This window comes from Nicotiana sylvestris, chromosome 1, assembly GCF_000393655.2.
Source record: "Nicotiana sylvestris chromosome 1, ASM39365v2, whole genome shotgun sequence".
NCBI classification, from domain to species: domain Eukaryota; kingdom Viridiplantae; phylum Streptophyta; class Magnoliopsida; order Solanales; family Solanaceae; genus Nicotiana; species Nicotiana sylvestris.
Window position 1 is genome coordinate 156,192,921 of NC_091057.1, and position 71,289 is coordinate 156,264,209.

The 71,289-nt window shown below is 37.3% G+C and overlaps 5 protein-coding genes across 9 annotated transcripts; 2 read left to right on the plus strand and 3 right to left on the minus strand.

Annotated features, from left to right (window-relative positions):
• Window positions 1-15,138: 15,138 nt before the first annotated feature.
• On the minus strand, window positions 15,139-16,919 carry LOC104219897 (desiccation protectant protein Lea14 homolog). The gene is made up of 2 exons (XM_009770666.2): window positions 16,658-16,919; window positions 15,139-15,549 (listed from the first exon to the last, which is right to left on the minus strand). Exons 1-2 carry the CDS (start codon window positions 16,861-16,863, stop codon window positions 15,249-15,251), a joined length of 507 nt encoding a protein of 168 aa, XP_009768968.1. The 5' UTR covers window positions 16,864-16,919; the 3' UTR covers window positions 15,139-15,248.
• A 10,832-nt stretch (window positions 16,920-27,751) lies between these two features.
• On the plus strand, window positions 27,752-34,582 carry LOC104219894 (E4 SUMO-protein ligase PIAL2-like). Of its 4 annotated transcripts, none has more exons than XM_009770659.2 (13): window positions 27,752-27,976; window positions 28,893-28,965; window positions 29,270-29,335; window positions 30,888-30,953; window positions 31,046-31,128; window positions 31,546-31,597; window positions 31,673-31,744; window positions 32,316-32,383; window positions 32,485-32,533; window positions 32,656-32,740; window positions 32,828-32,926; window positions 33,062-33,113; window positions 34,049-34,582. In XM_009770659.2, exons 1-13 carry the CDS (start codon window positions 27,822-27,824, stop codon window positions 34,434-34,436), a joined length of 1,308 nt encoding a protein of 435 aa, XP_009768961.1. In that variant the 5' UTR covers window positions 27,752-27,821; the 3' UTR covers window positions 34,437-34,582. The 4 variants fall into 4 exon arrangements, with proteins under 4 accessions (XP_009768961.1, XP_009768962.1, XP_009768965.1 ...); XM_009770660.2 differs by having other exon boundaries at window positions 32,485-32,524; XM_009770663.2 differs by having other exon boundaries at window positions 34,062-34,149.
• LOC104219895 (uncharacterized) lies at window positions 34,112-40,688 on the minus strand. Of its 2 annotated transcripts, XR_709398.2 has the most exons (11): window positions 40,308-40,640; window positions 39,648-39,784; window positions 39,370-39,543; window positions 38,877-39,113; window positions 38,642-38,742; window positions 38,481-38,553; window positions 37,561-37,629; window positions 37,310-37,417; window positions 36,057-36,182; window positions 35,624-35,887; window positions 34,112-34,389 (listed from the first exon to the last, which is right to left on the minus strand). XR_709398.2 is itself a non-coding variant. In XM_009770665.2 (10 exons), exons 1-10 carry the CDS (start codon window positions 40,471-40,473, stop codon window positions 35,693-35,695), a joined length of 1,386 nt encoding a protein of 461 aa, XP_009768967.1. In that variant the 5' UTR covers window positions 40,474-40,688; the 3' UTR covers window positions 35,556-35,692. The 2 variants fall into 2 exon arrangements, 1 of the variants encoding a protein (XP_009768967.1); XM_009770665.2 differs by lacking the exon at window positions 34,112-34,389 and having other exon boundaries at window positions 35,556-35,887; window positions 40,308-40,688.
• A 682-nt stretch (window positions 40,689-41,370) lies between these two features.
• LOC104219893 (pentatricopeptide repeat-containing protein At3g61520, mitochondrial) lies at window positions 41,371-44,187 on the plus strand. The gene has a single exon (XM_009770658.2). It carries the CDS (start codon window positions 41,477-41,479, stop codon window positions 43,742-43,744), a length of 2,268 nt encoding a protein of 755 aa, XP_009768960.1. The 5' UTR covers window positions 41,371-41,476; the 3' UTR covers window positions 43,745-44,187.
• Window positions 44,188-45,426: 1,239 nt separating this feature from the next.
• On the minus strand, window positions 45,427-47,396 carry LOC104219892 (WRKY transcription factor 22-like). The gene is made up of 3 exons (XM_009770656.2): window positions 46,747-47,396; window positions 46,449-46,559; window positions 45,427-46,314 (listed from the first exon to the last, which is right to left on the minus strand). Exons 1-3 carry the CDS (start codon window positions 47,232-47,234, stop codon window positions 45,822-45,824), a joined length of 1,092 nt encoding a protein of 363 aa, XP_009768958.1. The 5' UTR covers window positions 47,235-47,396; the 3' UTR covers window positions 45,427-45,821.
• Between the last annotated feature and the right edge of the window lie 23,893 nt (window positions 47,397-71,289).

Genomic DNA, 71,289 nt, shown 5'->3' on the forward strand with positions numbered 1-71,289 from the left:
CCAGGTCTAGAACAATAATCTAGGTTTTAAACCTAGTATAACAAAGCCTCATGTCGGATCCCTAGTAGGAACGCTTGTTAGCATCATGGGCATTTTGACTTTGGGAACTCAACACAAGGGTTGGTCCGTCTAGGACAGATGTACCCAAAATAACTGACCATCTTGATGCATCCTATGTGCTACATGTTGCATTTCTTCAAGGGTAAAAGGGTCATTTGGCGGACCAATGATAATTAAGGGCAACTGAAAAAGAAAAAGAAAAAGAAAAAAGGTTGAAGTGTGAAGATAAAGCGAGTGGGGCCCGATTATGTTTTTTGTCACATTCTTGTTAAAAAAAGAGAGCTTGAAAATTCAAAAAAAAAAGATATTTTGCATTTTTTCATCATTTTCCGTAAATCAAAAAATCAAAAAAAGAAAAAGAAAAAAAATCCAAAAAGAAGTTACATGTCTCATCATTTTTTTAAAAAAAAATATGTTTTCTCTAAATTAGTTGTTTTTTTTAATTCTCGCTCGTATCCAATCTGCCTGAACTACGCATACCTGATTCACGTCTTTCGGGGCAGGATACGTAGGCAACCCACATAGGGTCTGGTCTTCCTAGTAAATCTTAGGTTCTTGGCTTTACAGGGTCTTAGCCAATTTTTGCACTTCTAGCCATCTTTTGGCAAATAAGTCATTTTGCAAAAATAGCCTAAATCATGTCTTGCATATTTCCAACAGGAATGGTTATTATCTCACATAGCACTCTAGGTCTTTAACCTATGTGGTTTTAATCTTCTCATACAGGCGTGGATTTACTTATCGGAGTTTGAGCAGGACAGAGCCCCAGGACAGCTGGTCAGGATCGCTCATTCAGGAGTGGATTAAAAGAAGATTTTATTTTCTTTTTATGTTTTGAGTTTGTTAATTTATTTTATGTCGTCTTTTATCTTTTAGTTTTGTATAGTAATGTCGAATTTTATTATTATTGTACTTTCTATTTTGCATTAGAATACTAATTGTAGGAATGAAAAAAAAAGTATTTTGGAGGTGGTTTTTCCTTTAGGCAATTAATATCTAAGACTTAAATAAAAATTATTTTTATATTTCCTTTACTATATTAGGACCAAAATTCAAAAAAAATCTTTTTAGTACCTTTTAAAAGTTTTCAAGAAAGAAAACAAAGCATAAAATATATGCTCGTTAAGCTTGAGTTTGCAATAGGCTATAGAACATTAAGTCTAGAAAATTCAAAAAAAAAATAGATTTGTTTCTTTTATTCCTCTTTTCTTATAAGAATAGTCCTTAATGTAAAAAAAAAAGAGAAAAGAATGTTAGTTTGTTTACTTTATTCCCGTTCTTCCAGAACTATGCAAAGATCTGATTCATGCAGCGTCATGATACGTAGGCAACCCACATAAGGTTCGATCGAATGATTTTTTTTACTGTTAAAAGAAAAAAAAGGAAAAAGGAAAAAAAAAGAGAAAAAGAGATGAAATTGTGGGATGAGAGGAAATAAAAGAGTGAAATTAGAAAAAGAGGAAGGAAAATGATCTAGCAAGTGCTAGAAAAGCAAAGAAAAGAGAGGATTGAAATGAACAAATTGGGATGATGCCAACTGACCTTCGTACCCTCGAAGTCATTTTAGAACCGATAATTGTGGCTAGGTGCATTGCATATAAAGTGAGATTATCTTATGTTAAATGTCCTAACGCTAATATGATGACTTCATCTTGTTATATTCATAGCAGAAGGGTGGTTGGTTTGTGGTTTTAAAGTGGTAACTTTTCTCTACAACATAAAGTCAAAAGGCAATGACAGACAACAACAGAACTGAGTTGGTTGATACCGGTGCTCGAAAGCAGTTGGTTGAACAGGACAATGGGTTGGTTGAAGAGGTAAAGATATTAAAACAATACATGGCTGACATGCATTAGGCTTGGATGACTGGAAGGCGCCACCACCTAGCTTCCTAGATGCTGTCCTTACCCAAACTCCGAACACAATGCCAGATGATCCTCCATACTATCCAGATCCACCCTCTTATCTCCAAGCTTATGATGCCCAATATTACCCCGCAGAGGTTGCCCACAAGGTTCCCTACTCATACAAACAGGGCCCCAAGGATGAGCCTCATGTTGAAAATTAAAGGTTCACAGGAAGAAAAGGGAAAGATGGGGCACCCAGGAGGCTGAAAGGCATAGAACAGTTCTTAAAGAACAAGCAAGGAATGGGAGACCAGGGAAGCATGGCTTATAAAGAACTATCTGTGTCCCCTGACGCTTGCCTGCCCGCGGGGTGTAAAGTGCCAAAATTTAACTTGTATGATGGGTGTGGAGATCCGATAGCCCACCTGAGAGTTTATTGTCGTGAAATGAGAAGTGTTGGAGAGAAATATGACTTGTTGATGACACATTTCAGTAAGAGCTTGACTGGGGCAGCTTTGGAATGGCATAATCATCAAGATGTCGGTAGGTGGCCTACATTGGGTGACATGGCTTAAGATTTTGTTCGATATTTTCAATACAAATTAGGCATTACCCTAGATCGCTCCTCCCTATCTAAAATGGAAAAGAAGCCAGAGGAAAGCTTTAGGGAGTTTGGGTTCAAATGGAGGGAGCAAGTTGCTCGAGTCAGTCCCCCGATTGGTGGAGAAGAAATGGTTGAGCTTTTCCTACAAGCCCAGGGGCCCACCTACTTTAGTCATTTGATCCGTCCTTGGGTAAGCCTTTCAATGATGTGTTAAAAATGGGGGATATGGTATAAGAGGAAATCAAGTCAGGCAAAATCATGAGTTGTTCGAAAAATATTCAGAACATCCCAGTAAGCTTGGGTGGAAGAAAGAGAAACAGAGAAGATGATCCAATGGGCTTTCTCGATCAATACTTCCAGCCTCGACATCATCCCCGTGGATATCCTTATGCACCAGATGATCCTCCCCAATACCACTTCTCTCCACAGAACTCCCAAAGTCGTACATCACTCTCCCAGTATCCAACTCCACAAAATACCTATCTACCTCCATGAGCCTATCGAAAACCCCCTAGATCAGGTTTTCGGCCTAATCAAGCCTTTAAGAACGAGAGGTTACGGAAGAATAAGACCTTCACTCCATTGGGAGAGTCATATGCCAGTCTGTTCCAGAGGCTACAGAAATTGGACATGTTGAAGCCGACCCGGATAAAAATGTCAGATCCTCTTCCAAATAAGTTTGATTTTTCTCAAAGGTGCGCATATTGCTCGGATGCCCCGGGGCATGACATAGAGAGGTGTTGGAACCTGAAGAATACGATTCAGAAGCTTATTGATGCAGGCGACATTGTCGTGCAAAATCCAGATGCAGCAGACACTAGCCAAAGTCCATCGCCTGTGCATAATGAGACGCATATGGTGGGTATGGTTTATTTTGAAAAGGAATGTGAGAATTCATTTGGGTGCCTCGGAGGTCCACGTGCTACTAATCTTTTAGCGCTATCAGGGGTTGATCTTAAGAACGAGCCGGCAAAAGGAACCCAAAATCAATTTGTTAAGAACAATGTGATGAAGACTTGTGGAGGTCTTAGTATTGCTGATGCACAATTCAGTGGCTAAGATACCGCGCTTGGTAATTGGAAAGACGCTCCATTTCTTGGTCAGTTGGAGAGGAGCTTTTGGTGGTTTAGTTTGTTGTCATTTCTGTTGTTCGGGTTATTGCAGGGTTGTAATCCGGATATCGTCTTGTGACTCAAATCCTTCTATCCTTTATTTTGTCTAGTTCCTTTAGTAAAATTATCTCACTTAGTGTTTTCTAGGTTTGTTCTAGGTTTGTAACCCCAGTTTAGTTTGTCTGTTTTGTTGTCCAAACCCTTTCACCATCTGTCTAATGCAACTTTCTGTTTTCTGTTATTTCTAGTCATTTTGTTTAGTTCTCTTTTCCTTTTATAGTCCTTTTCCTATTGACTCTAGTGACATGACATGCACGCGTAATTCTCAGCCTGGTTTTAAAAGTCAGTTTAGTCACGAAGAAATGAAACAATGTTGAAGATGTAGGGACATTGGAGGGAAATAAGTGAAGGCATTTTGAGAACACTTCAAGCCCGAATTGTGTGAAACTGGGGCAGGTAGAACATAAAAATACACTATTGGAATGCATCATGCTGCATCAGGTGAAGATAATGGCAAGTTTGCCCCAAATTTGTAGGGGGCCGTTCGTGGTAATGAGAGTGAGGGTGTTGTCCAATGGGGCTTGGTAATTAACAGATGTAGAAGGCCAATGCGTGGATATGGTTATCAAGTGTAGTGCAATCAAAAGATGTTAAAAATGTTTTCCTTGATTTGTTTAAATTGTGTAGTTTGCACTTGGAATGTTTTGGAGATTGGAATGACGAAGGCATTTTGTTCTGCTATCTAAACATTTTATCCTTTGTTACCCCCTTTGAGCCTTATTTATTTTCTTTCATACCCCTCTTTCGGGATCAGTAGCAAATATCAGAAACACCAGCGTGAAAGATAAGTAAAAGAAGAAGAGAAAAAGAGAAAAAGAAAGAGAGAAAAAAAAGAATAAAAGAGAAAGAAAAGAAGAAAAACAACAAAAAGAGAAAAAGAAAGCAAAAGAAGAATGAAAAGAAAGAGAAAAGAGAAAATCACAACAACAAAGTAATTCTTATGTCATGAACTACGTTCGACCTGATTCCTTTTAAGGATACGTAGGCAGCCTCACGGTTCGGTCTCATCGAAATAAAAATCCAAAAGTCCCCAAGCAAGAAACTGGGGCAGAAGTTGTGGTTGTTGTAGGAAATCTGATTCTGAAAGTTGTAAGTTTGAACCCATTTGAATTGTTCTGAGCCTTTTATACCTTCTGATTCTGAGCCTTTTATACCTTTTCTTTCTAATCCCGTCCAAAAGCCCATGTTGCGGTCCAAAGAAAGACCTTCTAATCAGTCTTTGAGAGATGTCAGGTCGAGCAAATAGAGTTGATTCATATCAGGGGCAGCACTCTGGTCCAAGCAGGAAAAATAATGAAAATGAGAGAGTCTTATCGGTGAAAACCCTCACAGGCACCGTAAGGCGATGGGAGCTGAGAGAAATCAAAATGAGAGAGTCTTATTCGTGGAAACCTTCACGGGCACCGTAAGGCGATGAAAGCAGAGAGAAATAAAAAATGAGAGAGTCTTATTAGTGAAAACCTTCACGGACACCTTGAGGCGACTGTAAGTTGAGAAAAAGAACAAAACGAGCGAGGCTTGATGGTGAAAACCCCTCGGGCACTACATGTCGAATAAGGATTGTGAATCAGATTGGATAATCAGAGCATGGAAGCTCAGTTTCACGGTTTGGGGTATAATAGGAGTTGAACATCAGACCTGCTTGACAGTATAGGCCACAAGTGCATGTCACGGTCACTAGAGTTGGTGTCCACATCTGATAGGTTTCTACTTTGTAGATTTCTTGTTAGGAATCATCTCTTTTCATTGTCCTTTACTCTGTTCCTTTTTGTCTTGTTTACTTCCTCTTCCTGAGTCTATGCGGTTAGAACAAGTGAGAAATGACTTCAAAATTTGTCACCAGCTGTCCAATTGCACAAAACGGGGTCTGGCTAACACATCAAATGTCATAAGTCAGAAAAGAACAACAAGCGCATTGAGCTGGTAATAATCAACATGATTTGGGATACTTGTGAAATACAAAGGTTTGGTACATATCAATTCAGGAATAATGCAACAAGATGGAGGGTGTTAGGTGAACGAATCAAAGGTATTTTCGGTGAAACACAGAGGTTTGGTATATATCAATTCATGAACAATGCAGCAGATGGAGGGTGTAGGGTGAACGGATCAAAGGTATTTTCTGTGATAAGATTAACAAAGAAAGTGGTTAACCAGTGACATGCAAGGTATTCCAAGCAGAAATCAAAGTTATCATGGCAAGTGAAGGAGCAATAGACCTCAAGGCCAATGCGGTGGGTTAAGTCAGGAAAGAACAGCATGCACATTGAGTGGACGGTAATTGACGTTCTTTGGGATTCATGTGAGACACAAAGGTTGGTAAATGTCAGTTCATGAGTAATGCAACAGATAGAGGGTATTGGGTCTGAACGGAGAAGAGGTATTTTCTGTGATAAGGATGGCAGAGAAAGTGATTAGTCAAGGAACAAGCAAGGTCTTCGGGTGAAAATCAGTTATCATGAGAAGTGAAGGAGCAGTCGCCCTCAAAGTCAAGGCCACAAACCAACCACCATATTTTAAACTGAAAAGATTTTTATTTGATCTGAAACAGGGGCAGAAATTTTTGGTTGTTCCGGAGAAATCCTCCGCTGGGGAAAGGCAAGCACCAGACAGGTTTGACTTGTGATTTTTAGGACCCGCCCGGATAATAGGATTTAATTTGAAATTCTCAGTACCCTCCTAGAAAATGGGACTTAGTTTAAAATTCAAACAATCGTGAGTAGCATAATCTAGCATAAATGTACCCCAAAGGAATATAAGTTGGCTTAAAAGTTTGCATGTTTGAGATAGAATCCAATTAGGAGTTTTCAGGACCCTCCTAGAAAATGGGACCTAGTTTAAAATTCAAAAATAGCATAATCTAGCACAAGTATACCCCAAGGATAGAAGATGGTTTCAAAGTTTGCATGTTCAAGATAGGATTCAATCAGGAATTTTCAGGATCCTCCTGAATAATAGGACTTAGTTTTAAGATCCCAATTAGATAACAACATTTAGCGTAAGTTTTGTTGTAGGGTAGTATAATTCAGCCGTAAAAGTTGTCACTCTTAAGATATGACTTGATGTTTGATTTTCAGGACCCTCCTAGATAATAGGATTTAGTTTTTAAATCTTCAGGACCCTCCTGGATAATGGTATTTAGTTTTTAATTTTTCAGGACCCTCCTGGATAATAGGATTTAATTTTAAAAAGTTTTTAGGACCCTCCTGGATAATGGGATTTAGTTTTTAAATTCTCAGGACCCTCATGGATAATAGGATTTAATTTAAAATTCTCAGGACCCTCCTGGATAATGGGATTTAGTTTTTAAATCTTTAGGACCCTCCTGGATAATGGGATTTAGTTTTTAAGTTTTCAGGACCCTCCTGGATAATAGGATTTAGTTTTTAAATTCTCAGGACCCTCATGGATAATGGGTTTTAATTTAAAATTTTCAGGACCCTCCTGGATAATGGGATTTAATTTTAAAATTCTCAGGACCCTCCTAGATAATGGGATTTAGTTTTTAAATCTTCAGGACCCTCCTGGATCATGGGATTTAGTTTTTAAATTTTTAGGACCTTCATGGATAATGGGATTTAATTTTAAAAAAGTTTTCAGGACCCTCCTCGATAATGGGATTTAGTTTTAAATTCTCAGTACCCTCCTGGATAATGGAATTTAATTTTAAAATTCTCAGGACCTTCCTGGATAATGGGATTTAATTTTAAAATTCTCAGGACCCTCCTGGATAATGGGATTTAATTTTAAAGGTTCTCAGGACCCTCCTGGATAATAGGATTTAATTTTAAAGGTTCTCAGGACCCTTCTAGATAATGGGATTTAATTTTAAATTTTCAGAACTCTCCTGGATAATGGGATTTAATTTAAAATTCTGAGGACCAACCTGGATAATGGGATTTAGTTTTTAAGTTTTCAGGACCCTCCTGGATAATGGGATTTAGTTTTTAAATTTTCAAGACCTCCTGGATAATGGGATTTAATTTAAAATTCTCAGGACCCTCCTGGATAATGGGATTTAATTTTAAAAAGTTTTCAGGACCCTCCTGGATAATGGAATTTAATTTTAAAGGTTCTCAGGACCCTCCTGGATAATGGGATTAAGTTTTTAAATTCTCAGGACCCTCCTGGATAATGAGATTTAGTTTTAAGTTTTCAAGACCCTCCTGGATAATGGGATTTAATTTTTTGTTGTCAAGACCCTCCTGGATAATAGGATGTAGTTTAAGACTTTCTTAGATAACAAGATGTGGCAGGAGTAATACCTTTAGAAGATATGATTTAGATTTTTAAAACCGTCATTTAACTAGGAGTTTTTAGGACCCTCTTGGATAATGGGATTTAGCTTTCAAATTTATAGAGATATTTGGTAACATAATTCAATTAACACTCATGGATGCGCCCAACACCAAACTGGGGCAAAAGTTTTCTTTGTTTGTCTTTGTCTATTTTGTGGAAATCAGGCGTCCACCTGGAAAATAAGGGAATATGTTTCAAATTCAGCAATTAGGCGCCCACCTGGAAAACAAGGGAATACATTTTAAGTTCAGTAATCAGGCGCCCACCTAGAGAACAAGGGAATACATTTTTAAGTTCAGCAATCAGGCGCCCACCTGGAGAACAAGGGAATACATTTCAAGTTTCGGTAATTAGTCGCCCACCTAGAGAACATGAGAATACATTTTCAAGATCAGCAATCAGGCGCTCACCTGGAGAACTAGGGAATACATTGTTCAAAGTTTAGTAATCAGGCGCCCACCTGGAAAATAAGGGAATACATTTCAAGTTTAGCAATCAGGCGCCCACCTGGAGAACAAGGGAATACATTCAAGTTTCAGCAATCAAGCGTCCACCTGGAGAAAGGAAAACATCTCAGATTACAATTCAAGGCGGCAACAAGGGGATTCCATCAGGAGAATACCAGTCAACAAGGCAACAAAAACCACAAGAGCAAGTCTGAAGATATAGATGGAATTTTGTAATGCATAGATCATAGTCTAGTCTAGCTTCTATTCATTTTATCATGGTGTAATAAGGGGGTTCAATAAGCAGTAGCAGCAGCAACAACAACAGTGAAATCACAGCTTCATGGTAGTCCCAGCTATCAAAACTTCCCGAACTACAATGACCTGATTCCTTTATAGCCAAAGAAATGTAGGCAACCTCGAAAAAAAGGTGCAGTCAAATCTTTCAAAAATGCTTCCCACGGAGTATTCAAACTGGCAAAATTCGCTCGTATCCGCTCACTTTATCTTTGCACGAAAACACTTTGGGTTTTCGAGCAAAGAGGGGCAGCTGTGAGCACGTGATTTTTGCCCTACATGAAAATAACTCCTAAAAAATAGACCAAAAATAATTTCTATTAATTTTAGGAATTTTTCTTTATTTATTTGCATTTCATGCATTTTTAACATTTTTTTTAATCATAAAAAAGATTGTCATTTTAACATATTTATTTTTAGTCTTTAAAATTAGCATTTTTCTTTAGTTTTAAGTTAATTAGTTGTTTTAATGTTAAAAAACTAATAAATAAAGAATTTTAATTTTTATAAAAATAGATAATTTAGGATTTTTAATTAGAAAAAAGGAAAAGGAAAAGAAAATGAAAAGCCTGATCTTTGGGCCATTTTAATTTGATTTTACCCGAGCCCAAATCAATTTCACCCACTACTTAGCTGAACCCAACCAAATCAATCCCAATACCCTCTTGGCTCACACTATATTTTTATAAAAAAGCAAGACCTAGAGAAACAGGGAGATTTTTTTTATACCGCTACCATTAAAAAAACGACTCATTTACAGGGTTCCCTTCTTCTTCTTATCGATTTTTCTAAAAAAAACAAAGAAAAATGTAGCTAAGTACCTAAACTCCATAGCCATTTCCCTTTCCCCCACAAAATATCCCCATGTCGCACACCATCAGAAAGGAGAACGACTGCTTCTCCTCCAAAATAGCAGCGGCCGTCCAAATTTCTACTGCTTTGGTCATGGCAGAAATTGTTCCAGTTTGATTTCGGATTCAGAAGAGAAGCTACGATTTGTTGTGTCTACTTTCGTTTAGCTCTCGTTTTCCCTTCACTTTTATTTGATTATTCAAGTTTATCTCTATTGCTGTTTAGAGGTATGTATCTCGATCTGGAAATATAATGGTTGTTTGGATATTCATTTGCTATAAATCTGCTTAAATTGCAATGATATGGTATGATGTTTGGTTAAAATCCGATTCTCAATTTTTTTCGGAATTAGTCTGACTGTAGGTTTGTTTTTTTGTGCTTTTCTTTTTCTTTCTGTGCTCCACAACTATGTTCAGTTTTACTAGTTTTGTGATGTCCTTATAAATTTTTGTATTCATCAAATACTGATCAGAATTTTAATGGCTTGAACTTTTCGTGTTTTTAATGCGAGAACGAAAAGTCGTGAAAAGAGATACGTGTTCCTCTTTCTGTTTTTTTTAAGAGGAGTTATAACCCTTGGTTTTACTTATGGTAGGTTTTGAGATATTTTATAGTAAATATTTTGTGTTTGGAAAATAATTGGTCATTAATATTTGTTGGTTACAAAGTAACTATATTTGAAATTGTAGTTATCTCTTTTAAGTTTAAATAATTGTTGTTGCTGGTTTGAGCTCACATGAGTTATGCCATATTTGAAAGTCGTGAACCAAAAGACCAGATACACAATGGGTTTGTGAATTGCATTGAATGCATTTTCACCCTTAATCATATAAATAAGTTGAATGATGACTTCGACATTTCTTTTGTCACATAGCGTGACCTTCAACGAATCTCGTAAGAAGTTAGAAAAACAAATTGACTTATGAATATTAGTATAATACTGTAGGCGTAATTAAATTACTACAACTACGGGCACAGTTCCCGTGACGTGGTTGTGATAACTAGTTTTTAAATTAGATTAAAAATAGGAGCACCTTTAGTTTGCCTTTAAAATATATAACCCTTTTCTTAAAATAATTGAGGTGCGTCATGCCAAACAAAAATGACAATTGCATGGCCCTCGTTTAATTAATTTTGATTTAATCCTTAGAACTCGAAACGTGCCATTTAGTTGAATTTTCATGGCCCTTGCAAACTTGAAAACGCGTAGTTGCTTTAGGCGCGTATTTTAATAATCTACTTTCCTAAACTCGGGTGCGCATTTATGTGACCCAAATCCAAAACTCAACAATGTTAGATAAAATATGTTTAGGACCGCGGGTGCATTTATGTGACGTGGTTCAAGGCGTGTTATAATAACGTTGCAATCTTCTCAAAAATGAATAAAAGCGGTTAATAAGTTAAAATTGAACTATAGGCTAAAACATGTGTTAAAATTAGATAATAGGCAAATTATAACAGTTGAGCAATCGTGCTAGAACCACTGAACTCGGGAATGCCTAACACCTTCTCCCGGGTTAACAGAATTCCTTACCCGGATTTTTGTATTCGCAGACTGTAATACAGAGTCAACCTTTTCCTCGACTCGGGATTTGAATCGGTGACTTAGGACACCCTAAATTATCCCAAGTGGCGACTCTGAATCTTTAAATAAAATAATCTCGTTTCGGTTGTCACTTTAAGTTGGAAAAAACTCCTTTATACCCTTCCGCGTGTAGGTAAAAAGGAGGTGTGACAAGTTGTATGATAGACATATGTTATGATTTGAAGTCAAGCGAGTTGTGGAACAAAAGTTGGAAAAGGTCATCACAAGTTACATTCATAAATGTGTTGAAACTTAGGTCAAATGTAATTGCGATTTTCTCCCAATATACTTAGAGTTATGGGATGTTCCACCCATCAAATTGAATCTATATGAGTCTATTTTCTAACACATTAAACCTTTTATTAATACGACATCGGAGTAAAGAGATATATGCATTTTTGCAAAACTATGTAGGCTGCTAGGTGACAAGTAGGTGTGCCACCTACTTGGTTAAATGAGAGCCCAAAAAGAGGCAATTTCGGGTCAGCCAAGGAGCCCATTTAAGGTCTTACCTCCTGAAATATAAATCTCATCATACAACACAAATAACCAGCCCTAAACCTCTGCAAACTTACTCCGAAAAATTACCCACAAACCCTAATTGATTTTCTCTCCCTTTCAAGTTCTAATTGGGGGTAAAACCTAGAGTTTAAAGAACCAAGATAGGAGCTAAGTTATCCAACAAATAATGTATATTTACTGCTCTTTTTCATCAAGTTTTTCTGATAAAAATTCATGGTAAGTCATTCAATAGATGTAAGAACTCACGGGATGGTGATCGGAAGTCGTGAGTTCGAGTTATTCACTTGTAGTGGACTATTTTATGGACTGTTTTGTGTTGCTGTTGGGCTGCGTATTTTACTACTGTTTTCTGGAGTTTTGGAGGAGGAAGGGTGTGGAGAAACACCACATATATGCAGGGTGGAGGGCTGGTCGTTCGTTGTAACATTTTCAGGTTGTTTGACACTACTACGATGGTCGTTTTGTATATGAAGAGATTGGGGTGTGTTGGGCTGTTTTATAGTATTTTATAGTGTATATAAGGTTGAAAATAATGTATATATGTTGATAATGTTGTGTTCTTGTGACGTTGGTGTTATCTTGAATTTGGAGGAAGTAAGGATTATAGGGGAGATGCTGCCAGTTTTTACACAAAATAAACTTGTCATTCGTTGTGTGATAGTTGTACCTTTCATAACTTAAGGATAGTATTAATGCATTGCTGTATAATAAGGTGCGAAGAGGCGCGTTCAACTTGGTGATTTGAAAGATTGTGATAAGGTATGTTAAGGCTAAACCTTTCCTTCATTTTGGCATGATCCAGTAACTACATGTGTTTGATAACGAGACATAAAGAGAAGTTCATATTACTGAATTTATGTATATTTTCCTAGTCTCATAAGTTACAGCATTATCCCTTATCGGGACTTCATATTTAGTTTAGTTTTATCTTCTGTCGGCCAAGATAGCAGAGAGTGTATATATGTACAGTATTGCAGTATTTTTACCACCATCGAGCTATAATCGATGGGCAGGCCCCTATTGGGCAACCTCTGATCAGATGGTGAGTTATATACCAAGCCTACTATGGCCGAGCGCTTATGAGCGAGCCCAGAATAGCTGAGATATAGAGCCTAGTATGGTTGAGCGCCTATGAGCGAGCCTACTACAGCAGATCAGTTACACATACCAAACCTTATAAGGCCGGACATTTATTTTACTAACTATATTAAGAGAATTGAGCAAGTATCAGCAGGTAAGCATATCTTCACATCTTCATATTATCTTTGACTCCCAGTTACTTTAAGTTATTATATTATCAGTTCAGTTTCAGCTTTCCGTTGTCTTGTTACCTTACATACTCTGTACATTATTTCTTACTAACGTCCCTTTTGCAGGAGACGCTGCATTTCATGCCTGCAGGTCCTCATTGACAGTTGGACAGACCCTCCCAGCAGATAGAGTCAAACATCAGCTTGGTTGGTAAGCTCCACTTCTTTGGAGTTGCCAAGTCTAGACCTTGGAGTCTATTTTATATATACAAAGTTGATGGGTAGGTCGAGGCCTTGTCTCGATCATGGTAAAGTTCAGTTATATCTAGAGGCTTGTAGACGAGTCCTGTATAGTTTGTATATCAGTAGATGTTCAAGGCGGCATATATATATATATATGAGCTTTGGGTATGTTTACCCTACAGATGAGAAAGACGTTATTTTCAGACAATTCAGAATATGGCCTCATCGGCCTAAGTTGAGGGTTACCCCTCCAGAGTCCACAGTTATAGAGTGGTACGCTCGAGCCGAGTATGGCACCGGGTACCGGCCACGCCTACCCAGGTTTGGGGCATGACATGTTTCGACAAGGGTTTTCTTGATTTTAAAGTTGTCTGCAGTTGAGCAGTCCTCGGGGATGAACATTTTTAAGGGAGGCTCAGGGGCCGGTTCGTTGACTGCCACATCAGAAGCAGATGTCTCGAGGACGACTATATCGGGTGTGATCGATTCGATATCAACGATCAGTTGGGAAGAAGAGGAAGCAACTTGTTGAGTATTTAGATGTTTTAGCCATTGTTGTTTGAAGAAGTTTGAAAATTTAAGAAAAAATTTTGAAAGATAAAGTGTTGAGTATATTGATTTGGAGAAAATCTAGGTAAACACCTGAAAATTACTATGAAATCTTGAAGAACAAGGGTGAAGATATCAAAGTTTGAAGAAGGCTGATTATAGCTTGAGAGTTCGAGGGTAGAAGCTTGGTCGAAAAGTGAAAAAAGAACATATGGAAGCTTTTATAGAAAAAAGTTTGTGTTGCTTCACATTCAGAGTTAACCAAGCGATGGTTGACGCATGTTTGAAGTCAGAACGATGTGACTGATGGGACATTTCGATTCTTTGACGTTTCTGTTATAACGTATGGAGGAAGGAATCGGAGAACATCGATAGTTTCTCATCGTTTTTGGCAAACCTGCTCTCTGAAAAATAAGGGGACTATCTATATACGGGTAAAACCAGGAGTAATGAGCATCCTGATTCTCCAGTGGGGCCAACAAGGCAAATACATAACTAAAAGGAATCGAAGTCAAAGATAGGAGCCTTCACTATCAAGGCCCGAACACAACATTTTCCCTCAGAATCATCGAGACCATGCCTCCGGACTCGGTCCGAACTCCGAGACCTCGGGAAGCAATGCCAAACGACCATACACTGTTATCAAATTAAAGGACTGTGATATACGCGCCCAACCAGATATTACGGCGTAGATCTCGGCTCGTATCAACAGCATATCAGTAATTAACAAGAAGGAAGATTTTTACCTTTCTTAGGATTGTACTTAGGATAGAACACCTCTGCTATAAAGGCAGGTTTATTTATTCAGTGGACTTTCTGTAACACGCATCCCAAGGCAATATACATTTGTTTTCTATGCTTTTACAAGCTATTCAAAGTTCTTGATTCAGTTCATAAGTGTTAGCTCGGAACTGAAAGTAGGCTTCTAGTTAAGCTTTTAATCGAGCTCGACTCACTGTCATTACTGGTTTGACAATTTGATTTGTTCTGTATTTTGTCTGTTTATCTAACGTCATTAATTACTTGTATCGAATTAGTCCACATATCCTTAAAATCACGTATAAATTCAATTGTTATCCATTTTTAAGGTAATATTGTATTCTCTCTTTACAACGCCTCCTTGGTGAGGTTATTTTTGCTTTTGTAGATAAGTTCCTTAACAATTAGTGTCATATACTATCTTATTTTTCTTTTGAACTCGTAAATCAGATCTCATGTGATAACACGTTATCTACGGTGTAATAAATATTTAAGGTGAGACTATCACCTCCTTAATTAGAAGTTAGAACTACTTCTTTATCGCATTTATCTTTACCGTATAATGTGGTTTTGTTTATAAAAAATCTAGCTTCATGAATGAAGAAAAATACTTTTCAATATTTAACTAAACCAAAAACTGGGCACACTTCGAATCACACTGAATTCTAATTTTTTGGATTCTGAAACAAGATACAAACTTTATGTAGAACTTTTGAAGTAAAAAAACACATGAAATTACATATTAGATACCTATGCTACTACTTCATATCTCTTTAACCTTTTCTGTATCTTCTTTCTCCTCTTCTTCTCCACCCTTCCATAAATCGGACAATGTTGGAAGCTCGATCTCGCCACTATGAGAAAGGGGAATGGTGAAGTTGCCAATGACTGGAAGGTCAATGGTGAGACCCAATTCCAATGTATAGTCGATGTCCCAATCTGCACCAATATCCTTAGCCAAGCTAACTAGCACACTGTGAGGAACTTTCACTGGCACATCTAACATGGTTGTATCATCTGCCTTTATATTCCCTGGGTCTGGAATTGTTCCTGATACTATAACCCTGTATTCCATAATCAATTGATTCAAATATGATAAAAAATCAGTATATAGAAATATTTTCTGTTTGTCATATCAGTCAATGAATTATGTCTCAATCCTAGTATCCTACATTGGATGGTATTTGTAATTGGAAAATTCACCATCGATTAGCAAAATTTAAAATAAGACTAAAAGCTATAACATGCTAATTTTTAATAATAATTCCAATTATTGTCACCTATGTGGTTTGTAGGACGGATAGGTATGTCGTTGTATATTTGTAGTTGGACAAGTTAGATCTTTTGAGATTTATCAAATTTCATATAAAATTACACGTTATATTTCATTTATTAAAAGCCTGTTTGATTAAGTTTTGCACAAACTATGTCTTTTCCTAATTAATTTTTAGAGAGGCCCACTAAAAGGAAAATGACACTGTATAAGATAACCACTCTTAAAATAATAATCAAAAAAATATATTTTTTTGCGTGTATATATACGTTATATACAAATTTTATATACCTTTTTTGGTTACCATAAATAGTTTACGGCATATATTAAAAGTGGAAAAAAAGCCCAAAATTAAAAAGTAACATCATCCTTATCACTTAGATTCTTAGAGGCAAAGATGTAATCCCAGACTTTTCCCTTTTATACACTTTGTTTGTCAGCGTATATTCACGCACACAGTCATTTCCCTAAGAGAGAAAGTAAAACCCTTTCTCCTCTAAGAGATGGCCTCGTAGTTGAGGTATTCATGAAAGCAACAACCTGAAAATCTCAGGTGGGATTTCAATTAGTACAAAACTAGCAAGACGTGAGTTTTCTCTCTACTCTTGTGTGTGGTAGAATCACTTAGCCAGCATATGCCTATAAACTAGGTCAGTTAGCCAGTGAATTAGTCGAGATGAGTCCAAGGTGTACCTCAATATAACAAAAAAGTGGTAACAAAGAAAAGTAAAGTAAAACTTGCTTCTTATAGGAGTTTCTATAAATCTGAAAGGTGAAAACTGCATCAGGAAGTTAAGCTTGACCAACATGTAAAATTAACAAAGAGAAAAAGTAAATATTATACTTCAAAGCCAAATCTAGAATGATAAGAGGAGATTAATTTATATTATAGGAGTGACCTGCCGGAGCATTTAAGGGTGTAAGAGATCTGCATGATAGGTACGGGAACGGAGTAAGGGTTCTTCACTGCCACCTTAGCATGATATGAAATGCTGTCCATGCTCACTTTCTCCATATCCACGTCTGTTATGCTAGCCTCTGGTTTCTCCATGTTCACCACCTTCTCTGCCACGAAATTCTTCGCTTTGTCTATTAAACCGGCCATTGTTTTTGAATCAAAGAACTAAGAACTTTTTCAATATTACTTGATGAATCACTCTACGACTTTTTGAATATTAGTAAAGCGTCTATTTATAGGATGTGGTTCCGTGTGATAAAGACTTCGAGAGTTGACACGTAACAAGGTTACTCCTATCAAAGATATGATGTGGATACCTCTTTTTTTTTTAACAAGAAAAATTTGTAATGCCGACACCACTACACGTGATGGTCGGTATCTTGAGCCCGTGTCCAAGGTTTGATCGCATCATTCATGGATATCTATCACTTCAAAAATAATTACGTACGTACTACTCTTTGGTTGGGCGGAAAGAGGGAAATTAAAGTACCTGCTTGTTAACTCTTCATTGACTTGAAAGTTGTCAATGTGGAGCTTGCCATGTTGCCGAGTAAAATTGCATTGCTCTTGCGTGTGTATGATTTTTTTTTTTTTAAAAAAAAAAACTTACTTGTGCCAAGTATTTATTACATCACAATAACTTACGATCAAACTTTTCTATAACAGTCTTGTTTATTCCGAATATTTTTGAATACTGCACCAAAGTATTATTATAGAGAATATATATTAGTATAACATAACATAAAAAATTAGTTCTAAAAAAGTGTGACTTTTATAGTAATCAAATATTGTTATATATATAGGGATGTTGCTATAGAAAGGTTTGACTGTATTATAATTAAGTGACTTAGTGAGTTGAAATATATATTAAATAATTAAATTTAAGCGATGAAAGTAAATATAAAAATATATAATATGTTTATTAATTTTGTGTAAACATTTAGTTTTAGTACAGCTCGCTATCGCCAAGTGCTTCTTTAGTGCCTTTCCTAGGGGATGGATTCATGGAATATGGATACATTAACACTATATGACTTAAGGTTTCACCACGTATTCCTTCTGTCGACAACTCTTACGGATAGCCCATGACCCGAATTCTTCATTTGTCAATCTCAAAAAGATTCTCCCCGTTATAAATATATTATATTATGGATGTTCATTTAGTATTCCGTTGTAAATAAACTTTCTTAAAAAGCTTATACATATGAGACTCCGCCGTAAATATGTTTATTTATTTAGTACTCTATTGGAAATAAGCCTCTTGAAGAAGCTTATCACTTCGGTACCCGGTTATGGATAAACATTACCTTTGGTAGAAGATTATCCATACCGGGTATAATAAGCTTATCCTTTCGATACTCCGTCATGGATAAACATTGCCCCAGGTAGAAGATTATCCATACCGGGTATAATAAGCTTATCCTTTTAGTACTCCGTTATGGATAAACATTACTCCCAGTAGAAGATTATCTATACCTGGTACAATGAGCTTATCCTTTCAGTACTTCATTATGAATAAACATTACTCTCAGTAAAAGATTATCCATATCTGGTATAGTAGCAGCTTGCCGTAGCAGCTTACACAGCAACTTGCAGTAGCAGCTTACACAGCAGCTTCCTTTCTTCTATAAATAGAAGAGATTTCAGTTCATTATGTACATCAGTTTGAATTCGAATAATATATCAGTTTCTCTCTATACTTATCTTTACTTTACAGTCTTTATTTTATAATAGTCCCGTTACTTTTCTTTATTCTCCAAATAGTCGGTTCTCCACCTCCATATTTTTTTTGCTTTGTTATTTTGATACGTCTCTATTACGATTTCTTTTTATTCAACCGATATATCTTGGAGGTTCCCCACCTTTTTACTTTTTTATAGTATTTTATTCATTCGTAAAATGTCTCAGTTACATTTTATCGTTTCAGTTAAGGGTTGTGGGCCGGTTAGGATCGGGCCCGGCTCAAGACTGCAAGCCCATATGGGTGGTAGGCCTAAACGGTCCTAATCGGATAGGACCGGGACCATGGGAAGGTGGGTTGGGTAGTGGGCCGATCTTGTGCATTAGGCCCGCGAGACCGGGACCGACTGGGAAGTGGGCCGGTTCAACCGGTCTAAACAGGCCCAACGGCTCTAAATTTGAAAAAAAAAAACATAACTAGTTAACCCCCCCCCACCCCCCACCCCCACACACACACTTTATTTTAACTCTAAACTTTTTATTACACTTTTTTCCTATTTTCAACTATAAATCCCCCTCACTCTTTTATTTTTCTCACCAAATCATCAATCTCTCTCTAATTTTCTTCTATAATTGGTTACTTATTGTTGCAATTTAGTAAAAATAAGAAAAAATCCAAGAGTGATTGCAATTTTCTTCACTCATCTCTCATTTCTCAAACTCAAATTCTCAATTCAAGTTAAATCATGTCCCGTACTTCTAGAGTGCGCTCATATGTCTAGGAACACTTTGAGGTGGTAGAAAAAAATGAAGAAGTTCACAAAGTAAAGTGCAAGAACTGTGATCGAGTCTTAAATCTTTCTCTAAAGTTGGTGGGCACTGGCTGTTTATGGAGGCATATGAAGAGTTGTCTTGAGCGTCCTCCAGAAATTCGTATTTAAGTTGATTTGAGACAATTGTGTTATTTTAAAATTATTATACATATTTATGCTTAATGTTTTGGTTTGTTAGATTAATTTGAAGTATTATTATGCAATGAAAATTTAGTTTTACTCTTTTTTCGTTTTTTTAGTTGTTGTTAAATGTAAACTTTAATTTCTAAGTTTGAAATAAAAAAGAACTTGCAAATTATAAATGCAATTTTTTTTATCTTTATTGTATTCTATTATCTTAAATTCTTAATGAAATATTAAAAATTTCAAATATAAAGATTTTAAAGCCTTTGCATCCTTTTATTCAAACACTCTTTTTATAAGATTGTTTTTTTGTTTTATATTTTTACTTTATATTAATATAAATTACGATAGTTATACAATTCTATAATATAATTTTACAAGGAAATTGTCTTAGATAAAAATTTAAAAAAAAAATAGAAAGTAATCGTTGGGCCCACATAGGCCCGGGACTGGCCCACTTAGCTCGGGACCATTAGTTCGTAGTCCCGGTCCCGGGCTGGTTCTTACAAAAAGCCCACGAAGTCCGGGCCCACTTAGGACCTGCCCACGAAGCCCATTTAGGACCGGGTCCGGCCCACATTATAGCCCTAGTTTTCGGTCAACACATCTGAAGCCCCGCCCGGGCCCATATGCACATATAGCCACTTTTGGAATTGATGTATTGGAACAGTCAAAAGTTCGAAAAAGTTTCAATTTTAGCCACTTCATACCATCGCCTCCGATGTTGGCCGCTAAGACATGTCTGAAAATTGGCAGTTCAACTTCAGAACTTTTTCCTGATACTGGGATAAAGATATTAATGAAGTAGAATATAATATTGATTTATTTTATGTTTGGTTGTGAATATTAGCTAGTAATTCTATAAATTTTATATCAAAATAATGAAATTAGCTATCCAAAGTGGGATAGTTAATTCCATACGATATCCCAACGCATGAAATATCATTGTCTATCCCACCTAGTAACCAAATAACCCTTAAGGGTATGAATTGCCACAGAAATATTAGTATAGTAATTAAATGGTAAATGTAGAGATCACCCCTCGCTTGCACTCACTAATTTTGTTGGGTAAAATAAACATTTGATTGTTCGATCGAAATTAATTATATTGACTAGTATAAAAATATATTTAAAATATATTATATGTATATAATGCACTTATACATAAAAAAAATAGGAAGAATTACGGTCCTTGTCATTCGGCCTAACAATCTAACCGAAAATAGCCTAAGTTTGAAGTTCTTACCCGGTCTAGCCCATGTTGTACATAACTTGAAAAAAACTTTTTCAGCCTTTAGCCCATTATTAAAGGCATACATCTAGGGTTTATTCTTTCTTCATTCCCACCACACTAAATTCTCTCCCCACTCTCGCTTCTTTTTCTCTAACCCACAAGATCCCCTCATCCTCTCTTAACCTAGCCTCGACTATTCTCCCTCCCTCGACCCCCTACCCCCTACGTAGTTCTGCCATTAATGTATCAAAGAAGGCTCAGGCTCCTCCTCCGTCGTCCAAATTTGTCAAGTCTGATGGTGGCCAGCAAAAGAAAATTGAAGATTTTGAAAGAAAAATGAAAATACACACAGATTTGAAAATAAATAGCTCTCAAACTTGATTTGCACCAAAAAATAATCACTAATTTTGGAAGATGTTGAAGTTTAAAATTCGGGTCATCATTGTTATTACCTTAAAGTTGTTAACCTATTGACGAGTTGAATCATCTGATACCTTCTGCTTCAAGTTTGGATAAAAAATTATACTATATAGCAGTTTGTATCAACACTGTATAATAGTGTATATGGATGTACAAACACCTCGTATACACTATTATACACGTTTATACAAGTTGATACATTATTTACAGTAAGCGAAGTGTCGGACATAATGTGTTTTCTAGTGGAAATATTGTATAAGTGGTATTTATATCCACTGTACAATATAGTATAATTATGTATAAATGTGTTTATTTGTGTATAATGTTGTATAATTATATATATTTTTTCAGTTTATAAGGATGTATATACATTGTCACTATATAAGAGGCCTCTATGAAAGTTTGACACTTTTTTCTCTTCTTTTTTTTTGCGTATGTGTTGTATGAAAAAGATCTTGTACGCGTTTGAGGGATTCTACAATTCATTTACTAAGTTTTAATTTATCTGAAATATGTAACGAGGGAAGTAAAGAAAAAAATAAGGAATAAAAGGGAGAAAAGGAAAAGTTAAAAATGTGGAATCTGATTTAGGTGTGAAACAAATGGTAAAAGGAAAAAGGAATCACAATGAGTAAACGGTGGGCAAAGTGTAACGATCCGCCTAGTCGTTTTGCCTTCTAGAATCTCGTTCCCTTAAATAAAACTTTTCGTGCTTGCTTTAGCTAATTTTCGACCTGCGGGGACGGTTGGTTCGGGATTTGGAAGAGTTTGGAGTGAAATATGCTCATTCGATTCCTTAGAATTTTCTTAAAAGACTAAGTTTGACTTTGGTCAAAATTTTGAGCAAACGGACTCAGATTCGTGATTTGATGGTCTCAGAGGGTCCGTGGAAAAATATGGGAACTGGGCGTATGCCCGAAATTGAATTTCGAGGTCCCTAACTCGAGTAATGAATTTTTTTTTAGAAATTGTTAATCGGAAGTTTTAAAGATTTGAAGAAACTAATTAATGATTGATTTCATAGGTATCGGGCTCGTATGTTGGTTTCAAAGTCCGGTACAGGCCCCAAATATCATTTATGACTTGTCTGTAAAATTTGGAGTCAATCCGAGTAGTTTAAGGGCGTTTTGGCCCGTTAGAGAAAAATTAAGAACTTGAAGCTCATAAGTTTGATTCATTTGGTTTTAGGGGGTGATTCCTAGATTTAGCGTTATTTCGGGTGTTCTGAAGGTTTGAGTAGGTCCGTCTCGTGATTTCAGACTTGTCGGTATGTTCGGGCGGGGCCCCTGGAGCCCCGAGCGTCAATCGGACGAGGCTCGAGTGAAGTGAAATTTTTTTAGAAGAGTTGAAGTTGCTGCTTCTGTCATAACCGTACTTGCGGTTGGTGGAATGCAGGTGCAAGACCGCAGAAGCGGTCCTTTCATCGCAGATGCGGCCTAGGCCAGGCCAGGCCAGGCCAGGAACCGTAGAAACGGCTCCCAAGCCGCAGATGCGGCCTCAAGACCGCAGAAGCGGTCCCAGCCATTTTAGTCCCTTTCGCAGATGCGGTCCTCTTTATTGCAGATGCGGAAATCGCTGAGGCAGTGAGGTTCATTTAATACGGGTTCTAAGTTATTTTTATCACTTTTTCACTCTTCCATTGGCGAATTTAGAGCTTTTTTAGAGAAGATCTTCACCTAGCATCTTGAGGTAAGTGTGTTCTACCTATTTCTAGTTTAATGATTTTGTCTTGGGTAGATTTAACACAAGTATTAGGGTGAAATCATGGGGTTAGAGCAAAAACCTAGGATTTTAGTAAAAGTTAGATTTAACCACGAAATTTGCTATGGAATAAATAAGAAATCATATATTATCTATCCTTAGGTTATAGAGAACAACTTCCTTCGAAAAATTTCGGAATCCGGGCACGTGGGCCTCGGGTCGGATTTTAGAAAACTTGTGTTAAAGGTTGGGAAGTTGCTTAAATAGCTAGAATTCGATCTGGCGAACCTATATTGACTAGTTCTTACCTCATTTAACTAGTTTGGGATCGTTTGGATCCGAATTGAGGGCTTGGGCTCGTTCTTGGTATTGGAAGTGCACTTTGGAGCGAGGTGAGTCTCCTTTCTAACCTTGTAAGAGGGAATTGTCCCCATAGGTGTAATAATGGAATTAATTGTTATTATATGCAGGGGCTACGTACGCAATAGGTGACGAGAGTCCATGCGTAGCTACTACTATGTTAAGTCCGGGTAGTCTAGGACCCCAAAGCATGCTCTACGTGATATTCTTGTAACTTGATGATAAATTCGGATTCGTATAAATTATTTTGATTAAGGTAAATGAGACTAGTGGAAGAACCTTATCCTGTTTGGTCTTTTAAAAGAGAATTTGGATATTCCTGTGAATAACTACCCCTCCGATATATATATTATTGTCTGCTTGTTGATGAGGTTATTTATATTTGACCGCGTCGCACGTGTGATTCGCGAGCGGGGTAATAGATGCATCTATAGTTCGAGCCTTTCGACACTCGGCAGTGCACACTTTACTTTTATGTTGGATCGGGTCGTACGTCCCTCGGTGTTATTTGTGCATGCTTTACTTAATTTTTCTCGGTGGACTGAACTTCATATATGCCTTGAAAATGTAAATGGACACCATGATATTATTTGGAAAAAGAACTGTTACTCATTGCCATAAAACGTTAATAAATTGTGTTATCTATGCTTATCATAAATTCTTCTCATATTATTTGACCCTAGTAAGTATCAAGTCGGCCTCTCGTCTCTACTTCTTCAAGATTAGACGGGATACTTACTGGGTACATATTGTTTATGTACTCATACTACACTTCTGTACTTAATTGTACAGGATCTGAGGCATGTGTATCTGGCTCTCAGTCTGGTGCGCATCCCTGAGCGGACTCGAGACTTCTACGGTGAGCTACTTCCCTCCCATGTCGTTCAGCAGCCTGAAGAAGTCTTTCTTATGTATTTTTGTTGTCTATTCGTTTTCGGACATTAGGATAGTGTGATTCTTTTATATATTCTACTAGTTGCTCACAGCTTGTGACACCAGGTCTTGGCACACACATTAGTAGACTGTATCATTTTGGGGTCATGTGATTATTATGACTTTATTAATCATTTCTGATTTTTATTTCAACTTAAAGCATTATTTTAACTATTTTTGGGTAAATGTAAATGAAAGTTTATTCAGTATTTTCCGTGTTGGCTTGTCCAGTAATGGTGTTGGGCGCCATAATGACCTGTTATGGAAATGGGACGTGACACAAAGTTTGACTTATTTTTAGAAATGTTTGTGGGCTATCGGATGAAAATTGTATTTCTTGGTTAGGCGGGTGAAAAATGCTTCATCTAACTGTATTTTTGTGTAAATTTCCTAAAAATATATATTTATCAGATATTATTTTTTAGAGCAGGTAAAAGTATATATTTCTAAATTTGGTTTTACTAGAAAACGCAAAAATTGAAGGGGGAATGACACAGTTACTCACAAAAATAAAACTATTCACCCTTGTCTATCCATTTATTTTTCTACCCATAAACTAATTACATGTCCTACCCATAGTAGTTTTTGTGTGGAATTTTTTCTTTATTCTCCAATTCTTTTTTATTTCTATGCTTCTTTTCTTTTTCTTTTTTTCTTTTTTTTTTCTTTTTTTCTTTTTTTTTTCTTTTCTCCTTTTCTTTTTTCTCGTTTTCTTCTTATTTTTTCTTTTTTCCTTTTCTAATTTCATTTAACTTCTTTTTTTATATTCTTTTTCTCTTCATAATCTAATTTCATTTACTGTTTTCACTATTTTTTATTATTCTTTTTTATACTATTACTAAAGAAAAATCAAATTGTGTATCAATTAAATATAGTTAATACAATCAAAAAATATTAACTAACATATGATACCAGTATAGCATATAGCTATACCAACAAGGTATATAATTGTATGCAAAGAGTTAAAAAAAAATCTTGTTTTGAGTTTCAAAATAACCACAAACTCAACAAACCCAATTTATGAGTTTCAAAACTTCAAGGTCCTGCAATGGTAGATTAATGTTTTGGAGAAGTCAGAAGTCTTGGAATTCAAGTCATAGAATAAATCAAAACAAAAAAAAAGATTTGAATTTTCAATTTGCCCCTCGCACTGGGTAAAAGCTTAAAGCAAATTAAAAGGAAAAAAGGCAAGTGAATTTACGGGTAATAAGTATGCTATTATAGTATATTGTATACCATTACAACATACCGTTACAGTATATTGCATATTATTACAGTATACTATAACAATATATTGTATACTATCATAGTATATTGTTGCAGTTTAACTATATACTCCTATAGTATATTGTATATTGTAGGGGTATACTGTTAGGTAACTGTGTTCTTCTTCGATTATTACAATATACGTTGCAGTATATTGTAAACTATAATAATATACTACTGCAGTATAGCTATATACTCCTACAACATATTTAGGTAACTGTGTTCTTCTTCGATTATTACAATATACGTAGCAGTATAATATTAGGTAACTATGTTCTTCTTCGAATTTTAGCTGAAAATTTTGATCTCAATCACCTCAAATCAACTCCAAATGCTATCAAATTTCAGTACGAACTTCCACAAGATATTATAAGCAGCATTTAACAGCATCCACTTTGAATCAAACAAGAAATCTTCAAAATAAAAATTTTAAATTCAAGAGCTTCAAGCCCAACAATGATAAATATTCAAATACACGTAAGAGCTAGTACATGGGAGTACTAGTTTCTTCGAGTTCATAGGCAAACTTCCCCTAATGATAATGGCCCCAAGTTTTAGACACAGGCTAAAAAAGTTCTTAAATTAAAGCAGGTCAGCAAAGTACTTAAAGTGAAGTTATTATAATAAAACTAAAAAAAAAAGGTAAAAAACATTCTAACTCTCTTGACAAAGAAGCAGAGGGATTAAATTTGAAATTAAGGAGCCCTTTATTGCAGTTGGTGAGGCCGCGGCAGTGCGAATAGAATAAAGGCCGGTTAAATAGTTTGGGCCGCATGGATAGGAGAAATAAATAATTTAGGCATGGGCATTAACGGGTAAATAGTTGGAAAATTTTCATAAAGCACTATCTTTTAGTGGTAATTAGCTATTTATAGATACCATTTGCTATATTACGGATTGTAGATATGTTTTCTGTTTTTAAAGATGTATTAGATGTATTTAAGCTACTGTATTCATGAATACAATAGCAAAAATAGGCGTGAATCAAGTAAGTCCAGCTAATCAGTTGTTGTATTCGAGTGTATTCGACTGTATTCATGGCGTGAAACATGGGATTACAGCTGGACAAACTATTGTATTCGACTGTATTCACGGCGTGAAACAGGGAATTACACTGTTTTTAAACGGAAAGTGAATCAATTAACATAATAGACTCCTAATATAACTCAACAAACTCAATTATAACACACAAATTTTGTATTTCCTTGTATAAAAAAAAAAATCTCAACCGAAAAATACCCCAAAAATATAGCAATCTTCAGAGAAATTATATAATACATCTGAATACATAAATTATATTAATTAAAAAAATATATGAATACATTCATGGCATATAGCGAAACAGTGAATACAATGAAATACATAGAATACAGCGGGATACATTGAAATACAATAAAAAAAGACAGTGAATACAATGAAATACATGAAATACAGCGAGATACATTGAATTACAATGGAAAAAAAGACAATGAATGCAATGAAATACTTGAAAATACTACGTGATACGTTGAAATATATTAACAGAAAATCAAGTTGCTCAGCCCCAAACTCTGTCGTCTTTGTTCAAGAACAAACCCTAATTTTCGGTGAGTCCTCCGTCGAGCATAAATCCTGAATTTCACTGTTCCACGCATCCTGTACAGTAAAAAAACTGATAATTTCACTTGCCTCGAAAGTGGTGAAAAGCAATCCAACTGTCGTGGTCAGCCCTTAGCTTCCCGGCAACCATGTTTGGATTCAGCAAATTATTGCCATAATAATACTCCGATTCTTTAAGCTTCCAACGGCACCAGACTCCTAAATTATTCTAGGCATGGGTCTTCCTGAAGTGGTCAATGTTGCCCGCAATTATGCCGTCATGGTTAGAATTCAGAGGTGATGTTGTATTTTGTAGAATCAGAGAAGTCTTCGGTATAGGTATACCAGACAAATTTTCAGGGAATGGGGAAAGAGAATGACATGTATCAAAGTAGAGAGAGAAAGAAAATAGCGTAACTGAATAGCGTATTTAGTGGCTTAGGGGTAGAAGGTAACCAAAATTAGATATTTTGCTATAAACATTAAAAGGTATCTATAGAATATAATTTTTTTTAAATGGTATTTATTTAAAATAAATAAGGTATTAATCTTTGCTATAGGAGGTAAAAATTCCTAAATAGTTTGGAATTAATGGGTATATTTTCTCAAAATTGAATTTGGACTAACTTTCAAAGATGGAGCAGCCCAAATTCATGTTTGTGGTTGGTTTTGATTTCTAAATTCTAAACAACAGTACACGTAGTAGTATTATCTTTGGGTTGGCGGGCAAAAAATAGAGAACGAAGAGATTCCAGAGTTTGGAATTCATGAATTGCAAGCTGTACAACGGTTTAACGTTTTGCAACACTTGGCAACGGGAAAGCTCTGCATGCAAGAAGAACACGAACAAGCCAAAATGGAGAAACGCGAAAAACGTGAACTAAAGCAACATAAAGCTGTTGTTTTAATTTGTTACTGCTGTTGAGCGAATTCGAAAACGAGAAGAAGCAGACTGCAGTTACTTAGCGTTCTCGAAAATGGAGAGACCAACAAGCAGCTCGGCGAAGGTGCAGAACGCCGGCACGGCGTCGATGCTGGTGGGGACGGTGGCCGATTTGATGTCTCTGTATATGCAGAGTGGTCACCTTAATAATCTTTCAGTTTTCAGTGACCTCTGCCTCTCTTTAGCCAAGTCCGCATACATTCTTCTCTATTTCTGCTCACTAATTAACTCATTTACTAACTGTGTGTAGAGAGGCAGATGTAGAATTTAAAGCAAAATGTGCACCTCTACACACACATACATACTTTTTTCATCACATCAGCACAAACTGTTTTTGGAAAATTGAAGTCGAATTTTTCAGCTTCAATCGTTTGACAAAAATTTGAACTATGGATTGCGGCCAAGCTTTGAGTTGTTTGGCATTGTTTGAAATGCGTGCTCTGTTTACTGCTGGACTAATTCTCAAAACGTGGTGTCATAAATTAGGTATTTCATGTTGGAATCTTATAAAATCGTTGTGCAGATCAGGTTACGTGCCATTGCTGATATACTTATGCATATACGTTTAACGTTATGCCAATGAAGCTAATATGTTTGTGGCTTGACCTAATAAATCAGCTGAATCAGTACTGATTGTGCTACATTTTTAATTATTGAATTGTCAATGTTTTAGTGGAATTGTCTATGTGAATGCATCAAAATGAAAAACATAGGTAAATTAAGGTGCAAACAGAGAAACACAAGGGATTAATTTGAGGCAAGTTTAGTTTAGTCAATATCCTCTAACAGCATAGCCTTATGCGACCGCACAACTGGAATTTGCTGCTTAAACAGTACTTATCAAATTTCTTATGCAATGTAGTTGATGCCCATCAATAAACCTCTTTATGTGCTTTTGCAGACAGACATATATATATATATATATATATATATAAAGGACTTAATTTCAATCAATTACTCCTTAGCAGAACATACAAAGATCTATTTTAGTCCCACTATATTTGTTGCTTTTTACAAAATGAGTTAAATTCAGTTGTCTCGTTGCTTTCGAGCTGGTCCTGATTCTCTTACTTGAGATAAACTTATGTTTGAAATTCAAATGCAGAGGCATTGATCATGCAGTGGCTAACAACGAGGTCCCCTTAAGATCACATGAGCTACCATCACTGTTGAAACAGGTAAGATAGACCAAGATGCAAACGGAGTAATGAGCTTCTTAAATTTATAACGAACATTGAAACTGACATATGCTTCCTTTCGAAGCTGCATTTGTGTCTTAACTCTAGTTTGCTTAATGTTTTTAAGCTATCATTCATAATCTAATGTAAGTAGATAAAAGCTGAAAATAAAAGTGGATGCTGTGGTCTGTTCACAGTGTAAGTGCAGCATCTTGATGCATCCACTGTAGAATATGTTGAATATTTTTTGAATCTAATGGGAGTGTGTTCTGGAGATTTATCATCTGTTTTCATGTGCCTCAAGGTGTACAAGTATAGGAATGACTTTTCCCTCCAAGACGCTTCTATGGTGTTACTGATGTCTGTCAAGGTATACCAATCTTTCATGTTTCCTCATAAAATTTGTCATATTAGTTTCCAATATGAAAACCTGAAGTCATAGCAACTAAACTTCTAATTCCAGCTTGTATACCTCAATTCTACTTGCACATCCCAGAACTTGTATGCAGTTTATACTTTTGCTACCATTTATTCTCTTTTAGTGCAGGATATTACTGTATTTCTTCCCGAGTATTATGGCTCGCTTTGCATTGTTATAATGTTGTGGTCATTGATATACAAGTGCTGTATGTGCAAGTTCTGTGATTTTTCTACACCTTGTATTTGAGGTGCTGACTAAAATGTTGCCTGACTTTTACTTGTGCTGGACCCCCCATTAATTTCACTATCATACTCACATCTTCTTGACCTCTTCAACCGCAAAGGACCCCTATTTCTCACCAATAATAAGCAAGCAAGTAGCAAACAGTCCTCAAACACAACCTACTACATCTTATTGTTGCTTAGATGGTTACATGATATCGGTATTCCAATGCAGCAATTCCAGATGTGTTGGTAAAGCAATTAAGAATCCCCTTTCCTAATAATGTTCTCTTGGTTATTTTCTTTATCGGAGGGAATAATTAGGAAATTATAGTTTCTAACAGAGTTGGAATAAGATTTATTATTTCCTTGTAACAAATGTTTCACAAATTAGCTTCTGAAACTTGGAACTACAAATCCTGTTATAGATAGGCATAACTAGTATGGTAGCCAAAGTAACCTTTCTAGGAGCACATAGATTTCTTTATATTGAAAAGGAGGTGATTTTGAAAATTAAAAGCCAGAAGTCTTGTGTCCAGGTTAGAGAAAATTTGACTTTCAGCATACTGTTAATATCTGTGCGAATTAAATAACAACTTGTTAGTGTATTGAATAGTAAATAGTCTCCCACAGCAGGCGTCAAAAATTTATGTGCCATTTATTTGGGTGGACAGCGACGAATCTGATCTGCTCTGTAAAAAAAAAAAAAAGAACACCCCTATGAAGATACTTACTGGTGCTACTCCATTCTTAAAATCTACGAAAATAACTTTGTACTGTATTAGCGCATATAGAAACATATAGTTACTCAGATGATTATTGATTTAGATGGTTATAGAGCCCAATCAAACAAAAAACAAAATCAAATTTAGTATCCTCTCCAGAAGATGAGTTCTAAAACATCTATGATATATGGGCGGGGAGTTAGGTTGGGTAAGGGAGAGAAAGGACAGGATAGTTTTTCTGGTAATTTACTAGAAGTAAGGAACACTGCTTAGTTAGAGGGTTAGACGTGGAATTGTTCTTGACTTCTAAGAGATCTACAGACCCGTTATAACATTCCTCTCACATGATAAATCAGATAAAAGTGCAAATATGCTTCTCTCTAAATACTGAGTTCTTTTGTGAACCAAAGAAGAGATAAGTGGTGGTTTAAATTGTTTCCAACATTCTGAAGAAATCACTTTATCATGTTCATTTCCATCCGAAATGTTGCAAAGCTGCTTAGTCTTGTACTTAGTTTTCACTAAATGGATTTGTTGCATCTGTGTCCTGATCAGTGTGCCTGCAAGGTTGGGTGGTTTCAGAATGAAGATACCAATGATCTGCTTAAACTTATCCAGGAGGTAAGTGAAATCTGTCATGTTGATCCTGCTCTTTGGTTTTCAATGACTTCGTATCTCGTGACTTTCGATCTTATTTTTGGGATCCTGCTCAGGTTAGCAGATACTTCTCCAGTGCTGAAGATATTGGTGTTGACCCCAGCTACATCCACCCTTATGTTTCAAAAGTATTAAGAAGGTCTGTACTTATAATGTGTTAGCCATGTCATTACTAACTGCACCTCTATTTTTAACAGTTCCCTTAATACACATGAAGATTTAGAAGGATATGGTGTGACATCTCTAGCCGTGGTAGTTGGTACTGCCAATTTGACAATTAAACTTTTGTTCTTCTGATTGGCCGTTCTTTTTTTTTTCTCTTGAGATAATATGATTTTCCTCTTTCTTTGTTAGCCATCAAACTGCTTTTACTAAAGCAAGTTATTCCTTATTGTTTACTCATGTGTCATGTCCTAGAAATTAACTCGGTCAGTTTATATTTTTTTGTCAATACATGGAGCTCACACTTCTATTTCCCTCAACAATCACCATCACCATCCCATTTCCGCAGTTACTTTCACTTTAGAATAATGTCAAAGCCTCTTTGTAAATGCAGATTCTCTCCAAAGCTGAAGATGGACAGGATAGTAGCTGCTTTTCAAATCAAGGCAGGTTAATTTGTCTACTAAATGGTCTTGCTACAATTTGAAACCTTGGTGGTCTTATTGGTTATTTTTGCATAGCCTGGATTTGGAGCTTTTCATGCTGATTTCCACATTTTAAGGGGAATGGTCACTCCAGGGAAGGACGAAATAGTAAGTGCCTTTGTTTAATCCTTTGAGGTGTAAAAGCAAGATGGTTCATCTGAAGCATGTTGCTTATAGTTGAATAAGAATTTAGTGTTCTATGGTCCGGCCCTTCTCCGGACCCGCGCATAGCGAAGCTTAGTGTGCCGGGTTGCCCTTTTTTTTTTAATTATTAATATCTTTTCTACTCTGAAACTGTTGCTGTTCTCTCTCATACATTTTTGCAATCTACATTTCCTGAGGGTCCTGGTTCTTGTGTCCAATTGGCCCTTACATTGTTAATTGTTTCACATATTTTGGCTTCACTAGTGGGGGAATTCCAGAATATGAATCTAGAGTACTGTCGCAGTTCTTTTGCTTCAGATCATCACTACCTTCCTCTACTGTCCTCTTCTAATTAAATAACGCTAGTCATCCAGTAGCAACTACTATGAGCAGTCAGGACTGGAGAAAAGAAGTTAGGTCTTTATTTTCGTACTTTTACTACTTTAAATATACTTAAATCACACTGTTTGAGCTCTTACATAATACTAGTACTATTTTTTTCATGTTCCAATCTTATTGGCTAAATTTCATGCAGTTGCTACTTGTAACAAATGTTGACAATATGGAGACAGCATCCCGCATCATTGCTCCACCAGAAACAACGTATAGCCTACTTTAATTTATTCTACTTTGTCAGCTTAAACTCTAATCCTCCATTCTTTCTTTGGTGCCGGGGCCTAATTTTCAACTCTACTTGACTGTAGCTTTCTTTTAAATGGAACACGGCTGGAGGGGAAGACTAAGGTGTCCCTAGTCTGTTTCTCCCACCAACTAATTTCTCTCTCTGAAAGATTTTCTTGCTATCAATTTTGGGAGTTGATCAATTAGTGTTACTGCGCAACTCATTCAATCTCCATTATCTTGAAATTTTGCAGGACAATATGCAGCAGCTTCCTACCAACATCACCAAAATGCTCAAATATGGTGTGAATATTCTACAAGTGGTCGGACAATTTAATGGTAATACCAAACTTATTCCCTAAGGATACCATTTTTCATAATGAATGTGCTTATCTATTATGCTATACTATGGAGAAACTTTTACAGGTCATTATATTGCTATAATTGGCATAATGAGCTTACTACCATCTTTAGAATCTCAAGGGATAAAAGATTGTAGTGGACCTCTTCCTTTAGCTCGTTCAGGTAAACCGAAATAAAAAGAAACAACCATGATGTATGCACTTGTATTTGAGTCCATTTAGGTGAATATGTTTGATAGTTTGTGTAAGGAGATGTTTTGTATAACTTGAAGAACTATTTGCTCCTACTTCAACGCAGATCTAGAAATTGTTGAGAACTCATCGAGAATCTCGCTTAATTGGGCCTTCAGGTAAATTATCATATGATACACAATTTTTCTTAGTTCATGCCTTGCCTTCTCTACTCTTTTTTATATTTATGGGTAAGTGTTTGAATATAAAAATGCCATGTAGGGCACACACTATATTTATCTCTTAGATTTTCCCTACCAGATGATGCTCACCTGGAGGGAAGCACAGTCCTCTTGCTACATAATTTTTGGACCCAGTCCCACTAATCTGAGTTAATTATATGGCTACAAATTTTTGAGTTGTTTCCCTCTTGGATCAAGTTGGGTCGCTTGCTGCCAGTTGTGTCTAATGATGAACTCGATATCAGCCTTGGAAAGGTTGAGTTTAGTTTCTCCAATTAATTTAAGGAGTCCCTCTGATTCTATTCGTTGCTAACTAAACCTATTAAAATATACTCCTAGGCGAAAACCTGAGGATTGTTTCTCCTAACGCAACTTAAAAGTAAACTCACTTGGAAAGTATATTCATTAAATGAACTTGCAGTTGTATCTATAGGAAAGATATACGTAGTCAAATACACTTACAAACTGAGATAAATGTTGGTTTGTAAGTCCATCCAAAGATAAATGTCGAATCATCATAACTAGAGTTTCATCACTGATCAATAATCAAGTTTGCTAGCTGGTTTACTTGCATATTGGTGATATGATTATTGTTTGGGCGTGCATTTGGCGTCTGCAAGCCTGAGTGTTTCCGTAGGTTTATTTGATGTCCTTTTTGAGACTAATGGGAAGTACAACTATAATGCTACCGATTATTAGTGATAATTCTTTTTTGCGTTTCTGTTAATGGTATAGTGCTTGATTATCACTACTTGGAAATTCATGCAACGATACCTATTTGGCAGTTCCTCAAAGCATAAAACTGGGATGCCATCAAGAACTAAGGATTTATCGAAATATTGATAAGTTAACTCATGTTTTAGATCTCCTAGCAATTCTTGCCAGGTCTTGAATGAGGGAGGCAACGAGGTTGTTCATGGAGTCGCATCCGGAAATGGATCCTGGAAACCAATTGTACAAGACAAAAGTGTCTCAAGTCAAACATACAGCAAAAGCCAATACATTGAGCAACTACGGCATGAAAGTAAATACAGCCTGAGCGCTGCAACATTGGATAAAATTCAAATGCCAAAGCCTAGGATACTTGTGCATGCTTCTGTTCCAGTTACATCAGTGGAAACAAATGCCCCGGCAGGCTACAGTCAACAACCTCGAAGAACCTTTCTGGCGCCATCTTGTCTTGCAACAACTGAAGAAACCTCAGAAATGTATTCTGCCATGGTTAACCAGCTTGATGAACAAAGGATAGATTTGAAATAAGAGAGCTTATTGGCACCAAGAACAAATTACTGGATTCCCTCCGGTAAAACGAGGGAGGGGCAGCCTTAGTAGCAGACCCTATTCGGCTATATTCCAAATTTCCAACAATTTATGTTATTACACTGTGTGATCGATAGTATCCTTTTCATTCTGCGTGCTGTTTTCACTGCTTTATTTAACATGAAGTTATTCACCTACAATAGATAAATTCCGTGTAATTAACTGTCTAGAATCTATTAGCTATTTTATTACTTCAACATTTTGTAAAAAATCAACTATTGCTTAGTAATTTTTAATTTCTACTTCTAAAAATAAATATAAATTAGTTCACGATTTCAATTTCAACTGGTTAACTTGACTCGAAGAAAGATTGCTTGTCTAATTTTCATAGATCTAGTGGTTAGACATTTTACCTAAATGATTAATCAATTGAATTGATCCAAACCAAATGAGGGTTGGTGCGGGACAGATAAGAACAGAGAAGGCCGAGGAAAAGGGGGTTCCTAATTATTTAATGTGATTTGCGAAAAGAGATCATGAGATGCTTTAGAGTGTCCCAGTGACATTACTAATTGCCGAAGAAGGTTCGATGCTCGAAGATGAGATCTTTGATACCATCCTCTCTGTCACAAACGATGATGATAAAATGCATAAAAACCTTTCTGATATGGAAGTGACTTCTTGTCCTTCGCTAAGAGGAATGCACTTCTTAGACTAGATGAATACACATACACTTGTCGTTTTCACTATGGTGTGTATCCATGGGTTGTAAGATGGGGAGGTGGGGACGAAAGGATAAGAACAAAGAAGGGAGTACTTCTTGCATAAAGCATAGATGAGAAAAGGTCCAGAGATATAATGAGGCAATCCTTGGGCAAGACATTCTAGACAAGCTCTTGTAAAATTCTAAAAGCCAACAACAATTCAACTACTTCTGTTCCACTGCATTTAATGAAGGCAAAATGTGGTATATGTAGTTCTTGCCTTCTTGATTCTTTCAAACTGCATATAAACTACTGAAGAGGACATTCAGCAACGACATGTTCATTGTAATGGCTTATTTTCGTTATAAAATCTTTTGAGCAGGTGGGTGCGTGGATTGGGGGTTAAAGATATCTAAGACACAGTAACCATGCACGGCATAAAATATTTATTGAAAGGTTTACAGGAAATAAAAAGAGAATTACCAATAAATTCATCAGCATTATCTAAAGCCTTCGACACTGTAGAGAAAGTGTTGATGGTGGCCAATAGAGTTAAAACAGGGGCTTCTTTCCATTTAACATAGCAAGCAAATGATCCAAAACTTTACTTCCGGCATCTCTCAGACCAGAGTGCATGTACTCATTAGTAATCCAAAGCCTGATTCCTGCTATTTGAGAAGCAGTCTCCTTAGATAGCTTAAAGTTAACATACATGTCTTCATAGTAAACAGCAGCTGCAACTGGTACCTATATATAAAAAGAGCCCAGGTGTAACATGAAGTATAAATCCTTCAATCAGGTTACTGTCACTTCTTATCTATTATAAGAAGTGACAGACGTCAAAGTAGATTAAAATCCTTAACATATTGAATGACACGAGCCTGAAATTGTCAGCTTTAATAGAAATACCACATACCTTGTTATCCTCTAACGCAGCAATATCATATAATGAAGGCCAATCCTTCTTCTCTGCTAATAGCTGGGCCGCATCTTTGAATGGCCTCAAGGCATGGACTTCATCAAACAACCATGGGAATATCATCTACATGTTAAATTAAAAGGCGATCAACACTCTGCTCAATATACGAAAAGTTCAAACTTTCTGTTTTTCACCTAAAATAAACAAAGGGGTCTCTTAATTCCAGCTGAAAGAAATAAATGCATTCTGCAAATTTTTGACCTCAGATCAATGGTCCGTCAGACTAAATGCAAAACAAATCCATGTGATATCAGCTGAATGAGTGATTTATCAAAATGTCCATAATAAAGAAGTGTAGGCTTTATTAAATCACAAAGACAAACCTCACAACTCTGATCAACAATAAGCACCTCATGTGGGCCAGAGAAGCCCTTCAAACCCAGTACATTAAGCATGATTTCAGTAGTTCTCAGAACAGGTCCGTGGAGTATGCCTTGGGTTATGATTTCGTCCCTGATATATTGGTTGTTCATATGTCGTTCCTATTCAATCACATTGTTTAATTGATCTTTCCCCCAATCCCCAACCAAATATCCATGACTTCTTGGAGCAGTATGCAGTTGGAACTTTCTTATATTATTTTCCCCAGATGTGCCTCACAGGAAAAGTGTTAACTAAGGAAGATTTGACATTCAATCCTGTTGAACTCTAACAATAGTATTTCTTTGCATTTGTCCTCTGAGGTTTGAACTCTCACCACTGAGGGTCTATTCTCTCTTTAGTCATTCAAAAATCATCATTTCCAGCAATTTGAACCCTTAGCACCATAATTAAATCTCTTTCATTTACTAAATGAGGAAGCAACTAGGAAGAAGACGAAGAAGAAAATTGAACTTCGCTAAACAGCAAATTGAATTGTTTCTATTAAGAGAATCAATTTGCAGTTAGAACAGAATCAAGAACAACGTAGCAGTAGCTATATACATTTGCAGCAAGTAAAAGCATTATGTCGGAACTTGACCTAAGGGAAATATAGGATGTGCAACGATGAGCGCGTACATCATAGTTGCTCATAAACAAACTGATATTAATATGATTTCAGAATCACTATGGTCTATGCCACATCTCTACCGTGCCGTCAATGTGGAGGTCAGATCATAACAAAATTTAAGGTGGAATTAAAACTTCTGTTTGATGCTTGTTTTATATTATGGCGGTTCTTAACTAAAAACGTCTACATTGTGTCTTACCTCTCCAGTAAAAAGTACGGGGCGGCTGCCTTTTGCTGCCTCAATTGCATCGAATTTGTTCTCATTCTCAGCCCTAATTCTATGAGCAGACCATAGTGATGAGGCACCCTTCATATCAGAAAAAGCCAATGAATTAGACCGTTCAAGCATGCATGCAGAAAATAGGTATCCAAAACTATAAAAATAGATGCACAAATTCCTTTGGGCAAGTAGTCACACTGTTGTAGCCATACTCCTACTGAAAAGTTTACCTGGCAATATATGCTTTCATGCAAAAGAGCATATAAAGGGTTTGCGTCAAATGCTATCCATCTCTCATACTGCAATGTCACAAGGAATTCAAATCAGCAGATATCATCATCCAGCTCCTGCACTTCTAAATACATCTCGAATTACCAAGAAAATGCTGGCAGCTCATTCTCACAAAAATGGGCCAGAATTTCAGATCCTTAGCATCTCCTAAATGAAAAGAATCTTACAGTCTACAGTAACAAATATGAAAAAAATCTTTTTTTCTTGTTAGCATTCAAGGACACAACACTTCTACAGTTATCTTAACACCTATATGTCGTCACCTCAAGTCATCATGAGCTGCTAATATGTCACTGTCCAAGATAATCCACATCTGAAAGAACTTTATTTTTGTCCAGCATCTTAAATTTATTTTGACCATGCAACAGAATATCAAATTTTCAAGAGAAACAAAACTGGTAATAACTTAACATGACATTTAATTTCTGGTTCATACGAGATCACACATTGCACATGAAATATTTTTGCATTCTTCCTTATCAGGATGGTCGCTCATGTGTTCTTTTCTCTTTCCTCCCTTTATTTTTTTATTTCTTCATTTGAAGTCAAAGCAGGATTAATTAGTCATGAATTATCCTATTCAAAAATTAACATCAAGAGAGTCATTAGAAGTACCATATAAATAAACAGAGAAGAATGCAGGCCACTGAAAACTTTTATACCGATTAAACTGTACAAAAAGCATTTGAACTCAATGGTAAAAAATTTAAGGAGGATATCATGGCAGCATATTTATTCATGAACCATATTTACTAATTGCTGAACTAGATCTCTAGTTTTACGCAATATTAATCAAAATTAAACTCAGAGAATAAAAATTCAATGTTTTCTCTTTGAAACAGCGATATGTATAACTCACAGCATTCAAGAAGTAGTCACTGATTCTCCTTTTTGCTCCTTGAACTATTACAGGATCCCAGACTCTCTCAAACCTATAACCATTGTATGGAAAGGTGAAGATTCAAATGTATGATATTTTGGGGGAAAAGAAAAAGAGGAGATAGCAAAATGATGGCTTACAGGTAATGCAACCGTTCAAAACCAGTACTAGATCCTAGACCCGAGAGACCAAGAAGTTGTAGTCCTCGAGGTGTTAAGATGCCGCCAGATGGAAGAGGCACCTATGTCACACACAGAGAAAAGGAAGGAGATAGAGTAGGGTGCAGAGAGATAGAAACATTAACTTTATTGGAAAAGTATGTATCAGATGGACTCATATGAAAAAAGTTATTGTATACAAGTATAGTTCCCTTACCCCTCCTCCTTCAGATTCTGCCAGGTAATTTACGACATCATGAACAATTTCAATATCCTGTGGAAACCTCTTGTAATATTTTTCATTCTGATGAACAAGCTGCTCAAAGCCTGCCCTGTAAACAGCATCAGCTGTGCATCCTTTTCCAATTGGAGGGAGTCCGCCGGTTATAAGAACGTGTTTGAGTCCTTTGGGAGCAAAACTCAAGTAAGTAACGGCACAAAATCCTCCGAAGCTCTGCACGATTATGGATCCAATCACACAGATGGCAATTCCAAGCATAACTAGTATCAGTATTAAGACTTCAATACATCATATGAGATGACAGTCGTACCTCAAAAGAGATTTTCAAATAATTTTCTAGAAAACATATAATCAAAGCGACAATGAAAAAAATGTTCTTGCAGTAGTCTTTTTAACAACTTGTTGAGAGAATAGCACGATCAGGTTAAGGAGAAAAAACAAATACTGAAAAGGGAAAGAACTATCCCACCTGTCCAAGTATTGTCCAAGGTCCAGCACCAGGGACAAGACGTTTTCGGATGAACTCAGCATCATGTACTATATTATCAGCTCGGAAATGTCTCAAGTAGTTAACTAAATCCTCAGCGGACTTCACTTGTGACATAGAGGATGGTGTTAATGATGTTGATAAACCTGTTCCCCTCTGCAGTAAAAGCATTGATAGAAGGAACACAGAAAATTGCTTATTTAAGTATGGTTGAACCAGAGAGATACAGAGAGGGGGAGAGAGAGAGAGAGAGTGCGCGCCTGATCCATTAAGATTACACGGTACTCCTCGCATGCTCTGCTTATCCATCCTCCAGCTTCAGTTGGCCTTGGGCATTCAAAGCCCGGTCCACCTTGCAAATATAGCAGATATGGCAAAGGTTGTTCCTCCTTACCAACTGCAGTGTACTTGATAATCAGTAGAGAGCATAAATTAACCAAAATAAGGTTCTTCCTCCTTCTCAAAATAAATTAACCAGAAACTGTTCCTAATAGAAAATACTAACAGTTATTACTCATAGAATCAATATATACGCGTGCTAAAGTGCGTAACTTATTAACTTAATAGAACAAATGTGAAACAAGTAATTTAGTTTTGAATCTAATAGCTTAAACAGTATTTGGAAAACTACTCCTACTACTTCATATCAGTTAAGCTAAAAGTTAATGCTTCACTTCAAGAAATTACCTTCTTAGTTCTCTATGAGCTAAACCAAGACCAAACACTGCCTAAAATACGAATCAAATAGAATCAGCACATAATCACGCTAATGTCCATAAGTTAACGGAACAAATGTGAATCCATCAATCAAACAACTATACCTCAATCCAAAGTTAGTTGCAATCCACTATATGAAGATCATTAGACAGAGTAAACAAATGAAAATCCATAATGATGAACCAAATTAGAGTAACATATACCAGCAACGACTTCCCGAGCGAATACGGAGATTTTAGGGGAGGAAGAGTGATCGAGAGAGTAGTTGAGAGGAACGTTAAATCGATGATCGCGCAATCGGAGGTCGGGAGCGGAATACCAACCGCCGGCGATGTGGTCCGCCGTGGAGTTTCCGTCGACGGCGGCCATCTTGTTGGCGACCGTGGCAGTTAGTTTTGGTAGTGAAGGAGTGGGAGTGGAGATATTTTGTTCGAAGTGGAGAGAGCGAAAAAATGGGAGTAGAAAATGGGAATCGGAGGTGAAGATGGAGGAGTGGCTTTATCAATGACGAATGAAGTGCCCGCATTTTGACTTCCGAGTTTACTTTGTTGGTCAAGAGTTATCTATTTCATATTATCCAACTCATGAAAAAAGGTGATAATTCTAATTACTTAGGAGTACATTATTTATCTAAAAAAAATAAGAAGAATTAATTATATACTCCCTATATATATTATGCATAAAGAGAAGGTACAAGCTATAATATTTCACACTAGAAAAGAAGATGGTGATAAGAATGGAGAGTGAGGGTGTGCTATGCTTCATTCTTCTTTAGCAACCTAAGAGAAATAGATCATTTTTCTATCTTCCTTATTTTACTTACTATATTTGGTAAGTTATTTTTCTGTAGCATTAAGCTTACCTTTTGTCGTAGTATTAAATATACTATATTTAATTGGAAAAATAAAAAAGTTCAATTTCATCCAAATTATCGACTCATCAAAATAAAAATATAAGAGAAAAAAAGTTTTGTCACTTGCCGTGAAGTTTGAAAGGCACCAACTAGAACTTCATAAATCATAAAATAGGAATATAAAATTAAACTTGCACACATTTAAACTATCCGATAAGCTTATGAGCGATACCATTCCATAATAGATTAATATTTCTGAGCTTTAATCTGACACCCTTTTAACAATAAAATTAGTTCAAAAACTGAAAGAAATAGAAATTGAAATTATAAAAACATATAGTACAATTTACAGAACTCCAATATAAATTCAGAAGTGTATATTTTTAAGTAGTGCAATTTATTTTATAATTTGCTAGAGGGAGACCCGCGCAAAATTGTGTGAGACTTAGACTATCCAATCCCAGTACGAGGTTTCACATTCAACTGGCAAGTACCGCTGCTTCTGAAACTCTGAGAACAATGAAACTCCCAGCTACAACAAAATCCCTCCTTCATCTTCCTAAAACAAGCACTATCGTCGGACTGAGACACTTCTCCGGTGAGCTCGACGATCCACATAAACCGCTTCCGCCGCCGCAGCCAATCTCAGAAATAGTGTCCCTCCTCAACACTACCGATCACAATGACTGGAATTCCAACCCACAGCTTGTTGAATTCCTTCACACCCCTCCTTTTCCAACTTCCCTTCTCAAAATCACCCGTCAATTGGGATCCACGGAAAAAGCTTTACAGTTCTTTGAATTCTTCAAAAGTCGTAGCTCCAGTTCATCATCAAGCCCTTCTTCTCTTTCCTTCACATTTCAAGCTATTCTTGAACAAGCAATGCATGAAGAAAAATCTGACGTAACCAGTAAGCTTTACCAGCTTTTTTCCTTTGCTAAAGATAGAGAAATCCCTTTATCTATTAATGCTGCGACTCTTCTTATACGATGCTTTGGCCGAGCCAAAATGCTTGAGGAATCGATAGCCGTGTTCAATGCACTAGACCCTGAATCAAGAAACACAAATGTGGTTAATTTGCTGTTAGATTGCCTGTTTCGTGGCGGGAATACTGATGATGGGTTCAAGGTGCTCGACGAAATGCTCGAAAGGGAGAGTAGTTTCCCGCCGAATGAGAGTACGATGGATATTGTTTTATCTGCTATTTGGAAGAGAAATTGGGTTGGGAGGAGGATGAGTGTGGAGGAAATTTGTGGACTTGTTGTGAGATTCTTCGAACATGGTGTGTTCTTGGATGATGTGTGGCTTACTAAATTGATTACCAACTTTTGCCGAAGCGGGAAGTGTAATAAGGCTTGGGACCTTTTGCATGATATGATGAGGTTGGGTGGTCAGGCGGAAGCTGTTTCATTTAATGCCCTTTTGAGTGGGTTGGGTAGGGAGCGTGATTTTGAAAAGATGAATTTGCTTATGAATGAGATGAAGGAAAAGGAAATTAAACCAGATGTTGTGACATTTGGGATTCTCATCAATCATTTATGCAAAAGTTACAAGGTCGATGAGGCAATGCAGGTGTTTGAGAAGATGGGAGGCAGTGAAAGTGATGGCGTTCTTGTTAAGCCGGACCTTGTTATCTACAATACATTGATTGATGGGCTTTGTAAGGTAGGGAGGCAGGAAGAAGGGTTTAAGTTGATGGAAAAGATGAGGCTGGAGAGTGGATATGAACCTAATACTGTTACCTATAATTGCTTGATAGATGGTTTTTGCAAAGCAGGCGAGATTGAGAGGTCATACGAGCTTTTTGACCGGATGAAAAAGGGCGGGGTTGTGCCAAATGTGATTACTCTGAATACTTTGCTTGATGGAATGTGCAAGCATGGGAGAGTTAACAGTGGTATAGAGCTTTTTGCTGAGATGCAAGGGAAAGGTGTAAAGGGGAATGCGATCACTTACACCATCCTCATTACTTCCTTTTGTAGTGTCAATAATATTGACAAAGCAATGAAGTTATTTAATGAAATGTCAGAAAATGGGTGCTTCCCTGATGCCAAAGTGTACTACAGTTTGATTTTGGGCCTTTGCCAGGCTCGAAGAACGACCGAAGCTTCCTGTGTCGCTTCAAAGGCGAAAGAAGCTGGGTTTGGGTTGGACATTATCTGCTATAATGCTCTGATTGGGGGATTTTGCAGGAAAAATAAGATTGATGAAGCTCATAGTATGCTTAGAGACATGGAGGAGGCAGGTATCAAACCTGATCGCTACACCTACAACACTTTGATATCATATTTCAGCCAGAAGGAGCAATTTGCAACTGCCCGTAGAGTTATGAAGGGGATGATTGATGATGGTTATTTGCCTAATGTTGTTACATATGGAGCACTAATACATGCATATTGTTTAGCTGGAAATGTTGATGAAGCTATGAAAATATTCCAGAATATGAGTTCTTCTACAAATGTGCCACCAAACACTGTCATATACAATACTTTGATCGACGCTCTCTGCAAGAGTGACAAAGTAGAAGCTGGTATTTCTTTGTTGGGTGATATGAAGGACAAAGGGGTAAGACCAAATACCATCACATACAATGCCATCTTTAAAGGCCTTCAGGAAAGGAATTGGGTGGAAAAGGCATTTGAAATAATGGACCAAATGACTGAAAATGCATGTAATCCTGACTACATTACCATGGAAGTCCTAACCCAATGGCTTTCTGCCATTGGTGAAACAGAAAAATTGCGAAGCTTTCTGGAAGGATATGAGGTTTCTACTTCAACTGCCTAATACTAACTGGAGTGGAGGATATCCTTCCTAGTTCCGCTGTGATATTCACTGGGTATGGTGGAGATTCTTTTACAGTCAGTTGAGGTCCCATTTGGATACCTTTCTCAGCCTTTCGGCTAAGATCAAGTGGAATGTGCGAGGCCCCATTTGATCTTCAAGCTCTGTGCTGTCATTTGAGATAGCTGCTTTGATGCATAAGTTGTTGAGTAGGTACACAAATCATGTTCTATGAAGACATCTCCATCCATCTTGCCCTTCTGATGAACTGAAAATCATTCCAACATGACAAAATGATGTTACAAGTTTGGTGGGTGTGCTACGCCAAGAATTTTTGTATTTTGACATTTCATCCAAGTTGTAGTTGGTTTAATGCAAGATGAAGTTTATGTATGCTTATACTGTGTCAACTTTGTTTTGAGCTTAATATTTTGGCTTTGGACGTATCTCAATGCTATTCCTCTTTCCTTTTTATGTATACGAGATAGAGAATCAAATAACTAGTGAGTTCCTTTGAACATTTCGTGAATTTGAGTGTGAGATGTAAGCACCAACACTTTTATGATCCTTCATTTAAAGGAAAGAAGAACATAGTGTTCTTGCTACTAACTTTTTCTCTTTCAAAAATATGAGATGTACTTGGGTGATTAGTTAAGGTTCTTTCTATTTCTTGATAAAGCATTTTTCAGAGCTTTCAGGTCAAACTTAAGAAAATTCTTAAAACCAATAATCAAGTGCCAGTGTTTGCTGAAGCTGGTGGGCTTCAGTCCTATTACTTTGATTCTGTAATTCCTAAAAGCATCATAACTATTCATCGTCTTTGGTCATTCTTTCTAATGCCTAAAGTTCCTCTTCCACAGATAGCATTCAAGTTTGATCATCATTCTCTACGGTGGAAAGCCTTAAAACCTAGTACTTCAAGAAAACAGACTCAAATTTCTTACCTGGATCTATTCAATGGCCAAGGTTCAATCCCTAAATCTTTCTATTTCCTGTCTTCTCGATATACACCATGTCATTCTTTTGCTCTTCAAGGTTGAAGAAGTGAATATGAATATTTTGAGTGTCTTGTATTTTCACAATAAGCGGAATGAGATTACCCTTTTTATGATATATGGTGCTTTGTCCTTGAATGCAGTGTTCATGCTTGGCCTGTAAGTTTTCTTTCTTTTTCCTATTTTGCTATAACAGTCTTTTTTTTTGGTTCTTTCCTAGGGAGAAATATGCTTTTCTGGCTCTTTGTAAATGTTTTGGACACATCAAACATGTCCTTATTAATTAAGGAGCTGGCTAATCAGAGCATAAACAGGGCATCTTAGAATGAAGTTCCTTGTCTTAATTGAGGAGTAAAAGGTGATTGGAGGAGTTCCTTTCTGCCTGAGCATTTCACTCCCCGGTGAATTTTACTCTTTCACGGCGATCTTTAGGTTGAAAAATGTTGAAAATTAAACATTGAAGTTTGAACTTTCATTTTCCAATAGTTAGAACTTGGAATGCCACCCGGTATTTGGAGGTGTCTAATTCAGTCGAAAAGCAAAACTTGTGGCTGTTGGGGATAAATTGGCAAGCAAATTTCCCAAGATTCCATTTGGTAGGACTCAAAATCTCCAAACATAATTAGTAGCACAAACACTCAAGCACACTAACATGAACAACCACCACAAAATGTATGCAAAAGTTAACAATTGAAAAAACTCAAATCATTGATAATGATTACTATAAAATTAACATTTTAACAGCCAAGGGATTTTTACCCAAATTCTATGTACCTTATCATCCAATATACTCCTATTATCCTAACAAAGAACATTGGAATCAAACTCCTCTTTTTTCCTTTGTTCTCTACAAGTCTCTCTACAATGATGGGGAATGGAATTATACCTTACACGTACAAAAAGAGAAACATAACTAAAAAAAAATTAAAAAAAGACATGGAGATTTCAAGATTCTCTATTGCTTTCTGTCTATATCTCTAACGGACAAAAAGATACTCCTACAACTACAAGTGAAAAAAGAAAAGTGAATAAGAAGAAAAGCATCATTTCTTCAACTTTTTCTCACGTCTACTTTTTCCGGCAAGTCAAACACCGCCTGCTGCGGTGGTTGTAGCATTATTTGTCAGCCAAGGAAATTGCACAGACCCCGGAAAGTTATCGGAGAAACAATCTCCGGTGGCATTAGCGGCGAGCTCTTCTAACCCCTCAAAAAAATCATCATCTGCAGGTTCCATGTTATCTAATCCCATATTAGAACTGCCAAATTCATCATCATCGTCTTCGAAAATGTCCTCTTTCTCTTCCCTGCTGCTATCTTGCTTCCCCGTCGCCGGAGAATTGCACGCCGGTGAAGATACGGGTGATGAGCTAGTTGGTTTGTTAGAATCACTTGGTGTGCCAGCTTCGGAGTTCACCGGCTTCTGGCGGGTACTTCCAGCGAGAGAGTTCCGGTGAGTTGGCATAGGGTGGTTGTGCTCTGATGTGTAGGTGACAATGAACATATTCGGGTCGGATCTATTTCGCTCCACTTGTTTCCGGGCCGAACAACCCTTTGAGGTGCTACACCTGTAATATCCCCTGTTTACACCAAAGAAATGAACCAAAGTTAGTCTCAAAATTAAGAATAAAAAAATAAATTGTTGAAAAAGGACTTTGTTTTTGTGTTTTAAGTAGCCTAAAATGTACTAAAAGAAAGTTATTAAGGAACATACCTTGGGTATGGGGAGCCTTTGATGGGTTTTTGTCCATATTTTCTCCAAGACCACATGTCAGAAGATAAACCCTCAGCTGGTACTTGACATACCTTCTTCAATTGGTTTTTCCTGATAAAAAGAAATAGAAAATCCATATAAATGTGAGAAAAAGAAAAACAGAAGCTGAATTCATTATATGGTTATGTACAAACTGACAAAGGTCTAATCTTTCCATCCAGAAACTTCATTTTTTTCTCATAGAATTAAAATTAAAAGAATGAAAAGAAAAGTTAAAAAAAAAAATAGTTAAAGTTACCTTCTTTTAGGTCTTGGGCTTTGAGTATGTGAAACACTAGTTGTACTATTTGTGGAACCATTTACAGACAGAGACTGCTTGGGTTGTGTTAGTACTCTTGTATTTAGCTGATGAATATGTTGTTGTTGCTGCTGTTTTATTAGAGTTTGTTGGGGTGATAGATCTTGTAGTCCTCCAAGAACAGAGAGGGGTGAAATAGGTATATTTTGAGGAGAAAGAGGTGCCTGTTGTTGTGGTTGAGATTTGGGGAAGAAAGGCTTGTAAAGATTATGCAACTCTTCAAAAGCAGTATTGTTGGGGTTGTCAAATCTTGGCACAAACGGATCTTGAAAGCTAAAAAAGTTTCCATCTTGTCTTGGTTGGAAGCTGCAAAAAGTAGTAGGAGTAGTAGTAGTGGCGGCGGTGCTGGTGGTAGTGGTGGTGGTTGCGGCGGTGGAACTAGCGGCGCAGCCTCTGACCACCGCATGTAGATCCCAATCATCCTCCATATTCTTTCTCCTTTTGCTATGGCCTTGACTTTTGGATAGAGAGAGGAAGTGGAAAGAAAAAGAAGACAAAAGAAGGCGCTGACTTTGGCTAGAGAGAGAGATTGGGAAAGGGATCTGAGGAGAGGTGTAAATGAGTGGAATACATTTATCATTTATAGAAAGAGAGTGTGTGTATTTGTGATTTGGCTGGTTTTCATTACATTACTAAGTCTAGAGAGAGAAGGTGGGGGACAACACCATTTTCATTTTGATTTCTATCTAACGTCTAGCTCTTTCTTTTACCCATATTAGTACTTGTTTTGTCCTCAATATTTCAAGCTTTAAGTTGTCAAAGTAAGATCTATGTGCTAATTACAATTTCAAAATAGGTGTATTAGTTTGAGACACATTCTTGTAAGTCTAATATTACAATAATAACAACTGAGTGTAATCTCATAATTGAGGTCTGAGAAGGGTAATGTGTACGCAAACCTTATATCTACCTTATAAAGATAGAAATATTATTTCTGATAGACCATTGGTTCAAGAAACAATAGAGATAAGATAAAGGAGTCAAGTAGTAAACAAAAGTGACAACAATGCATTATGCTGACAGGCGTGAATGACACACTAACAACAACTAACAACAATAGCAACAACAACAACATATAATAATAAAAAACCATGACTAAGATAATGCAAAAATAGTCTTAGTACTACTGGTAGGCCTAGGTAGTGGCGAAACTAGGAATTTCTCCAAGAGTGTTCAAATTTTTAAGAAAGTATAAAAATTCCCGACAAAGAATGTTCAATATATATTATATACCTCTAAGGGGTCGTTTGGTATGAGGTATAAGAAGGTATAAGGGTAGTATAAAAATTTAATACCACCTTAATACTCTGTTTGATTAGCAAATCAGGTATAAGTTATCCCGGTATTAATTTTAACACCGGGATAACTTATACCTTATAGAAGGTGGGTAATTAGCACCGGTATAACTTATACGTTCTTCTTAGAAATTATGCAATTGTCATTCTTAATACAACATACCAAACAATGAATAAATAACAATCTCAGCATAACTTATCCCAATATAACGTATACCGGCATAACTTATACCGGTATAAATCATATTCTAACCAAACGACCCCTAAATATAATATTTTGTCTATGTACACATTGTAATGACCATGTCGCTTCGCCACTTGGCCAAAGACCCGAATCATCGACCTGCATACCTTCCTATAATGGGTCATATCTTCGATAAGCTGAAGCAATGATATGTCTTGCCTAATCAATTAATTATTTAGTCAAAATAATGGTAAAATTTAAGAGATTTCTTTTATCTCACGAGTTTGTACTACGTCTAGAAATAGTCGTTTCATGGTTTACTTAACTACAGTTTATAGCATGTCACGAGTTCTAAATTCAATAATAATATTATCCGGTTGAACCTTTTTTTCTTTTATGTTACTTTGGGGGGAAAAACATAGTGGGGAAAAATTTTGTTGAAGAAAATGAAAATGGTGTTGCATAGGTGCTGTTTATCTCTTTAATTTCTCTTTCCTAACTTTTTCATATGAAAGCCATAATTTTTCCTTCTTTAGCATTGGATAAGCAAAGCATTTGCTAGCTAACATGTCAACAACTTAACAATTTTTTAATTAAAGTGCTAAGACTTGGTTTGAGTAAGATTCTGAAAAGGGAAAATTAAAAAAGAGAGAAGGATTTTAAGGTTTTGTTGGTTAGCATAGTAGACATAGTATTAGTTTAATCAAGATATTCAAAGGGCTTATCTTTTGTCCTTATATTATTTTCTCCCACAATGATTCACACAATTGAAAAACTGCTTTTGTTTTTTGTGGTGGTTTCGGGGGGTTGACTTTAAAAATTGTCAAAGGATGGGTGGTTAGGGGTAGGGTGGTGGGGTGATTTAGCAGATTGGAAAAGGTCCACGCGGTATGTGTTTACACTCTCTCACATCGAGTCTCGTGAGTGCGTGCACTGACCGACAAAAAGAGAGAGAACACGTTAAAAAATAAATTATAAATAAATAAAAGAAAAGGACAAAAGGTGAAATAGGGTGCTCGGTCATGTGGAGTGCTCCTCCATTCAAAGATTTTTTTCTTTTTTCTTTCAAAATCTAAATTCTTGTCAGAAAATTATATATCACAAATAAAATGCTCCGTAACAAAAATTAAAGATAATTACATATTTAAATTTTGAAACTCGAAACTTTAATTAAGAATGAATAAATATTTATTACTTCACGAGAGCTTTGTTGATCCGTCTATTCAAAGATGGAATATGTAATACGTACACAAAAATTCAATAGGTAAATTTGTTGCACAATAGTATAATTTACGTGTAATATATGCTTAAACTCGAATATACATATTTTGTAAACCTTTGATTATTAAATTATTTTTCATTAGTTCAATATTAGCACATTAAAAGTATTATCCCATTTTATAAAATTGTGATTGGTTAATCTACTTGCATTAATTAAGCTTCACAATAAAGACCAATACAACCTAATTTCTTTTTTGGCATGTATACCTTTTATTTTCAATTTTAACTACAGCATTTTGCCTGAAAAATAACTTAAGAAGTAAAGCATATATAGGAATAAATTTATCTGAGTTCTGGAGAGAACTTTTTTTATAGACTGAATTTCCTATTAAGATCAAAGTTACTCCAAAAATAAAATTTCAAATTTACTAAAATAAGATTATTAAATTAGATAATTCTTAAAAACTTGCCATTATGTAGCAATGCGAAAAATCTGAAGTGGGTGGATAAAGCAAAAAAATTATTTGAACTTGGTGCATGCATTTGTGTTTATTTATTATATTTAAATTATAAATTGGAGGCAAGAACACATGTCATGCTTAAGTACTACAACCTTATGTAAAAGACTGATATTATATGCTTATTATTCGTATTTTTCGGTGGATGAATAAATGGGAAAAGAGGAAAAAAAGGAGGAGTAAATTAGAAATTCCAAATTGACTTATTGAGAGGAGAATCGACGGCTACAAGCACCTTTACCTTTCACACTCGAGCGAGTACATGAGATAATGCTGAGGTGGCATGACACCTGTTGATATTATGGCCCCACCACCCTTTGCAAAAACCACTTTAAAGTTAAAGAAAACAACGATAAGCGTGCACTGTGCTACTTAATAGTATCCTATGCGATAAGATCAACGCTCATGATTCACTTATACAGTGATGTGGAAAAAAATCATTTTTAAGAAGATTATGTTATAAAATAAAGACTATAAAGTAAAGACAAGTATCGAGAGAAATTGATATATTATTCGAATTCAAACTGATGTACATAATGAACTGAAATCTCTTCTATTTATAGAAAAAAGGAAGCTGTTGTGTAAGCTGCTACTACAAGTTGTTGTGTAAGCTGCTATTACAAGCTGTTGTGTAAGCTGCTACGCAAGCTGCTGTGTAAACTGCTATTATACCAGATATGGATAATCTTCTACTGAGAGCAATGTTTATCCATAACGGAGTACTGAATGGATAAGCTTATTATACCCGGTATGGATAATCTTCTACCTAGGGTAATGTTTATCCATAATCGGGTACCGAAGTGATAAGCTTCTCAAGAAGCTTATTTCCAATAGAGTACTAAATAGATAAACATATTTACGGTGGAGTCCCATATGGATAAACTTATTCAGGAAGATTATTTACAACGGAGTACTAAATGAACATCCATAATATAATATATTTATAACACTCCTCCTTGGATGTTCATTAAAAGATAGTGTGTCTCATTAAAACCTTACTAGGAAAAACCACGTGGGAAAAAATCCTAATGAAGGAAAAAAAGTACACATATTTAGTAATACGCATTGCTAGGTGCCTCATTAAAAACCTTATAAGGAAAACCCCATGGGAAAAAACCTTAGTAAGGGAAAAGAGTGCATTCGCGTATTTTACTCCCCCTAATGAAAACCTTGTTTCAAATATTTGAGTCTCCGCATTCCAATCTTGTATACCATCTTCTCAAAAGTTGAAGTTGGCAAAGATTTAGTGAATAAATCTGTTGGATTATCACTTGAACGGATTTGTTGCACATCAATGTCACCACTTTTCTGAAGATCGTGTGTGTAGAATAATTTTGGTGAAATGTGCTTCGTTCTATCTCCTTTTATAAATCCTCCCTTCAATTGGGCTATGCATGCAGCATTGTCTTCGTATAAAATTGTGGGTCTTTTCTCACATTCCAAACCACATTTTTCTCGAATAAAATGAATTATTGATCTCAACCATACGCATTCCCTACTTGCTTCATGAATAGCTATTATCTCAGCGTGATTTGAAGAAGTAGCAACAATAGATTGCTTTGTGGAGCGCCATGATATGATAGTACCTCCATATGTAAATACGTAGCCGGTTTGAGATCGAGCTTTATGGGGATCAGATAAATAACCTGCATCTGCATAACCAACAAGGTCTGCACTATCTTTGTTAGCATAAAACAAACCCATATCAAGAGTTCCCTTTAAATATCGCAATATATGCTTAATCCCGTTCCAATGTCTCCGTGTAGGAGAAGAACTATATCTTGCTAGTAAATTAACAGAAAATGCTATGTCAGGCCTTGTAGCATTAGCAAGATACATTAGTGCACCAATTGCACTGAGATAGGGTACTTCGGGACCAAGGAGTTCCTCGTCCTCTTCTGGAGGTCGGAACAAATCCTTATTCACTTCAAGTGATCGAACAACCATTGGTGTACTCAATGGGTGCGCTTTGTCCATGTAAAAGCGTTTTAAGACCCTTTCTGTATAGGCAGATTGATGGATAAAGATCTCGTCTGCTAAATGTTCAATTTGCAGACCAAGACAAAGTTTTGTCTTTCCAAGATCTTTCATCTCAAATTCTTTCTTAAGATATTCAATTGCCTTTTGGAGCTCTTCTGGAGTTCCAACAAGATTTATGTCATCAACATAAACAACAAGTATAACAAATTCTGATGCCATTTTCTTTATAAAAATACATGGACAAATAACATCATTTATGTAACCTTCTTTCAGCAAATATTCACTAAGGCGATTATACCACATGCGCCCAGATTGCTTTAAACCGTACAAAGATCTTTGTAATCTGATTGAATACATTTCCTGAGATTTTGCTTCAGGCATTTTAAATCCTTCAGGGATTTTCATATAAATTTCATTATCAAGTGAACCGTACAGATAAGCTGTAACTACATCCATTAGATGTATTTCAAGCTTTTCATGTAGTGCTAAACTGATGAGATATCGAAATGTTATGGCATCCATAACAGGTGAATATGTTTCATCAAAATCGACTCCAGGTCGTTGTGAGAATCCTTGTGCAACAAGGCGAGCTTTGTATCTTTCAACTTCATTTTTATCATTCCTTTTTCGCACAAAAACCCATTTATGACCAACTGGTTTTATACCAGCAGGTGTTTGGACTACTGGTCCAAAGACCTCTCTTTTAGCAAGTGACTTCAATTCCGATTGAATTGCCTCTTGCCATTTTGGCCAATCAGATCTTTGTCGACATTCTTCGACAGATCGAGGTTCAAGATCCTCACTATCTTGCATAATATTAAGTGCAACATTATATGCAAAAATATTATCCACCACTATTTCAGATCGATTTAAATTAATCTCATTACCGATCGAACTTATTAAAAGTTCCTCACTCACATGAGCTTCGGGTTCATTGATTTCTTCAGGAATCTCAGAACTAATCAGATTTTGGGTCTCTTCAGGAGATCCCTTCATAGTATCGTTTTGATCATTTGTCGATTTTCTTTTTCGAGGATTTCGATCCTTAGAACCCAAAGGCCTACCACGCTTCAGGCGTGCTTTAGGTTCACTATCTCTCATGCTAGTAGATGGTCCTACTGGGACATCAATTCGGATAGGCACATTCTCTGCTGGGATATGTGACTTAGTTATCCTTTTCAAATCAGTAAATGTGTTTGGCATTTGATTTGCTATATTCTGTAAATGGATGATCTTCTGGACCTCCTAATTACATATAGGGGTACGGGTATCAAAGTGAGATAATGATGAAATTTTTCACACAATTTCTCTTTTGATTTCCTTTTTCTCTCCCCCTAATTGTGGAAAATTTGTTTCATCAAACCGACAATCTGCAAATCGAGCAGTAAATAAATCTCCTGTTAATGGTTCAAGATAGCGAATAATAGAGGGTGATTCAAACCCAACATATATTCCTATCCTTCTTTGTGGTCACATCTTACTACGTTGTGGTGGTGCTACTAGCACATATACATCACATCCGATTCGTAGATGGGCAATATTTGGTTCATGACCAAAAACTAATTGTGACGGAGAATATTTATTATAATGTGTTGGTCTGAGACAGATAAGTGATGTTGCATGCAAGATAGCATGGCCTCAAGCAGTAGTGAGCAATTTTGTTTTCATAAGTAGTGGTCTTGCTATCAATTGCAGGCGTTTAATAAATGACTCTGCAAGGCCATTTTGAGTATGAACATAAGCTACAGGATGTTCAACTTTTATCCCAACGGATAGACAATAATCATCAAAAGCTTGAGATGAGAATTCTCCAGCATTATCAAGGCGAATAGCCTTTATAGGATAATCTGGGAATTGTGCCCTTAATCGAATTATTTGGGCTAATAGCTTTGCAAACGCCAGGTTGCGAGATGATAGTAGGCACACATGAGACCATATTGAAGATGCATCTATTAGGACCATAAAATATCTAAACAACCCACTTGGTGGGTGAATAGGTCCACATATATCCCCATGTATACTCTCTAAAAAGGCAGGGGATTCAATACCAACCTTCATTGGTGATGGTCTAGTGATCATTTTTCCTTGATAACAAGCATCACAAGAAAATTCATCATTTGTAAGAATCTTCAAGTTCTTTAATGGATGCCCACTCGAATTTTCAGTAATTCGTCTCATCATTATTGATCCGGGATGGCCCAAACGGCCATGCCAAAGCACAAAAGTATTTGAATCCGTAAACTTCTGGTTTACGATAGAGTGTGCTTCAATTGTACTAATTTTTGAATAGTATAAGCCAGAAGATAAAGTTGGTAACTTTTCTACAATGCATTTCTGGCCAGAAATATTCTTTGTAATACAAAGATATTCCCTGTTCATTTCATCTATTGTCTCTACATGATACCCATTTCGGCGGATATCTATAAAACTCAACAAGTTTCTTCGGGACTTGGAGGAGAACAATGCATTGTCTATAATAAGTTTTGTTCCCTTAGACAGAAATATTATGGCTCTTCCGGAGCCTTCAATCAAACTTATATTACCAGAAATTGTTGAAACATTTGCTTTTTCCTTATGCAAATAAGAAAAGTATTTCTGATCGTTGAATATGGCATGAGTTGTTCCACTATCAATAACACAAATATCTTCATGATTTGTCTTTGATCCAAACATAATTTGAGGGTTATCCATATTCTTCAAAATAACATAAATAAAATATATTATAGTAAACATCATTATCAAAGCATAACTTTTATTTATGTACAACAATTACATAACCATACTATCTATTACAAACAACAAAAATTAAAATATTTACATTTCTACAGATTCACTACCGATTACATGACTTGTTTCTCCTTCTGGGAGTGCAAAGTAATCAGCTACATCCAAATGCATGAAGTCTAAATTATCTTCAGAAATAAAATTTGCTTCAGCATTTTTCTCTGTCTTCTTCAGGGAGGCTTGATAAAGCTCAACCAGGTGCTTTGGCGTACGACAAGTACGTGACCAGTGCCCTTTTCCTCCACATCTATAGCATGCATTTTCTGCATTTGGCGCTTGCACCGCTTCATGCTTTTGTTCCTTCCTTTTCCACTGCTGGTGGTGAGGAGGCTTCTTTGGTGAATTATTATTACCATGATTGGGGTTTCTTCCCCGACCACGGCCATGACCACTACTGGGGCCACGACCTCTTCCACGTTTAGCTTGGTGGAAGTTCATCTCATTCACTTCAGGGAATGGACAAGAACCAATAGGTCGGCTTTCATGATTTTTCATTAATAGCCCATTATGTTGCTCTGCTATAAGAAGATGTGAGATAAGTTCAGAATACTTTTTAAATCTCATCTCTCGATATTGCTGCTGCAGGAGCATATTCGAGGCATGAAAAGTGGTGAAAGTTTTCTCCAACATATCATGATCAGTAATATTATCACCACATAATTTCAATTGGGAAATAATTCTGAACATAGCAGAATTATACTCACTGATAGATTTAAAATCTTGTAGCCTTAGATGAGTCCAATCATAACGTGCCTGTGGAAGAACGACCATCTTCAGGTGGTCATATCTATCTTTCAAATTATTCCACAGTATGACTGGATCTTTAATAGTGAGATATTCCATTTTCAGGCCCTCATCAAGGTGATGGCGTAGGAATATCATTGCTTTGGCACGGTCTTGGTTTGATGCCTGATTTTTATCCTTGATGGTGTCTGCCAGACCCATCGCATCAAGATGAATTTCAGCATCAAGCACCCAAGACATGTAGCTTTTGCCCGATATATCCAGGGCTACAAATTCAAGTTTAGAAAGATTTGACATTATTTAGGAAAAGAAAGTTCTTACCTCTAATACTTTCAAAGTATTTGCTCGAGATGCCAGAGTCTCGTGCTGATAACGTGTTATAAAATAAAGACTACAAAGTAAAGACAAGTATAGAGAGAAACTGATATATTATTCGAATTCAAACTGATGTACATAATGTGAGCACGTGATTTTTGCCTCATAGGAATTACTCCAAAAGAATTCTCAAATTAGGCCTTTGCTTTATTTATGTGTTATTCTAGGAATTACTGTGCAATTTTCTTGATTGTTTGCATATTTAATTTTAAATTAAAAATACCAAAATATAGCATCTGCACTTAGGATTTGATTTTACATTTTTGGTTAATTTAGTAAAATGTTATTTTTACAAAAAAATAAAAAATGCACAAAAAATAACGTACTTTACATTTTTAAAGTGTTTAATGTCAAATTGTGTGATTGTTTTATTTTTTGTATTTAATTACTTGTGATAAATATTATTTGAAGTGGATTAGTATTTTAAGTCAATTTTTGTTTTATAATTTGAGTTGGGATTTTGGTTTTAATTTTTTTTTTTAGACAATTTAGGAAGAAAATAATTAATAAGAGAAAAGGAAATCGGAATTGGGCCAAAATTAATTTAAATCCCCAAGGCCCAAATCCTTACAGCCCAATTCCAACACCCATGTACCTAGTCCAACCCAACCCAGTCCCCATCCCTAAACCAAACGGCCCCGTTTTGTTAAGCGACTCAATCGGGACCGTTGGTTTCCGTCCATCCAACGGTCCAGATTAAGCTTTTGGTTTTAATATGTCACCCCCCCCCCATACCCTTAAACCCGTCTCCATTCCCAAATCCCCTCCTCCCCGGTTCCAATCGTCTCTTCAGAGACCGGAATCCCACCCCAAAACCCTAGCCGTTGCTGGCCTGCTTCATCATCCAAAACTCGGCGGCCGGTACTCCAGTGGCCACCAAATTCACACCCCAGCTTCCCCCCGACCTCCCCAACCTAACCCCTATAACCATCACCCTCGAATCATGGCCGACTGCTTCGAATCTTAGATCGAAGACAAGACCTCAAACCTTAAACCTACCCAATCAGTCCCAAATTAATACCATACCACCACCTGACTTCCCTCGTCCCTAAACCACTCCTAGTTCCACTCGAATCAAACCGGAGCTTGTCGAATCTCAATTCGAATGAACGAACGCTGAGTTTTCAAATAGAGAGCCTGTATTGAAGATTTGAGGCCGAAATAGGTTTTATTCGTGTGTTCTCGTTGGAGAACTCGTGATTAAGACCTATTCCGACCAAAATCAAAAGATGCCGGATTTTGTTCAAGCCGATCTGGTCGTTCATTTTAGGTATTTCCCATTTCCATTTGGAGTTTGCCATTTAGCTTTCGTTTTTCTCATTTTCTCTTTTCTTTGTTTCATATCATTTTTTAGGCTTCATTCGATATGTATCTTTTCGGATTAATTTCCTGTCACGTCAATTTGTTTTGGTTTGGTAATTGGTGTTGACTCGTTAATTTTAGTCAATTGTTGAAGCTAGTCAGTTTGTCGATTTGTTAGAACATTTTCGATTTCGCAATCGATAAACTAAGTTTGTCCGTTTGCTAAAATTAAGGATTGGTTCATCACAATGTTTGAATCGCTTAGTCGGTCGTCACATTGTTTTGAATTGCTTGGTCAGTTGAAATGCTTTGAAAATACATGAACTGTTGTTTTGGTTGTCACTTGAACCTACTGTGTCATTCCCTGTAAGGGTGTTCTGAATCATTAAAATCCTTGGCCTTTATTTTGTTGCTATTTGATTCAATCTGGTTCAAGCTTAAGCTGTTGTTGAGTTTGATGAATTGAATCCTACTATTTAGGGTCTGAAATGAATTTGACATTGGTTTGAATTCAGTGTTGGTATGATAATGTTAATTAGATAGTAGTGAGTTATAAGGTTGCATTCAGAACTTAGGAGAATTGGTTATAGCTGCAGTCACAGGGTCTTCAGGGGTATTTTGGGGGTTTAAAAGTTTGGCAAATGGTCTTGCTAAGTGGGTTGTCAGTAAAGTACTTAATTAACCATTAATCTAATGTGTTAGAGGGGAACAAAACATGATGGTATGGGGAGGCTTAAAAGGAATTGATTAAAATATGTTGTACATACCTGCTAGAGCTTTAAATAAAGGAAAGACAAGGGTTAATGGGGAACAAAACATACTCTAGTAGAGTTCTAAAGAATATCATGGGCAGAATTAGTTTCTTAATTCTGCCTGAGTGCTCTTACGAGCTGGCAGGGTCAGTGTTTGGGTATAAATTGAGGGACTTAGGACAGAGTTAGGGGGTTTAGAGAGAAGAGTTGGAGAGTTTAGGAGATTGAAAGGAAGAAAACTTTCTGAGAGAGATACCAACCTAAGAGAAGGGAGACAGACCAAAGAGAGGGAAATATATAGACTGAATTCATATACATAGAGATATCCTGCATCTTTATTCACTAATTTTGAGTCAATTTCATCGAAAGTTGACTGAATCTGGTTTGTTGTTCGATCAAAACTGATTTATGGGCTGCTGTATATTACCTCCTAAGTTTGAAATTGGTTTGTTGGTCACCTGTTGCTGTTGAATTTTAATTCTACTGTTGTTACTGCTGAAATCTTTACCCATCTGTTTCATCTTTACTTCCAGGTACATGTGTGAGCATGTGATTTTTGCCCTATATATGAATAATTCCCAAAATCCCAAACAAAATAATTTTCCTTGATTTTTACAATTTTTGTGCATCTTAGTGTCATTTTCTGATAATTGTTGCATTTTTATTTGCGCATGTTAATTTTTATAAAATACAAAAAATGTACATTTTGGCATTTAGGCTTTAGTTTTACATTTTTAGTATCCATTAAGGTTTAAATTGTTTAGAACAAAACATGAAAATCACAAAAAAAAATCACTTTTGCATTTGTCATAAAATAGTTTTTTTACTTGTTTAAAACATATTTTTAAGAATTAATTAATCTTTGTTTTTAAATAATTAGGATTTTATGTAGGTTTTACATCTTTATAAAAATTAGAAAAATTGTAACAACGAGAAAAAGAAAACAAAAATGAGATAAAATACATAATGGAATTAACTTGTGTGAAACCCGGAAATTTGGGCCAAATACATAAAATCCCCCTGGCCCAAACGCATTTGATTGGAGAAGTAAGTCCAGCCCAAGTCCATACCCGGTCCGTCCTTTTTAAAATGAAACGACGTCGTTTCGGGGCCCTTGGATCAGGACCGTTGGATCTCATCAATCCAACGGTCCGGAACTAACGAGGTTTCAAGTATATATATGTCCGAATCAGACCCCCCTACCCCATTTACGTCGTCTTCCCCACCCCACCCTTTCTCGCCTAACCCTAATCTACGCCGCCCTAAAAAACCCTTGCCGGCGGTGGACGTGACTTACCCCGTTCACCCTGAAAATAACACCATGGGTTCCCCTCACCTTCCTCTTGCCACTACACTCGTTGGTTTGCCTCAAATATGGTCGGAACTCTTCGAATCTTGATTTGAAGTTTTCCGGTCAGATCGATAGTTTGTCCAACTCGGCCCAAATTCACACCCTACAACCCCCAGCCCTTCCTTAACCCCAATCTATGGTTGTTTCCTTTCGAATCACCCTGAAGTGTTCCAAATTTTAGATCTAAGAATTCTGGCCCGAACCCTAAAATCAAACCTTTCTGATTTCGAACCGTAGCACCCTTAACCATGTGTTCTCGTGTAAGAACACATGGTTAGGGATGTTACGCGTCAAAAATCTGAAAAGGTTCGTATGTTTTTGACTGGCCGGAGCCCTTTCTGCATTTGTGAGTTTTTCTGTTCTTTATTGTTTCTTTACTCGCATGGTTAAAATGTTACTTACAGTCATTGTTTCATTATTGTCCTATTAATTTTGGTTTAACTTTGGGTTCTGTTAATTTTTGTGAGTTTGTTAATTGATTGAATGATTATAATTTTGTGGATTAATAATTAGTTTAAGTTCTTTTAATGTTATTCATGGCAGCTTAATCACAGTCTATTTTCGTTTTAGCTTATTTGAGTTGGTTTGTTGAACAACATTTGAGTTAGTCAGTCTGATTAGCTGGTCTCTGTTTGTTAATTGATTAATTTTAGTTGGTTCTGATTGTAATTAATTGATTTAGATTGGTTTTAGACTGGTTTAAGGTATTGGGTTTTAGTTATTAAGGGTAAGGGTAAGATCGGTGATTCTGAGAGGCTTCAGGGGTAGTTTGGGTAGGGAAAATGGTAGTTTTGATAAGAATAGTAATATCTAGGTATAAAGAAGGGCAGTATGGGTATTGTAGGGTTGGAGGAATGTTTGAGGACCTTCTAGAAAGGGTTTCAAGTGTAAATTTTAATAAGTACACTGCAGTTACTTGTTTAGCAAGATAAGAATAGAGGGACCAAAATGAAAATAGAAAGGGACTAATTAGAGAAATCAGAACTTAGTTCATTCTTAGGGGTCTTTGCCTATAAAAGGGCATTAGATGCCTTGGAAAAGCGGGGCTCTCAGATTTTCTGCCTTGAGCCTTAAGTTTTAATCTAAGCATTCATTATTGTTCTGTATTCTAGTTGGCATTTCAATTTTAAGTTATTCAGAAAACAAAACATCAAAAATGGAAATCTGAAACAGTTCCAGAGTTTCATTCTCAGTATTGGGTTTCAATTGTGAGGGACAGGGGTACGTCAGCCTGAGTTGTGGAAATGGGCTTGCATTTCTGATTTTTAAGTAATATGTCTGTGTTTCTGTGTTGTCACATTGCTGGGTTGCTGCTGCTGTCGTTCAAAATACTTGAACCCTCACCTTTTCTCTATTTCATATTCAAATTTCCAGGTACATTTCCCTGAATCTCAATGGTGTGTTGAAGTTGAAATGAAGTGTTTCAAGGCTTGTTATTCAATTGAAAGTAGTCGGTCTCTTTAATAATAGCAGTAGTGTACTCCTTTGTTATGTAATTGGCAGAATATGTATGTTAAACTTGTTTATTAGAGTAGATTACATGTTTAGAATTGTTTAATTGGGCAGCTGGGCATTCAAATTCTTGTGTATAATCCGGGGTGAAGTTCTTTGAAAATGAGCATTGCATGTTTATACTGATTATTTTTTTCTGTTGCTTAAGTTTCACAGTATGTTGTTTTAATTGTGGATCTAAAATGAGTTGGGCACAGTTTCATGATAAACCAATTTTGGGCCTGGTGGATGTGCAGGCAGCCCAGACTGTGGTTATACAAGGGATTGAAATAGGGTCCAAGGATTCACTCCCTAGGCTGTGTGAATGCAAGCCCAGTCTTGGGCTTGCTGTGGGCCTGACGCCAATGGGCTCTAAAGGGGCTGTGTCCGCAGCCTTGGCCTGGTTGGGCTTCGTGAGCTTAGGGCCCATTCGTTTGGTATTTCGTCCGTATTTTCTACTTCAAATTCAGCAAATTATGGGCCCAATTAATTAAAGTCCTTAAGTAGTTAATGACACAATTATTCTATTGTATAGGCTAGGAAATGGTGTTTAGCGAATTTTACCGTATTTCCAAAATAACAATACGTTAGAATCTTTAAGTACACCCTTAATTAAATCACTTTCTTAAACTCGGGTGCGCATTGATGCGACCCAAATCCAAATCTAGATGAAGTCGAAATGTGTTGACAATCACGGGCGCATTGATTGCGACGGGGTTCAAAACGCGTTTTCACGACATCGTAATTCTTATAAAATAAATAATGATAGAAAAGAGCTTTACAAATTGAGACGGGCCTTATCGCACGAATTGAATAAAATTGGGTCCTTTAGTAAATAATTATCGAAATAATTGGAATTTGGGATAGCCATTTAGCGAACTTCATGACTTTTCCCCAAAGTGACACTACGTTAGTATCTTGAGGCACGATTTAATTAAATATTTTTTCTTAAAAATCGGGTGCGCATTGATGCGACTCAAATCCAAATCTCGACGGAGTCGAAATGTGTTGACAACTACGGGTGCATTGATTGCGACGTGGTTCGAAATGCGTTTTCATGACGTCGCAATTCTTAAAATAAATAATGATAAAAAGCGGTTTACGAATAAAAGGCACATAAGCTAGCATGTATTGAAATTAGATAAAATCAAATACGACAGTTAAGCGACCGTGCTAGAACCACGGAACCCGGGAATGCCTAACACCTTCTCCCGGGTTAACAGAATTCCTTACTCGGATTTCTGGTTCGCGGACTGTTAACAGAGTCATATTTTTCCTCGGTTCGGGATTCAACCGGTGACTTGGGACACCATTAATCTCCCAAGTGGCGACTCTTAATTAATTAATAATTAAATCCCGCTCCGATTGTCCTTTAAATGGAAAAACTCCTTTACGCCCCTTGCGGGGGTGTAGGTAGTGAAAAAGGAGGTGTGACAGCTCTGGCGACTCTGCTGGGGACCGAACCCAGAATCTCTGGTTCAGGGTTCAGAATTCGAGCTTAGATAGATTGTTGTATTTGATTGTAGCTGATTTTCCTACATGTTTCATGCTGAATGTGTTAAATGTTACCGCTTTGATATTATCTGAACTGTACATGAACTGTGCCGACACCCTTCTCTCTTCACCTCCGGGGATGTGCTTATTGGTTGAGACTCCCTATTCTGTTAGTGTCATACCTTGAAATAAGAAAGAGGTCGGACAAGTTACGAAGCCGGATGGCCTTTTGGTTCCCGGTAAGTTGCCCCCTCCTCGACTCAAGTCGTCCGCTCGGGTACATAGTCTAGAACACTGACCCAGGTTTTGAACATAGAATAACATGACTTCATGACGGATCCCTAGTAGGAACGGTTATTTGCATCACGTTGCATTTTGACTTAGGGGACTCAACACAGGGGTTGGGTCCGTCTAGGACTAGCAACCTGAAATGAAAAGACCATCCTGATGTATCCTGCTTGCTCTGGACATATATTTGTTGAAGAAGTTGCTGCAGTTGAAGCTAATGTTTGGTCTAGGCACAATAACCACCCACACTACTACAACCAACCCAGACCCCACCACCCAAACTATCAATATACCCCATACGGTTCAACGCAACATTATTATCCACCATCAGAACCACACTTTTCTATTCACCACGCCCAGACCTACACTCAGCCCCCAGTGCACTCACAATGGCGTGCACCGAACCCCCAAAACATCCATCCACCCTCACAAAACACCTATCCACCTCCCAGGGATAACAGACCAGGAACCAACTTCCGCCCAAACCAAGCTTTTAGAAATGAGAAGGCCCCAAACAGAAAAACGTTTACTCCGTTGGGAGAATCTTACACTTCTCTTTTTCACCGATTGAAACAGTTGGGGATGTTGACCCCAGTTGAATCCAAAGCACCAAACCCTCTTCCCAGAAACTTGGACCACTCTGTTAGCTGCGAGTATTGCTCAGGGATGCCGGGGCACGACACTGAAAAGTGTTGGAAATTGAAAAACGCAATCCAAGAGCTCATTGATAATCTCCGTATTGAGGTACAGGCTCCAGAGGCTCCAAACATCAATCAAAATCCGTTTCCAGCACATTATGAGGCCAACATGATCGAACTGATACATAAGGGGGCAGAGCCTAAGAAACCTTCGCAGGTGGTGATGATGATTTGTTCTACGGAGACCAAGGGAAAAACATTGAGTGCAAGGCCAGGGGTTCAGTTAAAAGCAATGAAAGACAAGCCAGTGTCAGTAATGGGGAAAGTACCGTTTGTATCGGAGAAAAAGTAGGAGCTAGTCAAGATAGTGGTACCAGGGTCAGTATCGGCGCCCGTGGTGTTTGTGAAGGGAACTTATGTAGAACCGGTTGTCATAAAACCGGTAGTCCAGTTACCATTGGTAGATAGCAAAGCCGTACCGTGGAAATATGACAAGGTAGTGGTGACATACAAAGGAAAGGAGATTGAGGAAGAGAGTTGTGAAGCATAAGGACTAACCCGGTCGGGACGTTGCTTCGCTCTTGAGGAGTTGAGAAAGGCTAAAGGCGCAAAAGACAATCCAGTGCCAGTTAAAAAAGCTGTAACGGAAGAAGAGGCAGAAGAGTTTCTGAAAAGGATGAAGGTACAAGATTATTCCATTGTTGAACAACTGAGAAAAACACCAGCCCAAATCTCGCTGTTGTCGTTGTTACTTCACTCTGAGGAGCATTGCCGAGCTTTGATGAAGATATTGAATGAGGCTCATGTGCCTGACAAAATTTCAGTGGACCATTTAGAGACAATTGCCAACAAAATCTTTGAAGTGAACAGGGTAACATTTTCTGATGATGAATTGCCTATGGAAGGCACAGAACATAACAAGGCTCTGTATTTGACGGTCAAATGTGAAGGTTCAATGGTTTCTCGGGCACTAATTGATAATGGGTCGAGTGCTAATATTTGCACGTTATCCACATTGAACAAGTTAAAGATTGATGAGGATAGAATCCGCAAGAATAGCATCTATGTTCGGGGGTTCGACGGAGGAGGAACAAACACGGTAGGGGATATTGTACTCAAATTGACTATTGGCCCAGTCGAATTCATGATGGAATTTCAGGTGCCGGATGTTGTAGTATCATATAATCTGTTGTTGGGTCGACCATGGATTTATGCAGCAAAAGCCGTGCCCTCCACGCTGCACCAAGTGGTCAAATTTGAGTGGGACCGACAAGAAATTGTGTTACATGGGGAAGACCCCACATGCGCCATGAATGATGCCATTGTGCCCTTTATACAGACTGAAGATGATAAGGGTCCATGGGTGTATCAGATCCTTGACACAGTTCCGGTGAGCAGGGTGCCCGAGGGTAAAAGCGTGCCATGTCCCAGGGTGTCAGCTGCGACCGTCATGGTAGTATCAGAAATGATGAATAACGGGTTCGTTCCCGGGAAGAGTTTGGGGGTTGAACTGCAGGGCATTACTCAGCCCGTGTCCTTGCCCAAAAATGTGGACACCTTCGGGTTAGGGTTCAAACCAACAGTGGCAGATGTCAGAAAGGCCCGTAAGTTGAAGAAGAAAGCTTGGGTGCTCCCTAAACCAATTCCTCGATTGTCCAGGTCCTTCGTCAGGCCGGGTATCAAGAAACAGTCATTGGCAAAAATATCGGGCTCGTTAATTGAGGCGGAAGGTAATTTGGATAAGGTGTTCGAGAAAATATTTGCTGAAGTAAACATGGTTGAGGCCGGGGAAGGGTCAAGCAGAGCAGACATACAGTACATCGGACCACGTGCTAACATCAACAATTGGGAAGCTACTCCTCTTCCAGTTCGGAGGGAGTCGTGGTAGTGGGTTTTGTTTTCCTTTTTGTCACCTGGATTATTCCAGGGTTTGTAATCCAGTTGTTATGTTCCGTCCGTTTGGATGAGTTAAAACCTTGTTGTCTTTATGTTTAATGAAATGCAATTTTCCTCGCCCCTAATTCTCTTTCCATTTTTCTTTTCTTTTCTTTCTTTGTACAGTTCTTTTTATGCTGATATCAATGACATGACATGCATGAGGAATCTTCGGCCCAGTTTTAAAAGCCAATCTAGTTCAGAAGTAATAATACAAGAGATCGGGTGTGATGATGGGGTGGATTGTAACAGTGATAAAGCTTGCGAGGAAATTAGTAAAGAATTAAGTCATTTTGAAGAAAAACCCAAACCTAACCTAAATGACACAGAAGCGGTTAATCTAGGGGACCAAGACAATGTTCGGGAAACTAAAATAAGTGTTCATTTGGAGCCGCAACTCAAGGAAGAGATAATTGGGGTGTTGCATGAGTACAAAGACATTTTTGCATGGTCTTATGATGATATGTCGGGTTTAAGCACCGATATGGTGGTTCATGAATTGCCCACCGATCCAACACTCCTCTCTGTCAAGCAGAAGTTGAGAAAGTTCAAAACAGACATAAGTGTGAAAATCAAGGAAGAGATTACCAAGCAGTTTGAGGCAAAAGTCATTCAGGTGACACAATACCCCACCTGGTTAGCTAATGTTGTGCTTGTGCCAAAGAAAGATGGCAAGACCAGGGTGTGCGTCGATTATCGAGACCTTAACAAGGCAAGCCCAAAAGATAATTTCCCATTGCCCAACATCCATATACTGATCGACAATTGTGCCAAACATGATATTGGCTCGTTTGTGGATTGTTATGTGGGTTATCATCAGATTCTAATGGACAAGGAAGATGCGGAAAAGACGGCATTCATCACGTCGTGGGGAACATATTGTTATCGAGTCATGCCCTTTGGTTTGAAAAACGCTGGGGCAACTTATATGAGGGTCATGACAACCATATTCCATGATATGATACATAAGGAAATCGAGGTATACGTGGATGATGTGATCGTGAAGTCTAGACAACAATCCGACCATGTCAGGGATTTGAGAAAATTCTTTCAAAGGCTTCGCAGGTATAATCTTAAGCTCAATCCTGCGAAATGTGCTTTCGGGGTGCCATCGGGGAAGTTGTTGGGATTTGTAGTCAGCCGAATGGGTATTGAATTAGACCCGTCAAAGATCAAAGCTATTCAGGAGTTGACACCTCAAAAAAACAAAACCGAGGTGATGAGTTTGTTGGGACGATTGAATTATATCAGCAGATTCATTGCTCAGCTCACGGCAACGTGTGAACTAATTTTCAAGTTACTAAAAAAAGATGCCGCGGTCAAATGGACTGAAGAATGTCAGGAGGCTTTTGATAAGATAAAGGAGTATTTGTCAAACCCACCTGTGTTGGTCCCGCCAGAACTAGGGAGACCTTTGATTTTATATCTAACAGTTGTGGACAGTTCCTTCGGCTGTGTACTGGGACAGCATGATGTTACGGGCAGAAAGGAGCAGGCTATCTACTATCTCAGTAAGAAGTTCATATCTTACGAGGTCAAGTATACGCATCTGGAAAGGACATGTTGTGCCATAACTTGGGTAGCACAGAAATTGAAACATTATTTGTCATCCTACACCACTTACCTTATATCTCGCCTGGACCCGCTGAAGTATATATTTTTCAGAAACCCATGCCCACAGGAAGGCTTGCAAAATGGCAGATCTTACTTACAGAATTCGACATTGTTTATGTGACACGGACTGCCATGAAAGCACAGGCATTAGCTGATCACTTGGCGGAGAACCCCGTTGATGAAGATTATGAGCCTTTGAAAACCTATTTCCCTGACGAAGAAGTGATGCACATTGATGAATTAGAACAAGCCGAGAAGTCTGGATGGAAACTTTTCTTTAATGGGGTTGCAAATATGAAGGGCGTGGGGATAGGAGCAGTACTTATTTCAGAAATAGGTCAGCATTACCCCGTTACATCTCGGCTTCGTTTCTACTGTACAAATAACATGGCAAAATATGAGGCGTGTATATTGGGATTGAGATTAGCGGTGGATATGGGTGTATGGGAAGTCTTGGTCATGGGTGACTCGGACCTACTAGTACACCAGATTCAAGGGGAGTGGGAAACACGTGACTTGAAACTTATACCGTATCGGCAATTCCTGCATGAGCTTTGCCAGCGTTTTCAGGCCATAGAATTCAGGCATATTCCAAGGGTTCATAATGAGGTTGTTGACGCTTTGGCTACTTTGGTGTCAATGTTGCACCATCCAGATAAGGCTTACGTTGATCCGTTGCAGATTTAGGTCCGTGATCAGCATGCTTACTGTAATGTGATAGAAGAGGAAATCGATGGAGAGTCGTGGTTCCATGACATCAAAGAGTACATCAAAGCAGGAACATATAAAACACAGGCCACCGGCGATCAGAAAAGAACAATTCGACGGTTGGCGAGTGGGTTCTTCTTTAGTGGAGAGGTACTATACAAAAGAACGCCAGATCTCGGGTTGTTGAGATATATAGATGCACAGCAGGCCACAACTATCATAACTGAGGTACATTCCGGATTTTGTGGACCGCATATGAGTGGGTATGTTCTAGCAAAGAAGATTCTCCGAGCAGGTTATTATTGGCTCACGATGGAGCGGGACTGTATCAGTTTTGTGCGCAAGTGTTATCAATGCCAAGTGCATGGAGATTTGATTCATTCTCCGCCGTCAGAGTTACATACGATGTCCGCACCATGGCCTTTTGTGGCATGGGGCATGGATGTCATTGGGCCAATTGACCCAGCAGCATCAAATGGGCACAGGTTTATCTTGGTAGCTATAGATTATTTCACCAAATGGGTGGAAGCTAAGACATTCAAGTCTGTGACCAAGAAGGCTGTAGTTGATTTTGTGCATGCAAATATCATTTGTCGGTTTGGGATCCCAAAGGTAATCATCACAGATAATGGGGCTAATCTTAATAGTCATCTGATGAAAGAGACATGCGAGTAGTTTAAGATTACTCACAAACATTCGACTCCATACCATCCCAAGGCAAATGGTGCGGTGGAAGCGGCCAATAAGAATATAAAGAAAATACTCCGGAAGATGGTTGAAGGATCCAGACAATGGCACGAGAAATTGCCTTTTGCATTGTTAGGATATCGCACCACCGTGCGTACTTCAGTAGGGGCGACTCCTTACTCATTGGTATATGGTACCGAGGCAATAATACCCGCAGAAGTAGAAATCTCATCTCTGCGAATCATTGCAGAGGCTGAGATCGATGATGATGAATGGGTGAAAAGCCATCTTGAGCATTTGAGTTTGATCGACGAGAAAAGATTAGCATCAGTGTGTCACGGCCAACTGTACCAACGAAGAATGGCAAGAGCATACAACAAGAAAGTACGTCCAAGGAAATTTGAAGTCGGGCAATTAGTACTGAGGCGGATCTTGCCTCATTGGGCTGAAGCAAAAGGAAAATTCGCACCAAACTGGCAGGGACCATTTGTAGTAACCAGAGTGTTGTCTAATGGAGCATTGTATCTGACCGATGTAGAAAGAAAATGTGTAGAAATGGCCATCAATTCTGACCCGGTCAAGAGATATTATGTATGATTTCCTTATTTTCTGAATATATTTGTTTGTATTTGGCGTGTCTTAAAGATTGAAATGATGAAGGCATTTTGTCCTGCTATCCAAACACTCTTATCCTTTGTTATCCCCTTCGAGATTTACTTATTTTTCATACCCCTCTTTCGGAATAAGCGGCACTATCAAGGAACACAGGTGCCGAACATAAAGGAAAAAAAGAAAAACAAAAGGAAGAGAAAGAAGAGAAAACAAAAGAAAAGAAAGAAAAAGGAAAAAGAGAAAAACAAAAGGAAGAGAAAGAAGAGAAAACAAAAGAAAAGAAAGAAAAGGGAAGAAAGAAAATCACAACAACAAAAGTTAAATACAATGAACTACGTTTGACTTGATCCCGAAAGGGTACGTAGGCAGCCTTACTCCGAGGCTCAGTCATATCAAATAAAAATCCTAAAATCCCCAAGCAAGAAACTGGGGCAGAAATTGTGATTGCTATGAAATTTGGATTCCGGAAGTTGTAATTTGAACCCAGTTGAATTGTTTTGAGCCTTTCATACCTTTCTTTCTAACCCAATCCAAAAGCCTACATTACGGTCCAAGAAAGACCTTCTGATCAATTTTTGATAAATGCCAAATTGAGCAGGTAGCAGTAATTCGTGACAACGGCCACACTTTGGTTCAAGCAAGAAAGAACGAAAATAAATGAGAGAGTCTTATCGGTGAAAACCCTCATGGGCACCGTAAGGCGACGGGAGCTGAGAGAAAAATAAACGAGAGAGTCTTATGGGTGAAAACCCTCCCGGGCACCTTGAGGCGAAAGTGAGTTGGAAGACAGTTAAAAGGCAAAAGTTTGTTGGTTGAAGAATGTTTCGAGGTACTGCACGAAAACTAGGGAAAGGTTTGGGTAGTTTAAACAATTGACGGAAGTTCTGGGCAATAAAGTATGGCAATTGAAAGGTTGGTTATTTGGACAGATTGGGGCGATTAATCCAAAATGCATGTCATGACCATGGGTACCAGCTGTCTCGCTCAGATAAGTTTCTTTTCCTTCTCTTCTTAAAAACAGTCATCTGGTTTTGGATTCTTCTTATCCTTAATTCAAAAATCGTTGCATTTCATTTTCTACTGAGGGTCTTCATTTAGCAGAGATACTCCAGTACTAGTTTGGGCCAAAGCGGGCAGAAGAGACTTCAAAGCTCACTACCTTCTTCCGGAATTGTAAAGCACAACGTGGTCAGAGCATGCCAAAAACAACATGGTGTAAATGGAATAGGGGAAGGCGCCGGAAGTTGCATTGGCAGAATATTTGGGAAACGTTATGGGAAATGTGAAGGTTTAGGCAAAAGGGTCAGAAAGATGAGACAACAGTATGGGTATAAAAGCATTCAGGTGGTCAGAAATCGGGGAATTAACGGATGCCTTATCGGGGAAATGATTGGGAAATATCGTGGGAAAGGCAAAGCTCAAACAAAAGGTCAGAAAAGTAAAACAACAGCAGGGGTGTAAAACACTTAGGTCGCTGGATGTAGGGAAATTTAAAAGTTGGTTAGAAAGTCAAGCGGTTCAGAAACAGCATGCAGAAGTCAGTCAACACAAAGCATTGCAGGGGAAGGATTTTTCAGCAAAAATGCCATCAACTAACCACCATTTTAAACTAACAAAATTTTCTTTGATTGTAACAGGGGCAGAAAGTCAGTTATTGAAAAGGGAATGGCAAAGTGCGGTTTGATTGAATACAAGATAATCTTGAAGTGCATAAGGAAATGACAGAGACAAGTCTTTTGAAATTTAACAATCAGGATGTCCGCCTGGAGAATAGAGACATATTTTTCAAGTTTTTAAAATCAGGATGTCCGCCTGGAGAATAGAGACATATTTTTCAAGTGTTTAAAATCAGGATGTCCGCCTGGAGAATAGAGACATATTTTTCAAGTTTTTAAAATCAGGATGTCCGCCTGGAGAACAGAGACATACTTTTCAAGTTTGGTAATCAGGAGTCCGCCTGGAAAACAGAGACATACATTTTAATTTTAGCAATCAGGAGTCCGCCTGAAGAACAGAGACATACAAGTTACATTTGGAAGTCAGGAGTCCGCCTGAAAAACAGAGACACGTATTTTGAATTTCAAATAATCAGGATGCCCGCCTGGAAAATAGAGGTGTTAGATATTTTAAGTTCAGCAGTCAGAAGCCCGCCTGAATAACAGAGGAATACATTCAAGATCGAGTTTATTTAAATTTCGTAGTAGGGAGAAAGGGAATAACATCTCAGCCAACCAGGGCATAGCAACATGGATTTTTATCGAGAAAGAACAAGGCTACAAGGAAGTGCAAGAGCAAGTGTGAAGAATTTAGATAGGATTTTTATAATTTATAGAGCATAGTTAGTATAGCTTCTTTTACCTTTGGCACGATGTAATAAGGGAGGTCAGCAGCAGTAACAGCAACAAGCACAGCGCAATCACAGTTCCTGGTAGTCCCAGCTACCAGACACTCCCGAACTACACTGACCTGATTCCTGTTTAGCCCAGGATATGTAGGCAACCTTTGAAGTA

Excerpts from the sequence above, each read along its gene's own strand:
- LOC104219895 (XM_009770665.2), bottom strand. The coding sequence starts at position 40,473 with ATGGCCGCCGTCGACGGAAACTCCACGGCGGACCACATCGCCGGCGGT. Across the intron at positions 39,114-39,369 it reads CTTGGACAATACTTGGACAG|AGCTTCGGAGGATTTTGTGC; the intron begins GTGGGATAGTTC and ends ATAATCGTGCAG. Across the intron at positions 37,418-37,560 it reads ATGAAAGCATATATTGCCAG|GGTGCCTCATCACTATGGTC; the intron begins GTAAACTTTTCA and ends TCTGATATGAAG.
- LOC104219897 (XM_009770666.2), bottom strand. The coding sequence starts at position 16,863 with ATGGCCGGTTTAATAGACAAAGCGAAGAATTTCGTGGCAGAGAAGGTG. Across the intron at positions 15,550-16,657 it reads ACCCTTAAATGCTCCGGCAG|GGTTATAGTATCAGGAACAA; the intron begins GTCACTCCTATA and ends TATGGAATACAG.
- LOC104219892 (XM_009770656.2), bottom strand. The coding sequence starts at position 47,234 with ATGGAGGATGATTGGGATCTACATGCGGTGGTCAGAGGCTGCGCCGCT. Across the intron at positions 46,560-46,746 it reads AGCCCAAGACCTAAAAGAAG|GAAAAACCAATTGAAGAAGG; the intron begins GTAACTTTAACT and ends TCTTTTTATCAG. Across the intron at positions 46,315-46,448 it reads AAAGGCTCCCCATACCCAAG|GGGATATTACAGGTGTAGCA; the intron begins GTATGTTCCTTA and ends TGGTGTAAACAG.
- LOC104219894 (XM_009770659.2), top strand. The coding sequence starts at position 27,822 with ATGGAGAGACCAACAAGCAGCTCGGCGAAGGTGCAGAACGCCGGCACG. Across the intron at positions 29,336-30,887 it reads TGTTACTGATGTCTGTCAAG|TGTGCCTGCAAGGTTGGGTG; the intron begins GTATACCAATCT and ends TGTCCTGATCAG. Across the intron at positions 32,741-32,827 it reads AGTGGTCGGACAATTTAATG|GTCATTATATTGCTATAATT; the intron begins GTAATACCAAAC and ends AAACTTTTACAG.
- LOC104219893 (XM_009770658.2), top strand. The coding sequence starts at position 41,477 with ATGAAACTCCCAGCTACAACAAAATCCCTCCTTCATCTTCCTAAAACA.